Source organism: Panthera pardus, unplaced genomic scaffold (assembly GCF_024362965.1).
Source record: "Panthera pardus isolate Hobbes unplaced genomic scaffold, ASM2436296v1 HiC_scaffold_12, whole genome shotgun sequence".
NCBI classification, from domain to species: Eukaryota; Metazoa; Chordata; class Mammalia; order Carnivora; family Felidae; genus Panthera; species Panthera pardus.
The window spans coordinates 14,808,497-14,880,585 of record NW_026526677.1 but is presented as its reverse complement, the minus strand read 5'-3'; the positions used below and the strand labels follow the sequence as shown (position 1 = coordinate 14,880,585).

General features: G+C 38.0%; 6 protein-coding genes across 6 annotated transcripts; 3 read left to right on the top strand and 3 right to left on the bottom strand.

Moving 5' to 3' along the window:
- Positions 1-7,717: 7,717 nt before the first annotated feature.
- LOC109245184 (olfactory receptor 4P4-like) lies at positions 7,718-8,644 on the top strand. The gene has a single exon (XM_019412499.2). The coding sequence runs from the start codon at positions 7,718-7,720 to the stop codon at positions 8,642-8,644; it is 927 nt and encodes a 308-aa protein (XP_019268044.2).
- A 5,674-nt stretch (positions 8,645-14,318) lies between these two features.
- On the bottom strand, positions 14,319-15,269 carry LOC109245278 (olfactory receptor 4S2). The gene has a single exon (XM_019412582.2). It carries the CDS (start codon positions 15,252-15,254, stop codon positions 14,319-14,321), a length of 936 nt encoding a protein of 311 aa, XP_019268127.1. The 5' UTR covers positions 15,255-15,269.
- Positions 15,270-27,442: 12,173 nt separating this feature from the next.
- Positions 27,443-28,375, bottom strand: LOC109245279 (olfactory receptor 4C11). Its single transcript, XM_019412583.2, has one exon. The coding sequence runs from the start codon at positions 28,373-28,375 to the stop codon at positions 27,443-27,445; it is 933 nt and encodes a 310-aa protein (XP_019268128.2).
- A 14,892-nt stretch (positions 28,376-43,267) lies between these two features.
- Positions 43,268-44,197, bottom strand: LOC109245280 (olfactory receptor 4C46-like). Its single transcript, XM_019412584.2, has one exon. The coding sequence runs from the start codon at positions 44,195-44,197 to the stop codon at positions 43,268-43,270; it is 930 nt and encodes a 309-aa protein (XP_019268129.2).
- Positions 44,198-58,396: 14,199 nt separating this feature from the next.
- LOC109245281 (olfactory receptor 4P4-like) lies at positions 58,397-59,326 on the top strand. The gene has a single exon (XM_019412585.2). It carries the CDS (start codon positions 58,397-58,399, stop codon positions 59,324-59,326), a length of 930 nt encoding a protein of 309 aa, XP_019268130.2.
- Positions 59,327-67,562: 8,236 nt separating this feature from the next.
- On the top strand, positions 67,563-68,513 carry LOC128776237 (olfactory receptor 4P4-like). The gene has a single exon (XM_053900611.1). It carries the CDS (start codon positions 67,563-67,565, stop codon positions 68,511-68,513), a length of 951 nt encoding a protein of 316 aa, XP_053756586.1.
- The last annotated feature ends 3,576 nt before the right edge of the window (positions 68,514-72,089 follow it).

The following is a 72,089-nucleotide window of genomic DNA, read 5'->3' as shown; positions in this document are numbered from 1 at the left end:
AAGGGAACGCTGACTACCTTCAGTATTGATTTTTATTTATTTTTAATTTTTTTAAATGAAATTTATTGTCAAATTGGTTTCCATACAACACCCAGTGCTCATCCCAACAGGTGCCCTCCTCAAGGTCCATCACCCACTTTCCCCTCCCTCCCACCCCCCATCAATCCTCAGTTTATTCTCAGGTTTTAAGAGTCTCTTATGGTTTGGTTCTCTCCCTCTCTAACTTTTTTTCCCCCCTTCCCCTCCCCCATGGTCTTCTGTTAAGTTTCTCAGGATCCACATAAGATTGAAAACATATGGTATCTGTCTTTCTCTGTATGACTTATTTCACTTAGCATAACACTCTCCAGTTCCATCCACGTTGCTACAAAAGGCCATATTTCTTTCTTTCTCATTGTCAAGTAGTATTCCATTGTGTACATAAACCACAATTTCTTTATCCCTTCAGTATTAATAAATAATTGGCCTTCATAAAAGAAACAGTGGAAGACCTTCAATAAATATAATGAATGCATTAGGGTTTATTTCTTGCATAGAAATAATAAGGCTACTCTAAAAACTTTTAGGTCACCCACCATAAAAGCTACGTTTGATGTTTAGCGTCATATATTTGAGGAAATCTAAAAGACATCTATTATAGAAAGCACCTTGGAAAAGCCAAAGCAATAGCAGATTAAAATCACCAGAGTTTATTTTTAGCAGTCTTGTCCAAGAATTCCCATAAGGACTGCCATTGACACTGCACCGACGTCCCTCCAGTGCCTTTAAATGCTGTTCCTGATTCTTCCCCTGCAGCTTCTCCAAGAGTCTCCAAGCCAAGTGCATCTAGGGAAGTAGACCTTGCTGCTCATTACCGCATGGAAGGGCAAAACGACAAGACAGAAAGGCCCCGATGCATTTGGAATTTTCCTTCCAGTTTTGGGATATAATTCTCATTCTTGTTCTGACATACAGTTAGTTTTTAAGATGTATATTCATTTTATTTTTAATTTTTTTTAACATTTATTTATTACTGAGAGAAAGAGAGAGAGAGACAGAGCACAAGCAGGGGAGGTACAGAGAGAGGGGGAGACACAGAATCTGAAACAAGCTCCAGGCTCTGCGTTGTCAGCACAGAGTCCGACGCGGGGCTCGAACACACGAATCCTGCGATCACGACCTGAGCCGAAGTCCGGCGCTTAACAGATAGAGCCACCCAGCGATCCCTAAGATGTATTTTTATTTTAAATGTAATTTGAAAACTACCTACAAAGCATGAGACTTTTTTCTCATTGCTTTTTTTGTTCCTGAGATCTACTTATTCTTTGGATTTAAAAGAGATTTTTTTTCATCTGCTGTCATGAGTTCAAGAAGACAAGGATATGTCCCTTTAAATATTAATTGGAATTGGCTGATACTAAATATGTGAGTTCTCTTTTTTTCTGTTTCCATATTTTCTTTTTTCTTCCCTTTTCTACTTTTGCATGCCTGAGAACTCTGTCATTTCTCTGAACAGCTCTAGGGTCATCTATCCTAATCTGCTTGTTTTCTAAGGTAGTTATAATTTTTTTTTTTTTGCATGAATAGTATTCCAAAATATCTTCCTGGTAAGGATTTATTTTATAACCTTTTAGGCTCCTACTTTATGTAACAATTTTTCATTTTAATAGTTTACAAAACAATTTTAAAAGGTCTGTTCTAACAGAAAATGAAAACTAGGAAGGCTATTTTGAAATCCTGGTTTCAAACTTGAAACTGTTAAGCTGCCAGGTCAGGGGGATAAGAGAAATGGTGGAATGCTGTGTGCTCTACTTTGGATAGAAAAGCAATGATAAAAAACCATAAAAGTTTGGAATCAAATAATTGGATCAGTTAAAAAAAGAGAATAAATATAGTAAGAAAATGATGGAAAACTAGTGGACAATTTTGATAAACTGGTAAATGAGCTAGTAAAGCACTAAAAAATTAGTTCTTTGCAGCTGGAAGAATCCATGCAAATTACTATTCCTTATTTTCATAAGAGGAAATACATACCCAAAGAATTTGAGGAACTTGTTCCTAAATCACATAAGCAGGGAGTGGCAGATCAAGACAAGAACCTCCAGTTTTTGCCCTACTGTGCCACAGGTCTGTAATACTGAGCAATAATCCCTGATATTTGAAATGAATAGGGGTGGTATGGAAGAAAATTTCAGTGATCACACTTAGGGAAGTTCCAATTATTAAACTGATGAATGTTTCTGTAACAAAGATAGATCATACATATATTATTAAAATTAAAAAAAAATTAACATTTATTCATTTTGAGAGTGAGAGAGACAGAGCATGAGCAGGGGAGGTTAAGAGAGAGAAGGAGACACAGAATCTGAAGCAGGCTCCAGGCTCTGAGCTGTCAGCACAGCGCTCGAGGCGGGGCTCGAACCCACAAACCAGCGAGATCATGACCTGAGCCGAAGTCAGATGTTCAACTGACTGAGCCACCCAGGTGCCCCTAGTATTAAAATTAAAAAAAAATGCAGAAAAATAGTAAATGACCTAAGTAAAATAGAGGGATAAAAGAATTATTTTCTTGAAGTGTTTGATTCACTTATTCTAAATAATAAGAGATTATCTTTTGTAGGATATTGAACGTCTTCATGAATAAATTTTTACTTTGATTTCCGTGCTCCTATCTGTGAAATGGGAAATCTTATTAAGCTACTCCAAGTCTTGGTCATTCGTTTGGGATTTTCAGTAAAGGTTAGTTGTCAAAACTTCTGTAGAAATCTGTATTCAGTGGCATGTTAAACTCATTGAGGAAAAATTATTCCCAGAGCTCCCCTTGTCTTACGAATGGTGAAGCATTTATAGAATATTAGTCCTTTTAAAATGAATAATAAGTTAATATGTAGTTAATTCTTACAATATTAGATGCACATATCTGTACCTAAAGGTTTTATATGACTTTATTATTTCGATTCTCCCCAAAATCTAATGTGGTGGGTACTATTATTATCATTGTTTTACAGATGAAGAAAACAAGGCTTAGTGCGTGTGTAACTTGCCTAAGACCATTCAGGTTTAGTGGACCGTATGCCGGAACGCATTCAGCCTAATTCAAGCACTTTCTCCCTCTATAAGCTGTCTCTCTTGCAAATACAATTGCCAATTTTATTTTAGGAACTAGGCAGTCAGTCTTGTATCCTAAGAAATATTTTCTGTGAGACTAAGGGCACCAAGATGATCCTGGCAGTCAAGGGTTGAGTGTTTTTTTATTCCCCTTTTTAGAGGTTGGGGTAAGGTGGAGTGAACATCAGTGTCCTGACTGTCCTTTTTAGGATGTTGTCTGGTGTAGATTTTCTTAATGAACTTGTTGCACCAGAGGCGAAGATTTCAGGTAAGCAGAAATTTTCAATATTGTGGCATTTCTATTGAGTACACACATATTGAAGGCTGTTAACCTTTTGTGCGGTAAATCCTGATTATTCGGCAATCTCTGTTGCAGACTTACTGTCTCCTTTTGTTAAAACCAAAATAAAAGCTGGTGTTCGTGCAACAAAACAAGGAGCCATGAGAAAAGAGCAAACTATGAACTTGAATCTTCAATGGTAACAGCGATAGAGTTAGCAAATCGTCTTGAAATGTCTTTAAATTTTATCAGGATTATAACAGTATAAGTAGATGTTCTAATGCTGAGATAAAGACAAAATCCAGATATAGGTGTAAAAGCGATGCAGCTATTAGTGTGAATGTAGGTGCAGTTGTAGATGTGTTTCCTGTTTCCTTATATCAAATATCTCCTCATGGAGGAGTATGGAAGTTGGGTACCTATTTATATTTACATTTTTTTATGACAATTAATGCGTAAAATGCTTGAGGAGGAGTGTTTATGTCTACACTTGCTAAAGTCATTGAGGAAACAATGCAGTAATAAGTGATGAGTCATAAATTTACTGAATTCTGGTAAAGGTTTAATTTTTGTTTAATTTCATTCATTACGTATTGTGTTCTTCTTAAACCATATTATACAATGATGAGTTTTTTAAAATATTCATTTATTTTTTTAGGGATTGTGCAAGTTGGGGAGGGTCAGACAGAGGGGGGCAGAGGTTCTGAAGTAGGCTCTGCCCTGCCCGGATGACATCAGGGAGTCTGATGAACCGGGAGATCATGACCTGAGCTGAAGTCAGACGCTCAACCAACTGAGCCACAAAGGTGTCCGTAAAATGATGAGTTTTAGAATTAACTTAAATTACAGAAGTAATAATGAAATATCATCTCGTTAATAAAGAAATTAAAACATTGTATAATACTGAAATCCCCTTTGGCCATCACCCCCTTATTTCTGAAAAGTAAATCTTTCTTTCCACACTTTTTCCTATTAATTTATAAGCACTCCCCCTCCTCCCCCCTCCTCCTCCTCCCGCTCCTCCTCCTCCCCCCTCCTCCTCCTTCCCCCCTTCTTTTCCCCCTCCTCCTCCTCCTCCTTCTTCTTAACATGTATGTTATCATACTGTGATTATTTTTGTGCACCTGATTATGTTTTCCACTCAAAAATATATCTTAGTGATTTGTATCATGGTAGATGTCTCCTAGGGATCAAAATTTAAGCTCGTCTAGTTCTCCCTAACAAGAAGATACTACCCCTTATTTCCATTCTATTACCAGGTTTTAGATCACATCTATTTTCCAAATTTAAATGTCTGCAAAGAATGCCCTTTTATATGCTTTCTGGGGGAGTTTTGCTGGGTCCTTCATCAAAATTTTACATGGACAGCCTTTTGAATTTTATCTTTTATGAAGTTGATGAGTGGGAATATAGTATCTTATTCTTGCTTAATCTGTATTTTCCTGATTCTAATGAGGTTGAATATTTTTATATACACTTTTGGCCAGCAGTAATTTCCTTTCTGTGTATTGCCTTGTCAAACATTTTGCTCTTTTAGAGAAAAATAGAGAAAATTGGCCTACTTATCTTTACATGATTGATTTGCAAAATTTATATTTACTCCCATTTGCCACTTTTAAAAATATTTGGTTTATAGGAAGTTTTGTCATATAGAAATTTTAAATAGATTTTACTTTTTAAATAAGTTTTCTTTTTGTGCTTTGCTTAAAAACTGTTCCTACATAAGCTATAAACCCATTCTAATTATTTCTCAAATATTTTTCCTAGTTTTGTTTGATACATTTGTATCTTTCAACCACATGGGTTATAGTTTTTTGTGCCTTGTGAGATACATATTTTTTTTTCAGAGGGAGAGTCAACGTCCTAACATCAGTTACTAAAATTCACATCATTTTGAATTCTCTGGAGTTCATATCAATTTGAAATTTCAACTTAAATATAGATTAAATTCCAGTATATATGTGTTCATTTATTGACTGTCTTCAAGTCCAGCAATATGTCTCTACCTACAACTTTTTAATGCCATAGTTTTATAATATACGTCAATTCTGAAAAGTATGTCTATTCTTTTTGCTCTTTTTTTAAAAATTTTTTTTTAACGTTTATTTATTTTTGAGACAGAGACAGAGATGGAGCATGAACGGGGGAGGGGCAGAGAGAGAGGGAGACACAGAATCGGAAGCAGGCTCCAGGCTCTGAGCCATCAGCCCAGAGCCTGATGCGGGGCTCGAACTCACGGACCGCGAGATCGTGACCTGAGCTGAAGTCGGACGCTTAACCGACTGAGCCACCCAGGCGCCCCATCTTTTTGCTCTTTTTAAAAAGTTAACGTACTTACTCTGGATGTTAACTCTTTCTGAATTTTGAAATCAGTTTTTCATGAAAAATTTTGTCAGAACTTTTGTTCCCCTTATTGAGTGTATTGATTAATTTGGGAAGAATTGACATCTTTCCTATATTGATCTTCCCTAACCATAAACATGGTATAATCTTTTAACTTGTTTCAATCCTTTTATATCTTTTAATACCATTATGTACTCAATAAGGAAATTCTCTACCTAAAAATGTTTTTTCATGCTTATTATTTACTTTTGAGAGACAGAGTGTGAGCAGAGGAGGGGCAGAGAGAGAGGGAGACACAGAATCCGAAGCAAAGGCTCCAGGCTCTGAGCTGTCAGCGCAGAGCCACACGTGGGGCTCGAACCCACTAACAGCGAGATCATGACCTGAGCCAAAATCGGAAACTTAACCGACTGAGTCACTCAGGCACCCCAGAAATTCTTTTTTTCAAGAAAGAATAGATAGCTTACAGATAAAATAATCGTTCACCGCTTATTTTAAACCAATCACACCATAGCCCAGAAACACACGGTTTTGCTTGTGTGGTGGTGATATTTCCAGATATTTTTGCAAGAAATTGGACCATAGGGTGTTAATTTGGGGTTCATGAGTGGAATTCAATCCGAATGTCCACAAACTCCCTAAAATCCTATTACAAATCTCTTTGTGGGGTGTTTGTGTGGCTCAGTCAATTAAAAACCTGACTCTTTATTTCAGTTCAGGTCATGACCTCCTGGTTGTGAGATCGAGCTTTGCATCAAGCTCCATGCTCAGCATGGAACCTGCCTTGGATTTTTTTGTCTCCTTTTCCAAACTCTTCTCCCCCTCCTCAAAAAAAAAAAAAAAAAATCTCTTTTTATGCCAAATGTACATTTTTCTAAAGTAATCTCATAAGAACTCACAGAAAGTAAAAGGCATTGCTCCATGACCATTATAACCCTTCATAAACAGGCTAACACCTTTTATCAGGGTGGAGGTGTAGGTTTTGTAAAAGTGAGCACTGAGTGTAGCAGTTTTGTGATACATTTTAGATAAAGTTGCCAAAAGGAAGTAAGAGATAGCATAACACTTTGCACCGGAGCAACATGTCCTTTTTAACTAACATATTTCAGGACTGGGGCCTGTGAGCCTGTGAAGGAAAGAAAGCGGTTCAATTCAAAGAGATACAAAGTAGTAGAACAGATCTAGTGGAAAAGAATCTCTGGATGCAATTTGCCCCTCCAAGGCAACTGTCCTACTGGGAAGCCCCAGAAAGCGTGAAACAGTGAAACAAAAACGGTGAGAACTCCTGGGTTAGACTGGAGAGTAAACTGGGAAATGAGGTCAATTTCAGGAAGCCAGAAATATACCAGAACCCCATGCAATGGAGCAATCCTTTTCCCCAAAGATCTCATCGTGGCTCTTTCCCTCCCTCCGTTTTTACAAAAGTTCATGGAAAGGTTCTAAAGGCACTTTCTGAAATTGTCACCTAGAGGTCTGATATTTAAAATTATGAGCTCATCGATGTCTAATGATGTTCCTGAACTTTAAGGATTTAGCACAGAGTTAGTCACCGGGAAGGGCTGAGAATGACAGGACCACCCTTGAAGAACAGATAACCTCAGTGCCGTTTTTATACACACCGGAGATTCAAAAATCACTCTTGAAAATATAATGCAGAAATTGCATCTCAAAATTTGACCTAAAAAGGAACATTCATCTTGTCCTCATTCATCTTGTTGCTCATAGTAAGTGTGAAACGTTGGGAATTATTATAATTTCAATTAGTTATCTGTGCTATTATTGTTAGTATATGTCTACTCTAATGAACTGTATCCACTTGTGGATAGAGATTGCATGTACTTTATACACTGCTCGACCCTTAGCACTAATTAGAGTGTATCATCATAAATAATCTGTACATATTTATTGAATAAATGGATGACTTTTAAAATAAACCAGTAATTTTAAAAAGTTGGATGTTTCACGTATGTTAACTTTCCCCTCTAAATGATAAAACCCACAGGAGCAATGGGACATGAAAACATCACAGAATTTATCCTCCTGGGACTTTTCAGTGATGAGGATGCAAAGATTGCCTGCTTTGTGCTGTTCTCGCTTTGCTATATTGCAATTCTCTCCGGAAACCTGCTCGTTCTTCTCACCATCAGGGGCAGCCGCCTCAGTGAACAGCCCATGTACTTTTTCTTGAGCTACCTGTCTTTCATGGATGTCTGCTTCACCTCCACAGTGGCCCCCAAACTGATCACAGATCTGCTGGCCCAGCGGAAGACTATATCTTACAACAGCTGCATGGCCCAGATGTTTTATGCCCACTTCTTTGGTGCCACTGAGATCTTCATCTTGGTGGCCATGGCCTATGACCGTTATGCAGCCATCTGCAGACCCCTTCACTACATGGTCATCATGAGCAGACCGGTGTGCTATATCATTGTGATGGCCTCAATTATCGGAGCATTCATCCATTCAGTCCTCCACGTATTGATTATGGTCGAACTTCCCTTCTGTGGCCCCAATCGGATAGACCACTATTTCTGTGATGTTTTCCCCTTGCTGAAGCTGGCTTGCATGGACACTAGCCTGTTGGTTATTGTGATCATTACCACCACAGGAGTGATGTCCATTTTGACCTTTGTTGCCTTGGTAATTTCTTACCTCATCATCCTGTCCACCCTGAGGACCCGCTCATCCCAGGGCCGCCGCAAAGCCCTCTCCACCTGCGGCTCTCACGTCACTGTCGTGCTCCTGTTCTTCCTGCCCCTCATCTTCACGTATGTCCCCGTGGCCGATTCTGTCAGTAACGACAAAGTTTTTGCCCTGTTTTACACCATGATAGCTCCCATGTTCAACCCTCTCATCTACACGCTGAGAAACACAGACATGAAGAACGCCATGAGGAAAGTGTGGTGTTGGCGCAAACGTTCTGAAGGGAAATGAAGTCTCTGGTGTTCAAACCCTTTCCTGGATCTTTCTATCTACAGAATCCTCATGCCAACAAATACAACAGGTGCAGTGAGGTGCTGTGCTGTCCTCCAATGTTGCAAGACTTGGGGCACCTGGATGCCTCAGTCAGTGGAGTATCCAACTCCAGCTCAGGTCATGATCTCACGCTTTGTGAGTTTGAGCCCCGGAGCCTCTGTGCCGCACCGCCCCCCCCAACCCCCAGCCTCTCCACAGCTTTCTGTCTCTTTTGCAAAAATAGATGAACTTTAAAAAAAATGTTGCAAGACTTGAAGAGAGAGGCCCCTCAGCCACCCTCTTTCTCTTACTTTCTTTTTCCGAACTCGTATAAGGGGAATGGATCCCATGACCTCCAAGTCCCTTCTAGCTTTGACATTCTGGAACTTATGTCTGGCATGCTGGAACATTATAGGTCTGTCCTTCATGGTCCCAGTCATTGTGGGCATTATAGTAGTTTTTTAGGGCACACTGTAAGGTCTGGATGGTTTGACAGTTATGTCCTGCTTTGGGAAACAGAATGTTGACTGAGACACCTCACAGAAAGAGGGAGAGAGAGAGAGAGACAGACAGACAGAGAGGGGTCCTAAGCACTCCATTTTTTGGAGGTACCTATTACAATAAAGAAATAAAGCAACTCACCACATTTGCAAGTGTTATGGTATATTTTAACTCTTTACATACACAAATAATGTAACACATGTCATTATGCAATTCACACTGTACTTATGGAAGTTATTGTAATTAACTCTTAGTACCCTATTGATGGTGTATTCCGGGAATTAGAACTTTCAAATTAGATCATGGATATCACTCTGCGCTCCTTTAAATGTAATTCCATGACGTATTTTCCACCTCATCTTGAACTCCTTCACGAGTATACAAACTGATGCTTTCTGTACTTGTGCAACAGAGAAAACCTCCCATCCTGCAGAAGACCCCGAGCTTAGGAAGCCACCTAGCTGGAGACATGGACGTCCCTGTGGTGCATTTTGTTAATCTTCACTGCTCCTTATGCAGATGGCATACTTGGACGCTTTCTTCCCAATTCTTCGCGCAATGCAAAACTGTCTCATTTCTACCCAGGCAGGCCCCTATACCAGCGAGAAATAAAGAAGGTTAGATTGAGAAGCAGAGGTAATTCACTGAAAACTGGGGCATTGGCCAAGACCAGCTTTGGTGCATTGACGTATTTCCTTAGTTTGTACAAGAATATTCGAGCTTTGTGAATTGGAAGGGGCCTCTGACATCATCGAGGGTCATCCACTAACGCGATAAGAGGAATGGAGGCCCAGAGAAGAGTGGGGTCACCAAGCTTTCAAGTATGAGAGGCACAGAACTGTTATTTTCCAGTGCCCCATCCTTTTCACCAAGTCGTCACAAAGAAATTGAGTTTTAGTTACTCGAACTATTATTGTCTCTTGTGCACAAAAATCCAGGGTGTTTTTGTGTTTGTTTTTGGAGCATAGTTGATACACAATGTCACATGAGTTTCAGGCATACAACCTAGCGATTCCACAAGTCTATATGTTACGCTGTGCTCTCCACAAGTGTACCTACCGTCTGTCACCACACATGGCTGCCGTAATACCATCGACTATAATCACTACGCTATGCCTTTTATTCCCATGACGTATTCATTCCATAACTGCAAGCCTCACCCGTTTTGCCCAAGCCCCTACCCCACCTTCCCTCTGGCAACCGTCAGTTTGTTTCCCATATTTCCTTGGGTCTGAAGGAAGCTGGGTTTTAAGGTGAAGAGTCCATTTACGGAAATTAGCCATAGTTGATGATGATTTCAGCAACAGTTTTTCTCTTCCCAAAAGACCCTGACATGTCATGTCTGAAATCAGGGAATTTAGAACATAAGGGGAGGCAGAAAAATAATGAAATATATTGAAAAGGAGATAAGAAAGATGAAGGCAGATTAAGTCATGATTTTGTTTTGATGTTGATGTCCTGGTGATTATCTCCTGATGGGATTCTCCAATTCAGAAAGGTCAAGGTGAACAGAAATGTCTAGAGCTGCATGGGCTGGTGCCTAATTCTGGTGTTTATTTTTTTTAATAAGCTTGTTTTTGACACATATATAGGCCACATTCTCTGGTAATGAATTAAATTTGCCTTTTGTGACAAATTTGCTATTTGGTCTTTCTCCAAAGACAGGCCTTTCAGAATTCTATTTGAAAATGGCTCTTCTGTATCTTTTGTTAACATTCTTCTTATAAATTATCAACAAAGGAGGGGTGGAAAGGAACCTACCCAAGAACGGTAAATACTTCCTTGTTTTCCTACATATTATCCATGGATGAAATAGTAGGAGGGAGGCTGGCTGCATGCTTAGGTATTTAGAATTGGTCTTCTATGTGTATAACCAAGGTTACGTGCTATGTGCCTCATGCCAACCTCTCTTGGCTTGGCCTTTTATACTGTTCCTTTCAAGGTATCATACACTCAATATATTGGGGGTTTTATTAATTCAAGAGTACGGTTCAGAATTCCCACTTCTATAGTTTGACTATGCTATTTATTCTTGAATCAGTCCCCTCAATAATGCGGCATATCGAGCCACTGCAATCCTTGTCGCTTATACAATAAGCATTTAGTGTGTCTTTGCAAACGCTGGGGTTCAGCTGATCTAAGGGTAGGATCAGTGTACTTCATGCAGCTCTATTTTTGTCACGCATAAAATAGAAATGTTATCTTAGTCTTTGCTGAAATTGAAAGTTTATGTTCTATACATGTGATGTTTGTCGTTACCATTGATGGTTACAGAAGTTTGGCATTGTCTGTCTCTCTTTACACTGTGGTGCACTTAACTTCTGGATTTTTTTAAATACTAAAATGTGAAATAAAGGGACGCCTGGGTGGCTCAGTCGGCCGACTTCGGTTCAGGGCATGATCTCCTGGTTCACGAATCCGAGCCCCACATCGTGCTCTGTGCTGACAACTCAGAGCCTGGAGCCTGCTTCAGGTTCTGTGTTTCCATCTCTCTCTGCCCCTCCCCTGCTCACGCTCTGTCTCTCTCTTTGTCAAAAATAAATAAAAGAAAACATTAAAAATAATCAAATGTGAAATAAAGACTATTTTGAAGACTTGGATCGAGTGATGAAGTTGCATTGTGTCTCAAAACAACACTGTGTAAGGTATGGACATAATCAAAACACTATCAAAATGAGGCATTCCCACTCAGTTACAAAAATGGTGAAATTCTAGAGGTTCTGACCTGTGACAAATGTCTTAATCTCCCGGATATGTTTAAATGAAAAAAAGAGGATAGAATATGGAGAAACATGAAGACTAGTTTTGCATCTTACATTGAGCAGTGTAAGAAAACGTGTTCGAATGTTTTTGCTGTGCTTGGGAACAGAAATATAACCGCTGGTTAGAAGACATAAGGAGACACATTTTTATTATTTTCCACTATGAAATAAACTAAGTTATCCATCAGGAAAGTGAGAAGCATTGCCATTTATTTTCATCAACGAAGGCTTTACTCGGGGTCATATCTGAGTAACAGCATTTGTAACAGCAAGGGTGTAAAACTACAAAAACTATAAAACTCCAGTGTTTTTCAGCCAAGGTTGTGGTTTTAGGCACATGAGATAAAGTCATCTTATAAACCAGACTCACCCCTATTGGAAGTGGGGAGAGTCTAGGTTCCAGTGATTCTTGGTCATCTCTTTCCAAGGAACCAAGAGTAGACTCTCTGAGCTCCTCTGACTGGGAATGACCCTGGGGAACTTTTGTGAACAGGTATAAATGTATAAAGTCACTGGTAAAAACTCGAATACTATTTCATATGTCCTGCTTCTTGGCCCCTGAGAATAATAAATCTGTCAGCTTTTACTGTCTTAGGGATGTCAGACCTTCAATAGAACTAACATACCTTGATATTCAAGATGTTATTAGTGCCAAGACATGAAGGGAAGAGTATTGTGGAGGAAATTTACAAATGGATAATGTTTATTTATTCCCCTGATTCCTAAATTTAGTTCAAGTTTAGCTCCCTTTGCATTGCTTAGTAGAATAGACATGGGCATATATTCAAATATAGGATTTTGTGGATTTTATTGGCTCACAGACCTCTTGTGCTCTAAGAACAGCAAATATCATCTAGTTCCAGTGTTTCTAAATCTAAGTGCTAAGATATGCCACTGACTGTACAAAAATTATGGCAAGAGCTTGTTAAAAATACAGATTTTTGAATACCCTTTAATCATGGCCTCGCATATTAGAAACTGTCAGCACAGATTCTGTTATCTGTTCAAAGTCTCTCAAGATGATTCCCATGATTGGACAAGTTTGAGAAGCACTGACCTAATCATTAAAAACTGAGCAAATGGAAGTGCATGGAGATTCCAAGCTGGGACAATAAACATGGATTTGTGTGTTTCCACGGCCAGGATGTTTTAATTATAACTTCTAATTATGGTGCCGCCTTTGATCTTTCTTATCTTTATTTCTTTGAATGTATCAACATCAGAGATAGTTTTTTAAAGCACTGTGTACAGTTCTCAACATAACGTACACACACACACACACACACACACACACACAGACATACGCATACACTCCACAGCCATAAACACTTACCCAGGTATGGGCAGTAACTTGAATAATCAGATTTGTGCAAAAATAATAAAACAATGAGAGGGATAATCAGTGATGTGTACATTTGTTATAGGAAAATAAAGCTCAGTTTGTGTGATGTGAAGGAGGGATGTGCGATGAATGGTTCACTGAATTCAGTAAAGCTGCTTTGTTCAAACATTGGAGGAACTACAGTTTCCAAACCATGCATTTCAACGTTGTATTTGCCCTGTGGGTGGAATCAGGTCACCTGCTCATCACAGATGCCTTTGCTTCCATTGAGTTTCTTTAGTTTTTCTTTTAGTCACTTTACATTAATGGAGACTGCTGGCTACGGGGAAGTCAAAGTCAGTTAGCAGAAGCATATTAATGGGGTGTTAAAATTACAATGGGGATCTTGGAGGTAGTTTTTTCCCTAATTTGCAGATTGTTTGGGTAAAGAAAATGTGTCCTAGAGGAAAAGGAGAAAGGGAAAGCTTTCTCCCAAAAGCGGAAGATGAGAACAGGTCTTTCATTTTTCAAGCGTGTTTTATCTTTGACACGCTGCACATATCTCACCTCTCTTTGTGGCCTCACTAGGCTAGTTTCCACTGTATTTTGGAGGACTTATATCAGAGCTCTGTAGCTCAGATCTCTGTTATTTTTCAAGTATACTTTTGTGCATGCAACACATACATATTGAGTGCTCACTATTTTTCAATCACAGTTCTAAATGCTAGAAAACCGCCTTACATGCTTCACAGAGGGCTCTCAATCTTTAAAGAAAATGGCAGAAAGGCCAAAATGGGGAAGAGAAAATAATGGTGCTGAGGAAGATCATGCTGAACTTGTGAGTTTAATAAAATTCCTCTGGCCTCGATATTTCAGAAAATTTATCTAATTATGAAACATTAGAACAAATATAATAATAATTAATAATGACAATAAATAATACCTCAGTTGTCTAGAATGTGTTATTCTCTCTTTTGTTCCTCAAATAAACCCTGTGCTGTTGTTATTACTGTCTTCACTGAACAGATCAGAAAATTTAAGATCATCCAGCTTGAATTGTCGCTTTCAACTACTTACCATTAGCTTCTGGGAAAACCTTCCTGCCCCACAGTCTTTTCATTGCATTCTTCACTTCCGCATTTCTCAGTGTATAAATCAGGGGATTTAACATGGGGGTGATAATGGTGTAAAATACAGCCACCATCTTATCCTCTGAAAAGGTAGTATCAGGGCGCATATACATGAAGGTACAGGGACCAAAAAAGATGATGACCACAGCAATGTGGGAGCCACAGGTGGAGAGTGCTTTGCGCCTGCTTTCTGCTGAGTGCTTTCTCAGGGACACCAGGATGATGGTATAGGAAATGATCAAGATAACAAAGCTCCCCAGAGCAATGGTACCACTGTTGGCTGTCACCACAACACCAATGATGTATGTGTCTGTGCAGGCAAGTTTCAGCACAGGGTGGATATCACAAAAGTAGTGATCGATCTCATTGGGTCCACAAAAGGGTAACGGGACTACCAGAGCCACTTGGATAATGGAGTGTAAGAACCCCCCTATCCACGTCCCCAGCAACATTTTATTGCATCTGTCACAGCCCATGATGGTCGAATAGTGTAGGGGTTTACAGATAGCCACATAACGATCATAGGCCATTACGGTCAGGATGAAGATCTCAGTGCAACCAAAGAAATGTACCCCAAAGAGTTGCAACATGCACCCCACATAGGAGATAGTTTTGCTCTTGGCCAACAGGTCAACAATCATCTTAGGAGCTGTGACCGAAGAGTAACAAATATCCACAAAAGACAAGTAGCTGAGGAAGAAATACATAGGAGACCCGAAAAGCTTGCCCCTGTAAATGGTCAGCATGATGAGGAGGTTTCCCAGAAGAATGACCGTGTAGAAGAAAGAAAACACCACGAAACAAACCTTTTCAACTTCTAGGTTCTGAGAAAGACCCCAGAAAATGAATTCAGTTACATTGTTTATTTTTTCCATGGAATTAGTCTAGCATGCCAAGTTCCCAAGAGACAGCGAAATTACCTGAAAGAGAAACATAACAAGCAAAAAAGACATTTATTTCTGACTCAGAATAAATGGAGAATCACAGTAGTTGAAAATGGAAAAATGGGTACTTGCTGCTGCTTTGCATGCATACTTAAAGAAATTGAGATGTACGTGTTTTGATCGTCTTGCCTCCGTCTGATAGCCCCTTCTTTCACCTCAGATGAGGAAACAAAGTCCAGAGAGATAAAGCAAATTCTCTAAGTCATACATCTAACCAAGAATCTCACCCTTTTAAAAGCTTTTAAAAATCTGCTTGTTTCTAGAAATTTACTAATTCTAATCCTGTATAAGACACTCAACTTAATTTTGAAACAATTCGGTGTTGGGGGATATGGTAAAATTTACATATCTGGAAAAGCTTGCCTTATTTTTGTCACAGAAATGAAAACATGTACCACATTTTCCCGTCTGAATATTACCATGAGTGTTCAAGTAGTTGGGGGTGGGTGACCTCCGCAGCATCTTCCCAGAAAACTCTGATTTTTATGTCCATGAATTTATGGTCCCCTATTTGACATCAAGCTCTTATAGCCAAGAGGTGGTGATGGGTGTAGTTAAAAAGAGAAGTAATATTATACCAATCTCATTCTGAGACAATGGTGCTGTAACTCTAGATAAATTATTTAGTTTCAGGGGCTTCTGTTATCCCGTTTGTGAAATAAGAAAGTTTCAATTTCGTTATACGCTATCATATGAACAGTTATTTCTACTATGAAATCAATTCAGTTCTGTCAGCTAGAATAGCCATGAAACCCTGATAAAAGCAATAAAATAAAATAAAATAAAATAAAATAAAATAAAATAAAATAAAATAAAATGAAAAAGAAGATAAAGCAATAAAAGAAACTGCTAGAGGGTCGTCTGGGTGGCTCAGTTGGTTAAGTGTCCGACTTCAGCTCAGGTCATGATCTCAGTCAGTGGGCTAGAGCCCCACATCAGGGTCTGTGCTGACAGCTCACAGCCTGGAGCCTGCTTCAGATTCAGTGTCTCCCCCTCTCTCTGCTCCACTCCTCTCATGCTCTATCTCTGTCTCTCAAAAATGAATAAACATTAAAACAATTTTTTTTAAAAGGAACTTTTACAGACACATCAAAACCCGTTGGATTTGAAAGGAGTGGAAGTGAAATCTAGGGGTAAGTTCTCATCTTTAGATTCAGTGTTTGAGGATTCCCTGGGGATTACTTTGCCTTAGTAGATTGATTGATTAATTGGTTGATTGATTGATTGATTGATTCATTTTTGAGAGAGAGAGAGGGGTGGGGGGAGGCAGAGAAAGAGAGAGAGACAGAGAATCCCAAGCAGGCCCCAGCGCAGAGCCAGTTGGGGGCTTTAACCCACTAACCGTGAGATCAGAACCTGAGCCAAAATCAAGAGTCTGCTGTTTAATCAACTGACTGAGCCACCCAGGCGCCCCGGCCGTAGTTATTTTAAACATTTGTCTGTCAGCTAAAAAACAGTAAAAAAGATAAAGAGAAAAGAAAACGAAGGACTCCGCCCTTAATCTCACTAATTCCTTCATGCATCCTTTTAATCTTTCAGGTTTCATGCTAGTTATGTATCAGTTCTCCCACTGAGGACGCTTTACATATTTCAAAGAGGTCATCACTGGAAATGCTTTAAATCGATTTAGGAAGAGGACCATATAAGTTGCATCTTCAGTGCTGGGACCTCCAGAGCTCTAGTGAGGTCACCAGAACGTATGTATGGAAAGGGGTACGTGAAGTAGTTTTGATTTAAACGTACAAGTTCTTCCCCAAACTGAGCCACAGACGGAAATGATTCCTTGAGTTGTAGGTTAGGGTGGGATTTCACAGTGTCTTAGCTCATCATTAGGAATTTTGTCCATCTGAGGCCATATCCCCTCAAGATCTGTCACATGCAGCACTTTCGGCTTCTACTTAAGTCTGTGCTCTCCACTGTCTTTCTGCAGTAACATGGTGTGGTGCCCCTCACTTCCAGCTTTTGGGAAACTACAAGGCTGTGCTTCCTCAAGTCTGTGTATTAGAGCTAACAGAATAGTCATTACAGGCGTGTCTCCTCTTATTCAGCACAAAATAATGATGATCATAACAATGGTAAAAAATTGAAATGGCGATACTAATTCAGACTCAGACTCAAGATTACCCTCCCTGATTTTACATGTTTCTTCTCCTTCGTTTTTCTTTCTGAATTACAAAACAAAAACAAACAAAAAACAAAACAAAACAGCTATTTTCTCCTGGAGAGAGCCCTTCAAGAGGGCTTGATAATAGTTTTTGATAACTGAATTATGTCGCTTGGTTTTCATTTAGAAGAAACTGGCATTTAAACACAGCCTGGGTATTATCCTTCTTTTATTCAGTCTCTATATATGGTCCTAAAGGAACTCATTTCTCTTTGAATCAAGACTCATCTCCAATAATTTCTTCCTCTTGTTTCTGAGCATTTCAAACATGACAATGCCTCCATTTCTTTTGAAATTATTGTTATTTTCTTGTTCACAATCATGCTACCATAATTTATACATGATTATAAATATATGTAATTTATAATCATGTGTAGATGCACTTTATTATCTCATCATCGTCTTAATGATTTTATTCTCCCCTTATTTCTGAGAACAGTGTCTCATAATTATCTTACAGGTATTCAAGATATAGCAATTTTATTTAACTCCCCTTTTCAATAACCCTTTTTATTTTAAGTTTTAGAAGAAAAAATCCTCACCAGTATTGTTCAGGGCTCAAATTTTGTTTTATATTTGTATCTCTTCTGAGATAATTTGGGTGCGGCTATCCATGAGCGAGTAATGCCTTAGGAATTGCTTTGTGAATAATTAATATCAGAGAATCTCTGACCTGCAAAACTCAAGGGCTGGTAAAAGTCAGCTCTTCCTCATTCCTGGTTCTGTCTCTCACCTGCTGAAACCTGCAATTTCACAGTATCTTTGGCAACAAATGCTCCTTTCTCTACTTCTTATTTGGTGCATTCAGAGAATGATGCAAAATGTTAATGACCTTGGGGAAAGCCTTTCTCCCAAAGTCTCCCTCCATATTCAGAACCACGATAGAGAACTAACAATGATCTTGTCAATGTGTTAAAAAAATTTTTTAAATTTTTCTTTATTTGCTAAGTTTAAAAACCAGTCAGTTGTCGCATTTAGGACCATACCACTAATCCAAAGCATTTCAGTAAGCACAAGTAACCGTGTATGATTGATATCTTGTTCATGGGATTAATATGTTTAACTATACAAAGGTATTAAATACTTAATGTAACACATAGGTTAAAATATCGATTTGGGGTTATTTATTGAATTTTAATTCTACTCCTTTGAAAGTTCTATTTGATTGGAAAATAGTTGATTCAATAGTGTCACTGGGGTTCACTGTTTTTCTTTTTAGTTGAATCTCTGCTGATTTCTGGAGAAATTGGTGGGAAGTTTACTTCTAGCTCATACCTGGGACAAACGTACTGCAGGCTTTCAGTCTTTTACTTTTTGAGTGTAAGCCATTAACATTGACTCTTGACCACTAATATTCTTTCTTATTCCTCTCCTGTTCCTTACTCTTTCTTTCTCCTCATTCTTGCTGGTCTTTCTTTTTCCTTCCTACTCATCAAACCTCCTGCTTCCTTTTCCATATAACGTCCAATATCCCAGACCCTTACTTGTTTCTACTCTTAGATGGAGTGTATCGACTTGCACAGTTGATTTTTTGATCTCACTGGACATTTTAAGGGAGACTGTATGTTCCTTTTCCAATCTGTAAATAGCCACAAAGGGGGAGAATGTAGCCATTGGCTTCCCTTTCCCCACTGGCCAAAGTTCACCCCACAGTGGGCCATTTGCACTGCAGTCTGGCCATGTCACTGGACTCTTCTGGCAGCTGTGGGAAAAGGCAGAGTCCGAACTGGCAGTGGGGGCATTCAGAGCAGGAGGCGAGCTTTGTGGGAAAGCCACTGGACGTATTTAGGTTCCAATCATGTCACACAGTCTCTTCTACCTCAGCAGCAATAGGAAATGTCCGTGGGTAGGATTTCAGAAGTGCTCACATCCATGTGGCTCACATCCAAAGTCCTGTCACATCAGGCTCACAAACGACCTAAAGATGGAGAATAGTTTCCAGAAATTTCTTGGTCTATGGTCTCTTAATATCATAATAAAATGCAGGCCATTGTTAAGGCATCTCGGGCTACAGGCAAGAGAATTTCAGGACCCTGGATGACATAACAATCTGGGAATCTTGCTTGATGCACCTCACACTCAGCTGTTAGCTCTCAGTTGCTTGACTGCTCAGGTGACATTCACTTTCACCCCAAAGGGACTTGACTCTTTCCTGCTTTGCCCTTGTCAGTGGATCCTCCTGAAAACTAATCATCTTTATAGTCACATGATAAAAGATTTGGACTAGCACCCTCACATACAGTATATGTCACTTCCCAAATTTAAAGGCCCATAAAATACTGTGTCTCTTTCCTACTGGTAAGAGATGTGAATAGAAAACACTTTCTGGGGGCGCCTGGGTGGCTCAGTCAGTGAAGCGTCTGACTTCGGCTCAGGTCACGATCTCACAGCTCGTGAGTTCGAGCCCCACGTCGGGCTCTGTGCTGACAGCTCAGAGCCTGGAGCCTGCTTCCAATTCTGTGTCTTTCTCTCTCTCTTCCCCTCTCCCACTCATGCTCTGTCTCTGTCTCTCAAAAATAAATAAACATTAAAAAAAAAAAAAAAAAAAAAAAAAGAAAACACTTTCTGTTTCAACTGAGGGAATCTCTGTGTCTCCCAGACCACCGGAGTCTTAAGAACTCCAGTGTGACAGTCCCCCCACACTTCACAGTGTTTATCTACCGCTTTCTGCCTTGTGTGAACTTAGGAGGTGTGTAAGTTATCTACTGCTACAGACTGGCAAACACTAGGCCAGAAATTCGTGGCTTACAGCCCCAAAGTTTAATCCCCAAATTGGTGGTTTTAAATTGCAAAACCAAAATTTAAAGACTTAAAAGCATAAAAGCAATTTATTTGATTATGATTCTGCAGTTGGGGTTGGATTCAGCTGGGTGGTCCTTCTTCTCGTTTCACCTGGAAACACTCTGAATGGTGCAAATGGAGTTTGAATGGAGTACCTGGTCCAAGATGGCCTCATTCACACATTCAGGAATTGGCTCAGATATGCCAGTTCTCATTCATTCTCCAGGAGCGTAGACTGGGCTCTACCATATATACCACAGTTGTTTTAGGGCAATGGTTGTTTCACAAAAGTAAAAGCTTCAAGACCTCTCAAGCCAACCTTTAGGGATTAATCGAAATCACTTTTGCCACATTCTTCTCATGTGGTTAAAGGTTATCTGTGTCACACACGTTTAGTCCAGATAGAAGCATGGAGAGATAGATTCCACTTTTTTTTAATTGAGCTATAACTAGCAAATGACATTACTATGGGTCTCAGCTGCACAACCTAATGATTTAATATTGCATAAATTCAATATTGCAAGATGATCGCCATAATAGTCTAGTTAGCATCCATCACCACACATAGTTATATTTTTTTCTTGTGATGAAAACTTTTAAGACCTACCTTTTGCGATTTTCAAATAAAGAATAGAGTGTTATTAACTGTAGACACTATGTTGTACATGATTATATTCCCATATGTAATATTTGTTTATTTTATACCTATAAGTTCCTTCCTTTTTGCCACCTTCACCCATTTCACCCGGCCTCCCTATCCCCCACTCTGGCAAGCACCAATCTCTTCTCTGTATCTACAAGTTCAGTTTATTGATTTGTTTTTTAAGATTCCACAGATAAGTGAAATCATATGGTATTTGTCTTTCTATGTTTGACTTATTTTTTAAGTCATTATTTATTTATTTATTTTGAGAGAAATAGAGAGAGAGAGAGAGAGAGAGAGAGAGAGAGAGAGAGAGAATTACCTGGGGAGGGACAGAGAGAGGAGAGGACAGATGATCTGAAGTGGGTTCTGTGCTGACAACAGAGAGCCTGATGTGGGGCTCGAACTCACTAACAGCAAGATCATGACCTGAGCTGATCATGACCTGAGTCAGATGCTTAACTGACCGAGCCACCCAGGTGTCCCTATGTTTGACTTACTTAGCATAATGCCCATAAAGATCCATCCACCTTTGCAAATGGCGATATTCAAAGGGAGAGCAATATCTCATTTTTATGAAGGCAGAAATTTGGAGCTGTTCAGTTAAAGCTGAACCTGTCAAGATCTTCTGACTATAGTGCTTGGCTCCCACCTACACCCCTGTGAGAGAGAGAAAGAGAGAGAGAGAGAGCATGAGTGGGGGAGGAGCACAGGCAGAGGGGGACAGAGGATCTGAAGCAGGCTCCGTGCTGACAGCAGTGAGCCCAATGTGGGGCTTGAACTCACGAACCATGAGATCATGACCTGAGCTGAAGTTGGACGCTCAACCGGCTGAAAAACCTGGGTGCCCCATCTGGTCTTTTTGTATTCCACATGCTATTGATTTCCCAATAATACAATTTCTCAGAGTCATTCTGTATGAATTATACACATTAAAAGATCAAATACAGTGCTCACCATTTAAACACTTAATCATAATAGAGATCCAAAGTCATTGTTATGCACTGATTTTTAATAGGTCATTTATATACCTTCTATTTATGGGAAATAAATTTGTAATAATAGTATCTGTTTTTAATAGCTTTCTTGAGGTATAATCCACATAGTATACAATTCACTTATTTAAAGTATATAATTTAATAGCTGTTAATATAGAAGACTGTGAGACAATCAAGACTATCTAATTTTACAACATCTCTGCCACCTGAAAAGCAGCTTTGTCCCATTCACAGTCACTTCTTATTCCTCTCCCTCACCATCACCAGCAGTCCCCAGAAAGCACTAATCCACTTCCACTATAGATCTGCTTGTCTAGACATTTCATATAAAAGGAATTATATGCTTTGTTATCTTTGGTAACTTGTTTCTTTCACTTAACATAATGTTCTTAGCATAAGTGTCATCCACCCTGTGGCAAGTATCCGTATTTCTTTCCTCTTTGTTGATGAATAAAACTCCATCTTATGAATATATAATTCATCCATCCGTTGATTGACATGTAGAATGTTTCTCAATTTCAGCTTTTAGGAATAGTGCTCCTATGGACACTGGCGTACAAGTTTCTGTGTGGATATATGTTTAATGTCTCCTAAAAGAATTGCTAGATCATTGTTGATACATGTTTAACACTTTTAAGGAACCGCCACGTTGCTTGCAAAGTGGCTGCACCAGTTTACAATCCTACTGGCAATTTATGAGAACTCCAGTTTCTCTACATCCTCGCTGACACTTGTTATTTTCTGTCTTCTTTGATTCTCGATGTCCTAGTGGGTATAAAGTGGTATCGCATTATGGCTGAGGTTTGCGTTTCCTATTAACCAAAGGTGTTAAACATCTTCTCAGGTGCCTTCGGCCACTTGTATATTTTCTGTGGCGATCTGTTTATTCAGATATTTTACCAAGTTTTAAGCTGAGTTATTATCTTTTTATTATTAAGGGGTAGGAGTTATTTATATAGTCTGAAAACAAATTTCTTATCAGACACAAGTATTTTCTTCTACTCTGTGGGTTGGCTCTCACTTTGTTGATGACATAATTTTCAGTACAAAAGGTTTGTAATTTTCAGTACAAAAGGTTTTAGATGCCAATGCATCTTTCAAAGTCACTATTATGTATTAATTTCTAATAAAATATTTTATATCTTCCACTCATGGGAATTAAATTCTTAATAACCATCACTGTTCTGCTTTTTTCCTGTAGAAATTTTCACTAGATTTGATAGGCACTTCGGGTGGGGGGATGTAGGACTTAGAGATATTGATTGATTTTTTTTTTTTTTGGTAATACAATTCTATTCATGAGATGAATTTTACATACAATGAAATGAAGACCTTTTAAGTATATAGTCTGATAAGTTTGGGTAAATGTATGTACTCACATAGCCATTAACAAATTCAAGATTGGGGTGCCTGGGTGGCTCAGTCGGTTGAGCAACCGACTTTGGCTCAGATCATGATCTCACAGTTTATGAGTTCAAGCCCCACATCAAGGTGTGTGTCATTAGTCCATTACTTTTCTTTGCTAGAGACTATTCTGTCTATCCTGACAACTCTGTCTTTCAAGAGCAATGTATTTGCATTTAATGTAATGCAAGCTCTGTGCTGACAGCCCAGAGCCTGGAGCCTGCTTTAGATTCTAGGTCTCCCTCTATCTCTCTGCCCCTCCCCCACTCATGCTCTGTCTCTCTCTGCCTTGGAAATAAACATTAAAAAAAAGAAATTAAAGATCTAGAATACTTTTATTAATCCAGAAAGTTCTGTCATGTTCTTCTTCAGTTAATTCGCCCAGACGTAACTACTGTCCTTATTTGTATTACTGTTTCTTTTTTTTTTTATATGAAATTTATTGTCAAATTGGTTTCCATACAACACCCAGTGCTCATCCCAACAGGTGCCCTCCTCAATAACCATCACCCACCCTCCCCTTCCTCCCACGTCCCTATATCACTCTGTTTCAATGTTTAGTGTTTTGTACTATTCTATAGCTTCATGTAAATTGAATCATAGCATTTACTCATAGTGTTCTTAGATTCATCATATTGAGGTGTGTGTCATTAGTCCATTACTTTTCTTTGCTAGAGACTATTCTGTCTATCCTGACAACTCTGTCTTTCAAGAGCAATGTATTTGCATTTAATGTAATTGTTAATTTTTTTGGAATAAGTTCATCTTATTGGAGTTTACTTTTTTGTCCCCTTTATAATTTATTTTATTTCTTTTCTATATTATTTTGAGCTAATTGAGTAGATAATTTTCATCTATTATTCAATTTTGCCTTCTTTTAACATCTTCTTTTTTAAATAATAGGCTTTATTTTTTTATAGCAGTTTTAGGTTCACAGGCACATTGAATAGAAGTTGTGGAGATTTCCCATGGACCTTCATGTTCCCTGATTTCAGAGGGTCTGAATAGATATTTTTCCAAAGACATGCACATGACCACCAGGTACATCAAAATGTGTTCGACGTCAGAAGTCATCAGGGAAATGCAAATCAGAATCATAATATATATCATTTGATATCTCTTAGAATGACTATTATCAAAAAGACAAGAGATAAGAAATGTTGCTGACGATGTGGTGAAAAGGGATCCCCTGTGGACCATTGATGGGTGTGTAGATTGGTACAGCCATTATGGAAAATAGTATGGAGGTTCCTCAAAATATTAAAAATAGAACTACCATCCATCAATTCCACATTGGGTATATATCCACAGGATCTGAAATCATGATTGTGAAGGGCTATCTGCATTCCTAGGTTCATTGTACCATTATTCACAATAGCCAAGGTGTGGTACAACCTCATCCCTGAGTGATGAATCAATATAGAAAATGTGTGATATATATTATTCAGACTTTAAAAAGGGGAAAATTCTACCATTTGCATAACATGGATGGAGCTGGAGGCCTTGATGCTAAGCGAAACAAGAAAGACACAGACAGAGAAATACTGCATGATCTCACTTATGTGTGGAAATGATATAGTTCAGTTCACATAAGCAGAGAGTAGAATGGCATTGAGAGAAATGGGGAGATGTTGGCCAAAGGGTACAAGGTTTCAGTTATGCAGAATGAATAAATTCCACAGATCTACTATATTGCATGGTTACTGTAGTTAACAATACCATAATGTATACTTGAAATTGCAAAAAGGATAGATCTTACACTAAATCTTCTTACACACACACACACACACACACACACACACACACACACACAATGGTAACTATGTAGAAAAGACATATGTGCTAATTAGTTTGATTGTGGTGATCTTTTCACATTATATGCGTATCAAAAAATCAACTTGTACCACTTAAATATATATAATCTTTGTATGTCAACATGCCAATTTTGGGACCACTAGTGCAGTCATGAAGCTTCATAATATCCCAGAAAGCAAAAAGCAGTGAGAACACTGAAAACTTGTTATTTTACTGAATTTGTTATAAAATAATCTTTGACAGGAATAAAATACTAGTGTTGGAAAGGGTTCCCAGTTAAATAATGAACAGCGTTAAAAGTGAAACGGAATTTTTTTAAGTTTATGTATTTATTTTGAGAGAGAGAGAGAGAGGAGAGAGAGAAAGCGCAAGTGGGGGAAGGGCAGAGAGAGAGAGAGTGTCCCAAGCAGGCTCTGTACAGTCAACACAGAGCCCAAGGTGGGGTTCAGCCCACGAACCGTGTTATCATGACCTGAGCTGAAATCAAGAGTTGGATGCTCAACCAACTAAGCCTCCCAGGTGCCCCCAAAATGAAATGGAATCTTGTAATAGTTACCAAGGATGTGATACACTTTAATACACTGAAATCAACGAATTGTATTATTTGTTTTTTAAAGTTTTTATTTAAATTCCAGTTATTTAACATACAGCATGGTATTAGATTCAGGTGGACAATATAGTGATTCAACACTTCCATACAGCACTCAGTGCTCATCACAACAAGTGACCTCCTGAATCCCCATCACCTGTTTTACCCATTGACATTCCCTCCACTGACCTCCCCTCTGGTAACCATCACTCTGTTCTCTATAGTTAAGAGTCTGTTTCTTTTTTTTTCTTTTTCTTTTTTTTTCTTCTGTCTCTCTCTCTCTCTCTCTCTCTCTCTCTCTCTCTCTCTCTCTCTCTTTCCCCCCCATACTGGTTTGCTTTATTTCTTAAATTCTACATATGAGTGAAGTCATGGTATTTCTCTTTCTCTGACTTCCCTATTTCACTTAGCATAATACTCTCTAGTTTTATTCATGTTTTTGCAAATGGCAAGATTTCATTCTTTTTGATGGCTGAATAATAGTCCATTGTGTATGTCTACCAGATCTTCTTTACCCATTCATCGGTCGATAGACAATTGGGTTGTTTCCATAGTTTGGTTATTGAAGATAATGCTGCTATAAAATTTGGGGTGCATGTATCCCTTTGAATTATTGTATTCTCTATAATCAATGAATCTTAAAGCTTCATGATATAAACTTTGGCATGCAAGTAATCAGGGCACATCTGCTAATCTGCTCTGCCCACTATGGGCATCGAAATTCTATTGGCAGTCCTAACTTGAGAATCCATACTACTCCATTACTAGGGAAGAACAAATAGAGAATTAAAGAGGCTTCTTGCTGCAAAAGTGGGTTCTCTCTACCTCTATTAACTAGAGACAAGTCTAGTGAGTATTTCTGAATGCCTCTGGTACTTTCTTTTATTCCATTGACACAACACAACTTTAAATGAAATAATATCATCCATTTTTTTTCCTTCAAGCTAGGCTCTACCTTTCTGTACTTCAATCTCAAAAAATATGTTGTATCTTTTGTGTATTTTGAAATATTTATTCCATCTTGACAACATATATTATTTTACTTCTTTCCCTCTTAGAGTTATAGATTTCTCTTGTTGTAATTCCTATATACCAATCATACAAACTAGCAGAATATCTCAAGGCCTTTGTAACACTACATTTAAAAAATATCACACATAATGCCTCCGTTATCTTAATAGTCAAAAAACAACAAGAAAAATTATTTTATATATATATATATATATATATATATATATATATATATATATATATTTGGCTTTGGTTCACTAACATGGAACTTTTAAAAGTGAAACTAATGATAGAATTAAAAGAACTTCTTGACACACAAAGTTAATTCCTTTGCTCTGAAAGTGCTCAAGACAAAACGGGATACCCTATCTGAAATGTGCTATCGTCAGAATTACAAGTCATAGAGAACAGGCTATACTTTATGGATGCTCACTGTTTGAACAGTTGTGATTGTGTCAATATCTTTCTTCTTACCAAACCAGAGTGTAGACTGAGATGTGGGGAATATTTCACAATTGCCAATGTTAGAATTGAGCTCTCAGGAAAAGAAAGAACCAGGATGGCAATATGAAAGAAGCTACTAGCTTGTGGGCAGAAGTACTGAAAAAAGTAAGGAAATCAGATGGATTATATTAGAGAGCATTGGGGAAGTCGGAACATACACTGTCAGCTTTGCTATCTGTACAGATTAAATAATCAACCAAAACCCTCGATTCATTTTTTGTTTTCTGAGGTAATTTTGAGATGCCATAGCTTTCTCATGGCATTTTTCACTTCTACATTTCTCAGTGTGTAGATGAGTGGGTTGAGAAATGGTGTCCCAATAGTATAAAATACGGCCACCATCTTATCCATGGGGAAAGTGGTTGGGGGGCGTGTATAAATAAATATACATGGACCAAAGAATAAGACTACTACAATGATGTGGGAAGTGCAAGTAGAGAGAGCTTTTTTCCTCCCTTCTGCACTGTGGTTTCTCAGTGAATGCAAGATGACAATGTATGAGATCATCAGTATCACAAAACTGCTTGAGCAAATGGCCCCGCTGTTAGACACCAACAGCGTGTTGATCACGTAAGTGTCCATGCAAGCAAGTTTCAGCAAGGGCTGCAAATCACAGCAGTAATGATCAATCAAATTGGGTCCACAGAAAGGCAATCTCAAGGCCAGGATAATCTGGGCTATAGAATGTATAAAAGACCCTATCCATGCAAGAACAATCAGGATGGTGCAGGCCTGACGGCTCATGATGGTTGGGTAACGTAAGGGCTTACAGATGGCCACGTAGCGATCAACGGCCATGAGGATGAGGACGAAGATCTCCATGCAGCCAAATAAATGTAGTGAAAAGACTTGAGTCATACACTCATTGTAAGAGATGATTTTTTTTGCAGAGAGTGCATCCACAATTAGTCTGGGGGCTGTGGAAGTTGAAAAACAGGAATCAGCAAGGGACAAGTAAAATAGGAAAAAGTACATGGGGCTCTCAAGTGTCCGGCTGGACTTGATGGTCACAATAATAAGCAAATTCCCTACCACAGTTCCCACATAAAAAATGAAGAAGATTACAAATACCACTTTCTGTCTCATAGGATCTTGGGTCAATCCTAATAGTATAAACTCAGTTACGCTGTTATTTTGCTGCATAATTTCAGGCAAACTGGAGAAAGCGCAGTTTAGAAATGATCTGCAAAGAAAAAAGTATGAAATGAATTCTCCATTTGGAGGTCAAATCTATATGCTTGATCATGGAAGGTTCGCTTACCAATGGATAATCCCTTGTTTTCTTTTGAATAAAGTGGAAATCACAATATTCACAATTTATTCACCTGACTGCCTATGGAAACGATGAAATATGTTGATAATGAAAGAGTACCTGATTCTTCAGGCATAATAAACATTAATTTAGGGGATTTGTTATGAGAGGGTATCTTTTTGAGCTGAATGTCTTTCTTTAGTTTACAACAAGGACCTATGAGAATAGAATGTTGCAAAATGGAGACAACTCATGCATGATTTACATGCTGTACTTTCCTATTACTTGAACCTGGTAGTTCAGTTATAAAGTCTCTTCTAGTAAACATTCTGAACATTGAAGGAATGATGTAGAAACACTGAGAGTGTTTTCCTTAACAAAAACCTAAACACACACACACACACACACACACACACACACACAGAGAGAGAGAGAGAGAGAGAGAGAGAGAGGGAGAGACAGTCTTAGCAGTGATCAATTGGTCCACTCAATTGTGAAACTTACTTTAATCTGTTACCTTGACTAAATTTATTTCCTGTTACTTTACCTCTCAATAATTTCTAGTTGCTTACAGTTCTAAATTTGGTATCTATCATTACACTGTGTACTTTTACACTTATACAATAATTATACTATATTATGTTGTCCCTTCATTCAGAATTTTTATGGGTCTTTTAGCATATATTCTTTTTTTAATTATTATTTTTTAAAGTTTTTTTTAAACTTATTTTGAGGTGGGGGGGGGCTGGAAAAGAGAAAGGGAGAGACAGAATCCCAAGCAGGCTCTGTGCTGTCAGTGCAGAGCAGGACGCAGGGCTCAAACTCACCACGTGTGAAATCATGACCTGAGTCGAGATCAAGAGTCAGACACTTAACCGACTTAGCCACTCAGGCTGCCCAATTTTCTTGAAACACAGGAGAGATTGAGACTGAAATTAAGGATAAATAGAGAACATTTGGCATAAATCAAGATATTTTTTCAAATGTCATGTTATCTTAAGCACCAGGGATTTGGAAAATTAGCTAAGGAAGCTCCAAATCATATTTGAAATTTTTCAAAAGAATTCTTGGAATCTATATTCTTGAGTGTCCCATACCCAGACTTCAGTAAGAGAAGATAGAGACAGGAAGGAAACAAATATTTCCTTATATACACCAAACAATGGAAAAATCCTTTTCTATTCTCATCACATATATCTTCCAAATAGTAGCACAATTAAAAGGTAATTAGAAGGTGCCAAATCGTTTAAGTATATTTACAACATATATTCGGGACAAAGCATAGTTTTCTCAAATATAAATGGGTTTCAGAGGTCAATCTTTAAAAACACAGCACAAATGAATAATGGGCAAAAGAGCTGATTTCAAAAGGAACTCTTCTTATTAAAAATAATTAAGCATGGGAAAAGATACTCAATGTCACTCATAGTTAAATACATTCAAATTTAAATTCCAGTTATATATCTTTTCAACTATCAGATTAACAAAATGACCTTTTTGATAAATGTCTTTTAACAAACAGTGCTGAAAACGATATGGGAAACAATCAACCCCACACATTTTTGGTAGGAGTTTAAGTGGGTGCAATCTCTCAGGGAGTGATTTTCAACATGGATGCTAATTTCAACTGCACCTACACATAGGTCTGGTGATTCTGTTTGCTGCAGATAATCCCACTCATGGGTACAAAGATAATCATAGCAGCCTTTTCCATGTTGGCAAACAGTAAGAAACAACTTCAATGCCCCTCACAATGGAGCCAAATGAATCAGGGAATGGTATTTTATGCAATCGCTGATAAAAAATGAAATTGTCAACACAATATGCAATGATTTCTAAAATATGCTGTAAAGTAAAAGAGTTCAGGACTGTCTGCTGAGGACAGCAATATTTTTATTAGCAATATCACACATGCATAGACTCATATCAACTAATTGTATTTGAGAGAGTACCAAAATAGCATAATATATGTGGCCTCAGGGTAGGAAAATTGCATTCTTGGTAACACAGTTAGGGGGATGACCTTCCTTTTAAAATATTGTCTTTGGTGAGTGAGAATATGTTATAATCATGTTGCATTAAAAATAAAGCTTTTAAACACCTTAGTAGATGGTTTGTTATTCACATTGGCATATGACTCATTCATAACACTGTCTTCTGATGTAGGCTGTGGGAACAGCAAGATTCTTGGAGCTAGAGTAAGATTGAGGAGTCTGAGTAAGAGGGTGATTCGGCTATAGGGACAGTTTTGGACTTAAGGCTCTTTACCCCATCATGCACCACCACACTGCCATTCGCTACATGTGCTCCTGAAGTCTTAGGAGTTTGCCAGATATGCTCCTGGTCAAACACTTCAGCAAACAGTAATGAAAACTTGTTTGTGGTTTCTAAAGATTAAGTATTATAAAAAGACACCTATATATTATCTATCTATCTATCTATCAATTATCTATCTATCTATCTATCTGTCTATCTATCTATCATCTATCTATCATCTCTATCTATCATCTATCATCTTCTATCATCTATCTATCCTATCTATACCTATGTCTATCTATCTATCTATCTATCTATCTATCTATCTATCATCTATCTATCTATCTATATCATCTATCATCTATCTATATCTATATCTATCTATATCTATCAATCATCTATCTATCTATCTATCTATCTATCTATCTATCTATCTTCTACTTATTTATCATCTATCTATATCATCATCATCATCATTATCTATCATCTATATATGTATATATCTATCATCGTCCTCTATCATCTATCTATCATCTACCTGATAGAGACTGAAACATTTGTATAGTTCACATAAAAATAAATATGAGTGACTTACATTAGAATGAAGCAACATAAGGTAGGTAATTTTTATCTGTTCGCTTATGGATTTAAGCACCTAGAAAAAATGTATATAGTTAATATAAGTATTCTTTGAGTGAATGGAATAATTAAGAGAATTTCCTACTGATACAACCCAATAGTGTTTGGTCCTATTCAATACTCAGTTACCACTGAAAAGGGAAGCCTACTCCATCCCAAATAAAGCCATCATCTCCATGGAGCATTTACTGGAACACTCAAAAAATGTTATTTCCAATTGACTATCTCTATGTCAGGAGCTGCTGTGCATTTATTTTATTTCCAACTTCTCAGTTTAGATTGTAAAGTACTTCCAGAAAATTCACCAAACTTTCTTTCCTTCCCACAAATGGCTTTTATGTATTAGATGCATACTGTGGCATTGATCAGATTAATTTTCCCTGAGTATTAAATACAACTAAGTTAATTCCCAACACAAATCTTACTGATTTTGATAAGAGCTTATGTAAAGGTTAGGATGTTCAGTTGTTCTGTTTTCTTCACAAGGTAATTTGGCCACTTTTTACTCAAATGAGAATTAAAAAGAACAAAAAAAAGTGTTTCTAAAGTTCTGTCTGATTATCTGGGACCAGGATCTCTTCAATGTCACTAAGACTCAGGTTCTTACCTGCATGCTAGAAGACAAAATCGGTCTCCGATTTATCCCACACTTTCTGAAATCCACGGTCACACGGAATTTTGACTGGGAAATGCTTCTCTTTTCCTTTTCCTATGGTAGTATTTAAATATGAATGATGATAGAGTCTGGGGAAGGTCATTCCCTAAAGTGTCCCTTCCCTTTTAATTAAGAAGCATGAACTAGATGTGATAAAGAACTTAATATTTAATATAATTAGATTACGAGAAAAAAGGTGATATATTCTTGCAGTTAAAGCTGTTTATTTGAACCATAAATGTCATCTTTTGACTGGAATAAGAAAAAAATATTATCTATAATCCAGTGTCCAAGACGTGGTTCCTGATTCCATTATCCAAGAAAATGAATTGGGACTTCTTAAAGAAATGGCTGATTCTAGGTATGGGGTGGGGAATGTACAAGATGAACTGGAATACCTTGTAATGCTAGAAAGTAAGAAAGTGCTAATGCACACACACACGTACGCTCACGCTGTGATGACAATATGCCAAGGGGACACAGGAGCAAACTGAAATAGCCCCTAGTGCCAAAAGCAGGAAAAAAATCGAGCAACAAAATAAATGACACTGAATTGAAATATAACTCATAGTATTAAAAATTCATGAGTTCATATTGATGTAGCAATGAAATAAATAGCTAATAAATAGGGGGTAATAGACAAATCTCCCATAAAAAAGAATTCCTAATGATTATGTAGGTACCCTGCGCTCAAAGAGTCATAGGATAACTCTCAATCCTTCCAAAAGGCACATTGTGGAATGGGGCAGGGTGGGGAGGTAAATTTATAGGGAGAAGAAATGTGACAAACACTAGCTCAACTAGGTGATCAAGGTTAACATCAACAGTGATGAGTCCCATTGAAAGTATATACTCACTTGTACGAAGTGATGAACATGGCACTTTTCCTCTGTGACCTCTCTCCCAATAACCCACAACGCCAGTCTAATCTTGAGTAAAATATCAGACAAACCCCAAATGAAAGTTTTTATATAAAATGTCTGGCTAGTTCTCAAAACGTCAAGTTCACCAAAAAAAAAAAAAAAAAAAAAAAAAGAAAAAAAAAAGAAAAAAAGAAAAGTTAAGCATACACTTATGATCAGCACTGAGGAAGGTGTAGCACTGTTGAATCGTTGTATTACACACCTGAAACTAATATATAATAAAGTATGAAACTGTATGTTAGTTATACTTGAAATAAATAAATAAGAGAACAGTCGGAGGAACTGTCACTGCCTGGAAGTGCTGAAGGAGACATTGACAATGGAGTGTAAGGTGGCATGCTGGATGGGGTTCTGGAGAAGAAAAATGGCATTAAAAACAAAGTACGGTAAAACCTTGGATTGCGAGTAACTTGTTCTGTGAGTGTTCTGCAAGACAAGCAAATATTTCAAATAAAAATTTAACTTGATAAACGAGCGATGTCTTGCAATACAAGTACTACATCATGCCTAACATCACACGATCACAAATGAGCCAATGGTTCTTCTCTCTCTCTGTCTCTCATTGTGAGATTGTGGGTGATCATCTCCTATGCTCAGATGCTTGGTCTCAGGCCATGGTGTTTGGTAGGAATCAGTGATTTTTCAGGAGGTTGGAAGGTGCCCGCAACTGGAACTAGTGTATTTTTTGTCACTCCAAAGCATCTATGGACAGTCCTTTGCTTTTCCATACAAGAGTAAGCTGAGGAATCCTTTGTTTCCTTCTAGGTCAGGCTGCCTGCAGATACAGACCCTTTCCTCTGCTGTCTTTTTGACAGTTATAGCAAATACAGTATATGACAAGTGCTTATTAATATTGTACTACAGTTAACATCCGTGCTAGCAAAAGATGCAGAAGAAGATTCCATTGAGCCAATAGATAGCAGTGATTTTGTTACTGATAGTGAAAGTCATCCCGCGTAATAATTCTCCACTCTCTTATTACCTTCACACCAGCCACGAAGATTTTCAAAGGAGAGTGCAGGTTAATTTGTTTATTTTTCTTATATGTTGTATTTTCTTTATTATTTGGTACTATATTACAGTATCGTAATCATTTTTATAAGAATATTTTTTGGTTTGTGGAATGAATCACCTGAGTTTCCATTATTTCTTGCGGGGAAATTTGCTTTGATATACAAGTGCTTTGGGTTATAAGCATGTTCCTGGGAATGAATTATGCTCACAAGCCAAGGTTTTACTGTACCCTGAATAAAGTATGGATATTAGTTAAAAATCATGTGTTCACATCAAGTGAATTAGTTGTGACAAATGTACCATAGTATGTAAGATGACAACAGGAGAAACTGAGTGCACGGTATATGGGAATTCTCTGTATCATTTCCACAATTCCCGTGTAAATGTAAACCTGTTATAAAATATAAAGTTTATTAAAAATAAACAGCTTATTTCATTTAAAACATCATCAAAGTTTACCTGTGTTTTAGCATGGCTCAGAAATTTCTTCCTTTTCAATGCTGGGTAACATTCCATTGGATGTATGCCACATATTATTTATTCATACGTTGATGGACACTTGGGCTGCTTCCATATTTTGGCTATCATGAATAATGCTGCAGTGGACATGAGTGTACAAATATCTCTTCCAGTCCCCACTTTCAATTCTTCTGCTATAACCCAGAAGTAGAAATCCTGGATCACATGGTCAGTCTATTTTTAACTTTCTGAAGAAAGTCATAGTGTGATTCACAGTGGCTGCGCCATTTTTATATCCATTTTTTTTGTTTTTGAAATTTGTTTAATGTTTATGTATTTTTGAGAGAGACAGAGACAGAATGCGAGTGGGGTAGGGGCAGAGACAGAGGGATCCAAAGCAGAATCCGAAGCAGGCTCCAGGCTCCGAGCTGTCAGCACAGAGCCCAACGTGGGGCTTGAACTCACGAGCTGTGAGATCACGACCTGAGCCGAAGTCGGACGCTCAACTGACTGAGCCACCCAGGCGCCCCACAATTTTTATATTTTTATGAACAGTGTGTACACAAGTGTTTACTGATGCTGAGTATCTTTTCATGTGCTCTTTACCCATTTGCATACAGGTATGTTTTGAGAAATATTTATTCAAGTCCTTTGTTGACACTGAGGTGTCAGAATTCCACGAGTTGCCATTTTACTCTGTTGACATTGACCTTTGATATGTAGAAATCTTTAATTTTGAGGCAGTTTAATTAATTAATTGATTTCTTCTGGGCCTGTGTTTTGGTGTCATATTCAAGAACTTAATGTGTAAGCTAATATCCTGAAGCTTTTTTTTTCGTTTATATTTTCTTCTAAACATTTTATAGTTTTAGCTCTTATATTTATGTCTTGATCCATTTTGAGTTTATTTTGGATATGGTATATGTTAAAGGTCAACCTTCATTCTTTTCCACATGAATATCTAGTTTTTCCAAAACCGTTTGTTGAAAAAACTCTTTTTCCCCTTGGATGATCTTGGCACCCTTGTCTTTTCACCATATTTATGATGGTGTATTTCTGGGCTCTCAAATTGATTCCATTTGTCTATGTGCCTGTCTTTATGCCAGTACCACACTGTTTTGATTATTGTAGCTTTATAATAAGCTTTAAAATCAGGAGATGTGAGACATACAGCTTTCTCTTTTCAAGAATTTTTTTAAGCTAAAGATCACTTGAGGTTCCATATGAACCTTTCAACTGAGTTTTCTCTACCTGTAAAATTATCATTGAGGTTTTATAGGGGTTATATTAAATATGTATTGTTTTAGATATTATCGACATCTAAACAATTATTGAATCTCCTGATCCATGAAAAAATGTGGTATCTTTCAGAGTACACACACACACACACACACACACATACATATGAAGAGATTTATTATCAAGAATTGGCTTTTGTGTATATGGAGGCTGGAAAGTCCAAAAGCTGTACAGTCAATGTCCCATTCTGAGCCTAAAGACCAGAAACTGCTATAAACCAGTAAGAGCTGATGTCCCAGTTAGGGTCCAGAGGCAGAAGGCTGCTGTAGAATGAGGAAGAATAATGTGTCAGTGTGCCAGCCATCAGACAGGAAGAGATAATGGTTCAGTTCAAAGGCTCATGGGCAGGAAACTTCCCTCTTACTCAGGGGAGATCAGCCATTTGTAATTTTCAGGTCTTCATTTGGTTGGATGAGGACCCTACATCAGTGAGAGCAATCTGCTTTATTCAGTCTACCAATTCAAGTGTTAATCCCAGTCAGAAAAACCTCATACTCATGACACAAAGCAATAGTCAAAAAAATATTTTGTGCACCCTGTGGCCCAGGCAAGTTAACGTATAAAATTAGCCAACACAAGTCCATTGTTTATCAACCTAGCACCTATACATATCACCTTAAGCCATACTTAATCTCTAAATAAAGACAACACAAGGTCACAATTCCACCTAACATTATACAACTGTCCTGCATACAACTGAAATGCACTAAACTCTCCACAAGAAGGGAAGGTAAAGTTTTGGGGTGATTATTTTCTTCTTGATATTCAGTAAGTTAAATACTGTGGTAGAAACTAAGAAATACAAAAATGGCATTATAGAAAGGAAGCCACATTTTTGCTAGTGAATCACTAAGGATAACAATGTGTGGTGCCTCTCCCATTTCTATCCTTTGATTACAGGACCTGGTTATGGGAGGAACAGCAGCATATAATGGGTGCTGATTCAGAACACACACGGCCTTCCAGAGAACTGAAGACTCTTGCTCCATCCCTGCAAGGTATTGCCACCCAGCTGGTACTATAACTAATTCTGTAAAGGGTCATCCCACCATTTTATCAGGACAATTGCCTCAAGATAATGGCAAATATGGCAAGACCAGTGAATTCCACGAACATGAGTCCATTGTGACACTTCATTTGCTGTGAAGTGAAATCACTGATAAGAAGCAATGCTGTATCTAAAACTATGATGGTGGATAAAAAAATTCTTTAAGTGCATGGATGGTAGTTGTGGCAGAAGCATTGCATGCAGGGAAGGCAGATACATATCCAAACAAGTGCCTATCCCAGTAAGAACAAATTATTACCCTTCCATGATGGAAGCAATCCAGTGTAATCAACCTGAAACCAGGCTGATCATGCTGAGTAATGGTGCCATATTGAAGACTCAATGTTGTTTCTGTTGCTGGTGGACACTTATCAGTGGTCATGGCCAGGCTAGCTTTGGTGGGTGGAAGTCTATATTGTTGAGCTCATATATAACCTCCATCCCTGCCACCATGGCCACTTTGTTCATGAGTCCATTGGGAGATGATGGGAGTGGCTGGGGAAAGAGGCTGACTGGTATCCACAAAATGGGTCATCCTATCCACTTGATTATTAAAAATCCACCCTTGCTGGTCAGTGTTTGGTGAGCATTCACAAGGGACATAAATATCTTCATGTGTTTTTACTCATTCATAATGGTATGTAAACATGCCTCTTCCTCAAATTTTCTTGTTACCAATTTTCCAATAATGTTTCTTATAAGTCCCTGCCCATTTAGCCAAACCACTGGCCAAAACCCATAAATAAGTATACATTGCACATCTGACCATTTCTCCTTCCATGAAAGTGAAGAACCAGGTACACTGCTTGAAATTCTACTCATTGAAAGAATTTCCCTATGACATTGACCGTTAGGGATTTTCCGTAATGGGGCTGTAGTGCTGCATCTATTCACTTTTGAGCTGTGCCCACATATTGCTGTAGAATTATCTGTATAATAGCCCAAGTCGAATTATCTAATAGCCCAATTATCTGTATAAGGCCCAAGTCTTTTTTCCTTCTGTCAATTGATCACAGTGAACTCCCTGCCCCCCCCCCCCCCCATAAGGCCTTGGGTGTAGGCTGGGAGAGAGAAGGCATTGTAGCAAAAGTGGGGACTGTAACATTTGGCCATTTTTTTCATGTAATTTTGCCTTCGGTTCCTGCTTGGGTCAGATCACATATACAGCAGTCTCTTTATTTTGGGGGAATATGTTTCAAGATCCCCAGTGGATGCCTGGAACTGGATAGTACTGAACCCTATACATACTATGTTTTTTTTTCTATACATACATACCTGTGATAAAGTTTAATTTATAAATTAGGCACAATAAGCAGTTAACAACAATAATAAAATAGGTATGGTTATTCCTTTTATCCAGTGCACAATTAGGTTAATAAAAGACCATAGGCCCCTATTGGAGAAGACTGAAGGAAGGATTAATATATACATTTTTGGCAAAAAAAGTGTATACATACACACACACATTTTTGGCAGTGTCCTGGGGTTCTTCTGTAAGGGATCCAATCTCCCCTTGATTCAAGGAATTTTGAGTCTATAAACTGGTTCCGGTCTGGAAATTGATTGCCAGACCATGAATCTCTGTCTGTATGATTAAGTTACACTTTTGTTTACTTAACCTAGAACTTTTTTGCTAACACGGATCAAGTAAGACTTGAATAGGCTTCCTCTCGATTTCGCTTCTAGGAACACCATCATGAACTAGTGAACACTTTAAGTTGGCTTGTATTGATTATTCTGACTGCTATTTTGATTCCGCTGTCGTTTATGGGGAGCACACCCACCTTGCCTTTAAGGAGGCTGAGTATTGGGGCACGTGGATGGTTCGGTCAGTTAAGCATCCAAGTTTTGATCTCGGCTCACGTCATGACCTCACAGTTCATGAGTTCGAGCCCCGTATTGGGCTCTGTGCTGGCAGCATGGAGCGTGTTTGAGATTCGGTCTCTCCCTGTCTCTGCTCCTCTCTCTCTCATGCTCTCTCTGTGTCTCTCTTGGAATAAATAAATAAATGAATAAATAAATAAATAAATTTTAAAAATTAAAAAAAAATAAAAAGGTTGAGTGTTACCACTTGGCCACTGTTACCTGGGATCACATAACTCCCCCTGCACTGGGATTTCCCAGTTCAGTGACCCTAGCTCCCACGAGAGTTTTGGCCTACAGAAAGCAGTGTTGCAGAGCTTTTCAAGGGTGCTGGGACTCACCTGACAAATTTATTTCTTATGGTCATGATCAAAGATGTATCTTCTGGACACTCCCAGGATGGTTAAGTATCTTAAATGACAAATCCATTCTAACCCTACAATTTCCCTATACCTTTATTTTATTTTGAGAGAGAGAGAGAGAGCATGGGGTGGGGCAGAGAGAATGGGAGAGAGAGAATCCCAAGCAGGGTCTGCACAGTCAGCTCAAAGCCCCACTTGGGGCTTGATTTCATGAAACGTGAGATCATGACCTGAACCGATATCAAGAGTCAGACCCTTAACTGACTGAGCCACCCAGATGCCCCTTTTTTATACCTTTAAATCTCTCCCTCCACATTAAACCAAAGAAGGTGTGGGTTTCTAATTTGCTTACCTTTGGTTCATGTTTTAGCTAACAAGCTGAAAAGCTGTTAGCTTTTCCTCAGTCCCCCAGCTGCAACATTAAATGAAGAATCTCAGGGTGCCTGGGTGGCTCAGTTGGTTGAGAGTCCAACTTCAGCTCGGGTCATGATCTCATGGTTCATGGGTTCGAGCCCCACATTGGGCTTTCTGCTGTCAGCTCAGAGCCTGGAGCCTGCTTCGAATTCTGTGTCTCCCTGTCTCTGCCCCTTCCCCGCTCGTGCTTGGTCTCTCTTTCTCTCTCTCTCAAAAATAAATAAAAACATAAAAAAAGTAAAAATAAATAAATGAGAATCTCTACTTAGTGAACCCATATCGATGAATTTGGTTTGGAGTGCCTGGGTGGCTCAGTCAGTTAAACATCCAGCTCTTGATTTTGGCTCAGGTCATAATCTCACAGTTTGTGAGATCAAGTCCTGTGTCTTGTCCTGAGTGGGGCTTTGTGCTGGGTGTGGAGCCTGCTTAAGATTCTCTCCCTCTACTGCTCTCTCTATAAACAAACAAACAAATAAATTTGGCTTCATTGAATTTTGTTTCTCCCATGATTATCCTATCCTTTTTTTTTTTTTTTTGAAAGAGTGGGAGCAGGGGAGAGAGGCAGAATGAGAGAGAGAGAGAGAGAGAGAGAGAGGGAGAGAGAGAACCCTAAGTAAGCCTCACACCCAGTGTGGAGCCCAGCATGGGGTCCAGCGCGGGGCTGGATTCCACGACCCGGGTCACCTTAGCCAAAATCAAGTGTTGGATGCTTCCCCACTGAGCCACCCAAGAGCCCCCATCCTATATTTTTAGTATCCGTTCCCACATGTATTCCACAGATTTCTGTCTTTAAAAATTGGAAAACTCAAGTTGTTATTTTGGAGTGTAATATGCTCCTCATGGATTATACTTTGTACCTCACCTTTAGGGGCCTGCAGGGACTCAAGTCTAGTTATGGGTCTAGGAGCAAAGAGAGTGGAGGGGTGGGTCCTGAGGAGAATCAGCCAGTTCTTTCAGGGAAACCGCCTCCGGAGGGGCCATTACAGTTTCGTCAGGCAATGCACAGTTAATCCTTTAGACTAAGAGGGAGAAGCCACTTCAACTGGCAAAGAAGACCCATATTCTCTGTTTGTTCCCTCCTCCTCCCCGTAATCTAAGGAAGAATCTGGCTTTCATCCATGACTGTTTTTTCTCAAATCGTCATCCTATATCAAGTTCTTTTGTTTATACTCTTAAATATTTCTTAAACTCTTTTCTATCTTTCTGTGTCAGTCTGGGTCCCCTAGATGCAGACTCTGCGATGGGGAGTTTTAGAAAAGTGATTAACAAGGAGAAGGGCTGAGAGAGAAGAAGCTGAGGAGTGTAGTAGGAGAAGAAAGTTGGGGTCCCAACTGGAGCTTGGCTTCAGCCTCGAGCCATGGGAGCTCTGGGGTTTACGTTGTAATACAGGACTGGTTCCGCCTTGAGTCAAAGGAATGAGCCTTTTTTACCCTTGTTCCTCTCATTCATTGGCCACTGCTGGGTCCTGGGATGGTGGGCATAGCCTACAATTTTCTCTGGTGCAAATGTACAGAAAATATGGGGCTCTGAGCTCTGAGCTGTTAGTAGACCAGACACACAGCAGCTGGGGGCACTGGAAGATTGAAGAGAAATGGAGACGGACACAGCAGTGCCCACAGCATTCCGCATCCCCACTGGCGCCACCAGAGTTCAGGCCTCCATCCTTTCACACCCAAATTACCACAGCAACATCCCAACCTCTTCTGCCGCCACTCTTGTCCCTTTCAGTTTCCTACACTGACAACCCATATAGTTATCTTAAACTCATATTAAAGTGCATCACTCACTGGCTTAAGAGGTCTTTCCGTATTTGCCCCGTGGTATTTAGCGGTAAGATTGAACATGATTCTGAGACCAGTCTTCATCTTCCCTGTTCCTGTCTATCCAGGTTCATGTCACGCTGCCGACCATTTTTAAGCTCATTGTCCAGCACATCGCCTGGCACGCGGTGAGAGCTCAATAAACAATTGTTGAATGAACAGATGAATTAACAACCACATGCACACTGATTTTCACCCTCTGGCCCTCGTTATATATTCTCTCTGGTAGGAATGCTCTCACTCCCCCTGATGCATACATGCTCATTCTGCAAACCTGGTTTCAAGCTTGAAGCTTCATTTTTTATGTCCTTTCATCTTGGGAACTTTCCTGAACCCCTGAGTCTTTGTCGTGTGTCCCTCCAACATGCTTTCATAGCACCCTGTGCTGCCACTATCTTACCATTTATAACACGGTGTCGTCATTTTCTGCTCCCCTCCGGGTGCCTCTCAGTGGAGCCTAAGCTCTGTGAAGAAAGACCCGGGTTCCTCTCTATTCACCACTGAAGCCCCAGCAACTATCGATCTGTCTGAGCTATTCTTTGGGATCAAGAAATGTCTGTTGATTAATGAGGGAGGGATGGAAGGAATAAATGGGATATATTTATCCTGAAGTTGTTTTGTGTGTAGGGGGAGCCACGTATGTTTAAAAACACCTTTTCATAATGAAATGTTACCAAAAAGTAATCTAACTGATGGAGAAAAATAACAGAAACAGCTCACATTCATAAGATGATGAAATCTTGCTGAGAGCAGGGGGAATATCAAGGTAAGCTATTCTCGTACTGAACACCTCAGGTTCAATTTTTTTCCTCATTACCCAGTTTAAGCAGGAGTAAAAAAACAAATTGTGGTTTCTCTAAGAGATCTAGCCAGAGTTCTGAGTCGGAATCAGATAAAAGGAGGAAAAAAAATTCCCTACCCACCAGTATTTTTTTTCTCTACATTTTATTGACTTTGTTCACCTTCTTTTATACTTTTATTTTTTATTCACTATTTATCACGCACTATACATTATTCTACTTGTAGAAGGTATTCTGAGTTATCAGGTAAGTACTTTATGGAGTATAAATGTATATTAAAAAATAAAAATTTCTGTCTGACATTACAATATTCTTTTATTTGAGTCATTGCATTTTCTATGGCTTACCAGCATAAGATGGGTGACGTGAACAATACAAAATGATTCTGAAGTCTGCGAGGAAATTTGGACACATGGCATAATATTCTTCACTTAGCTCTTAGAGGTTAAATGGGTACATACCACAATATTACAGTGAACTAATTATCATAAACTATGTTATAGTTTTCTATAAAATTGAGTTAAGTTATTAATGAAAAGTTCTTAGAATTTATAGTTAATGAATTAATATAAATATCATATACAATAGTATAAATAACTATATATAATTATGATATATAATATATGTATATAATAATATGACATGTGTACGTACACCACATTTTACATATTATATATTATATATGTGGCATCCGGCATAGCCTTTAGTTCATGGTAGCTATTATAATTATCTTTCTATCATCTTTGCCTGGTGCTGTATCAGAGCGTGTAAGAGCACGGTCTTATAAATCAGGTATATTCTGATTAATGACTCTCATATACCTATTTTGATACTTCCCCCTTCCGTTTCCTCACCTATAAAGTGGGGATAATAACAGTGCCTATTTCTTTGGATTGTCCTAGAGATTGGTGCTCAATATCAATATAATTTTACATTAGAATTTAATTTTTAATTTCTTAATTAGAATGAAAGCTTATGAATCCATATACATGAATGAAGCTAGGAAAACTAAGCCCCAATTTGGTAGAGTTGTCCAAATATGCAAAGAGTGATCCTGGGTTAGTTTTTTGTCTTTTTCTTGCACCCATTTCTGCTCTTTTCAATGCAGCATCTATGATTCATACCAGTCATTTTTTTCCTTCTATATCTTATAGGTATTCCTTGCTGAGATCATCCAAAATGTCTTTTCGATCCTTGCTTCCATTGAATCAATGTTGTGCTTCACGCATATTTATTTCTCCCCTGAAATAGCTTTCCTACTACACAATTTCCTAATGGCATTTTTCATCTGGTCATTTCTCAAGGTATAGATCAAGGGATTTAACATGGGAGTTATCGTAGTGTAGAACACTGCCACTGCTTTGTCAATAGATAAAGTAGCTGCGGGTCTCATGTACACAAATATGCAGGGCACAAAGAATAAGACGACCACCGTGATGTGGGAGGCACAGGTGGAGAGGGCTTTGCGCCTTGCCTCCAAGCTGTGGTTCCTTAGGGAGCGCAGAATGACCACATAGGAGACCATCAAGAGGAGGAAGTTTAAGACACAGATGAAACCACTGTTGGCAGCAACAAAGAGCCCTAGAGTGTGGGTATCAGTGCAGGCAAGATTGAGCAAAGGGTTCAGATCACACATAAAGTGGTCTATGACGTTAGGGCCACAGAAGGGTAATGGGATGATAAAGAGGATCTGTATGGTTGCATGAAGAAAGCCTCCCACCCACACCACTCCCATTAGCAGGCCACACACCCGCCGATTCATGATGGTCGTGTAGTGCAATGGCTTGCAGATGGCCACATAGCGGTCATAGGCCATCACAGTAAGCAGGATGACATCAGCACCTCCAAAGAAATGTTCTCCAAAGATTTGGGTAATACATACATTGAATAGGATGGTCTTCTTCTTACGGAGTGAATCTACAATCAGTGTAGGGGTATTGACAGAGGAATAGCAGGCATCAATGAAGGAGAGATAGGCCAAGAAAAAGTACATGGGAGACCCCAATAATGGGCTGGCAGTGATAGTGACCACGGTGAGCCCATTTCCTACCACAGAGATGATGTAGATGACCAAAAACATAACAAATATGATTTTCTGCATCTTTGGATTCTCTGTGAGCCCCAGTAGAACAAACTCCGTCACGTTGTTCCTATTCTCCATTATTTCATATTATGGTTGATTACATTACCTGAAAAGAAAAAGCTTTTTTGATTAATGCAACCTTGAATTTATTGAGGCTCTTCATCTAGTAAATAACAAATGCCTAGATTCTGTAGAGTTGTGGATTCTCACGAGGTTTTTTTGAGATAGAAAGTAAGATCTGAGTTTTTGACGATGACTTAAATTATCTCCTGGGTGAAGATTCTGTTAACAGCATTGACATGAGAAACTTTGTAAACACACAGGCAGGAGATCTGTGTAAACACACAGGAGATCACCTGTGCACACCTCCTCATCTGAGAAGACTTAGGGCCTATCTTGAAGTTGTCGTATTGCAGCTAAGTGTGAAAAAAGTGGTAGGAAATGGATGTAAAGGCTATGAATGCAACGCTAGGAATTTTTCCTTTATCCTTAGGAAATGGAGAACCATGGAAGGTAATTGAGAATATGAATGGGAGGGCGAAGAGGAGTTGGAGGAAGGGTGAATCTTGGATACAACTCTCGTAAAGACCTTTGTGCGTCTTGGATGAAGTCGGCTGAGGGTCAGTAAGGGGATGGAAGTCAGAGAAAGAAAGCCCCATATCCAAACTATTTATAATAGTTGACAAAAAGTGTAACAGGGTATTTCTTAAGAGAATAGTATAAAGGGCTCTAGGAGTTACTATAAAGTAATTGATAATGCATGTTACCAAATGCCAGTAATATTATAAAAGATAATAAGTATATTTTTAATGATTTATTGCTATATGCATGGCATGGTAGTAACCTGTGTGATTTACATTATTTCATCCATTTTGCAAATGTAGAAACAATCTCAGAGACTGATGTTAACAGTAATAATAATGATACTATTAACTAAAACTACTAGATACTTGTTGTGTTCTGGTTTTGCAGAAATGTGGTTGTTTCATCGTCACTACAAACCCATGAGATGATGGAGCACCTTGATGGCTCATTTCATTAAGCAGAGCCCTTGGTTCCATCTCAGGTCATGGTCTCGCAGTTGTGAGATCCAGCCCCGTGTCAGGTTCCACGGGGAGCCTTGCTTGAGTTTCCCTCTCTCACCCTCTACTGCTCGTGCGCTCTCTCTTTCTTTCTCTAAAAAACAAACAAACAAACAAACAAACAAATATATATATATGATTACCACTATTATTTTATACTTACTGTATACAGTAGGAAATACAATATAGAGAAGTTAAGGGTCCTGTCCAAGATCAAGCAGAGAATAAAGGGCAGAGCCAAGATTATATCACATTATACTTGTTGACTTTTTTCTTCCAAAATTTTAATACATTCCCTACATTGTTATGTTACTACAAACAATGCTGAACTCGTTATCTCTTTTTGATATGACCATAATAATTATAATGACTTTAATACCACTTCAGAAGCAAGTGTTCATGAAGCAATTTCATCAACAGACACACAAACACACACACACACACACACACACACACACACACACACGATCACCAAGTATCAACACATCCAAATCACTAAATACATCAGAATCACTAAATATTAACAAAAATGTGGTGCTGCTTTCATTGAATATCCCTTTGACCTTGGCCTCTTCCACAGCCCCATTTCCTCCCTTCCCAATCTGCTTGCAAACATGGGTCCCCAGACTCTGCTAAATGTTGAAAATGACTACCACAGTTGTTACGTGTAATGTATTGGTTGTAGAACTAGAGAGACCATATTGGAATCTTGCCTTTTCCACTTGCAACTTCTTTTATCCCAGGTACATTTATTGGCACCCTACATCCTTGTTTCCTCAGGTATAAAGTGACAATGATAATATCCATGTCCCGGGTGTTATGAGAATTGATTGAGGAAACATACATGAACATAGCCACCACATTACTGTGGGCACACAAAAAACTTACACCAATTTTTGTGACTGTGCCTGCACCTAGGAGATAGAGAGAATTGGCGTTTTGAGCGAAATACAGAAAAACATTTGACCATGCAACAAGCTCAGGAAGATTAATCTCTAATTTTACTTTTCAGGAAGGCACAGAGACCCACATTATCTGTAGCAGTTAATCTAAGGAAGGGCTGTCCCTGTTCATGCTTGGGCTAAATGACGGATGATCTATTTCATGTATTACTCATATGTATGTCTTTTCTGTGTTTGGAGTGTATTTACATTTGATTTTCATGCTCATGATTTGTCTTGGATGTTAAGGGAGAGGTCTCGTGCAATACCAAGTGCCTGGTTGGTCAGAGAGCTGGGTCCTACAACATTTCACAATCTCTATGAGCCTCAGATTGTTCATTTGCCAAATTAGGCCAATGACACTTATCAACTATCTTCTGAAGAACCTGGGAGAGGATAAAATATTACTATACTTAAAAGTGTTGAAACATAGTGATTACTATACAGAGAAGGTAACCCTCTTTAAGATGCTTCAACGCTGTTGAAAAACTTACCTTGTACTCTTAGATGATCTTAATGATGTTTGGGGGTTTTCAGAAATAATCCCATCTTCTAACTGACCTCTTCTTGGATAAGAAACTTACACTATGAAAGTTATGGCACACTCAGACTGAGACTACTTAGGTAATTCAGTAACAAATCAATAGCTGTGCAGAAAGTGTTTCTATTAGTCCAAATCTTTCCTTCTAGCCTAAAGCCCCAAAGTTGTTCATAGAAAGCCTGGGATTTAAATTTAGAGTGAATTCTTTTGATACACTGTGGAGAAATGACCTACAGATGGCTCTGGTCCTAGAGGCAAAAGGTAAGAAGTGTGGAGGAAACACTTTCAAATGAATCATTCCTACCATAATGAAACTTGCTCTGAAGATGTAACTTCTCCAAAATATTTTCACCTTGCACTGCATGGATATTTAAAGAGGTTTCCATAAAGGCTCAAGGACCTTGTCTTTTAACTGCTGCTTTCTCTCTCTGGAATTAATTATCCCCTCTGACGGAAAGGCTTTGTCTTAGAAGTAGGTATGCTGAAGAGACATGTTTGAGAAATGTCCGATTTTGAATAGGGAATTGCATTCCCTGTGTTTGGAACCTGAACTTACGAGAATTCCCTTTCTCTATGTGAATCCGGATTTCCAAGAAAGCTGGATGTCAGGGGAATAGGAAAATGACATAATTCCAGAGTGGGGACCTGTGATGGAGTTAATCTGTTGACCTGTGTCACAGACAGAACTTCTGCCTTCTTAACAATATTAACACTTTTCTGTAAACCTGTTCCTGATTGCTTGAGTGCTAGAGCAGTGAGGGCATAAAATCAATGGAATGGCAGCCATGAAAGAACTTGACTCCAAAAGTTGTTGGTCATATTCATCAGAGGGCTATGGAAAGTAAACAGAAATTCTAAGTCTCCCAGTTAGTAATCTCTGGGACTTATGGTCTGGTCAGTAAGGAATACTAGGCAACATTAAAATTGTGGAGTGATATCAAAACACAGGCAAAAAGTTCTAATTTTAACCACCAGAATTGTTCCACATTCTTGTCACTTGCTATTGTTAATTATTTTCCTTTTAGTCAGTCTAGGAGGTTTGTAGTGTTATATTATTGTGGTTTTAATTTGCTTTCCCTGATGACTAATGAGGTTGAGCATTTTTTTTTCATATTATTGACCATTTGTGTATTTTTTAAAAAATTTATCTTCAAGTCCTTTGTACAATTTAAAAATGGCAGTTGTAGGCTTTTTATGACTATAAAAATTCTTTATACATTCTAGATATAGACCTTTCTTCATACCTATTTATATGTATATACACATATGTAATAAATATAAAATATATATTTATAGTTTGCTTCCTTCCCATAAAAGACTCTTAAATACAGAGAACAAACTGAGGGCTGATGGGAGGGGGGGGCAGGAGAGGGGAAAATGGGTGATGGGCATTGAGGAGGGCACATGTTGGGAGGAGCGCTGGGTGGTGTATGTAAGCGATGAATCATGGAATCTACACCTGAAACCAAGAGCACATTGTATATACTGTATGTTAGCCAACTTGACTATAAATTATATATTAAAAATTATATATATTTATATATAACTTATATATAATGCCATGTATATAAGTTGTACATAATATAAAATATTTATACACAATATATTTATATAGTTTTCTCCTAGTCCATGGATTGCCTTTTCATTTAAAAAATTTTTTTAATATTTATTTTTGAGAGAGACAGAGACAGATGCGAGTGGGTTAGGGGCAGAGAGAGAGGGAGACACAGAACCCGAAGCAGGCTCCAGGCTCCGAGCTGTCAGCACAGAGCTCGACGTGGGGCTCGAACTCAGAAGCTGTGAGATCATGACCTGAGCCTAAGTCGGACACTCAACGGACTGAGCCACCAGGCGCCCCGCCTTTTCATTTTTAATAAGATAACATCTGCCAGTAGAAGAGTTAACATATTAATGTTTCAACTTTCAGTTTTTCTTATAGTGCTTATCGTGTGATACTTAATAAGTATTGATCTACTCCAAGGCTAAAAATAAGTTTTCTAGTATTTTTATGTGTTTAGCCTTCCACACCTAGATCTCTGACTCATTTTGAGTTAATATTTGTGTGTGGTGGGAGGTAGTAGTGGAGGTTGGTTTTTTCTCAGATGGATATCCAATTGACCCAGCATAGTTTTTTTGGGAAAAAAAAAAAGAGTCTGTTCTTTCCCTCACTAAATTACTTAATACTTTTGTAAAAAATTCACCCACTGAGGTATTTATGGACAGTGTATTTTGCTTCAAGGATCTATATGTGTATATATCAATACCACAATGTTGTTTACAGGAGCTTAATAAGGTTTTTTTTTTATTTAGATAGAATCAGCTCTCTACCTGTGTTCTTTTTATTGAGATTGATTTGTTATTCTAGATTTCTTTAATATTGTATATTTCTATACAATAGAATACAATTTCAGAATAGGATTGCCAGTTTTTCCAAGCATTCTGTCGGGAGTTTACTGGAATTCTATTGAAATTATGAAATTAATGTAGTTAATATATCAAGTCTTTGAATCCATTATCATTGTTTGTTTATTTATTTATGTATTTACTTTCACACATTAGTAGTGTCTTCTGAGTTTCCTATACGGGTCTTGAATATATTTTGAAAACGTAATTTTCAAATGTCATGATTCTAGTAGTATTTTATATAGAATTTTCTTTGTAATTTTAATTTCTAATTGTTGTTATTATAAAAACACACTTGATCTTTTGGATCGGCATTGTATTTGGTAACCTTGCTAAATTAACTGATCAGATTTATTAGATTTTTTTTTGTAGAGCCTTAACATTTTCCACTTATACAATCGTGTCATCTGCACATACATATATTTTTACAGTTTCAATATTTTTCTTTCTAATCTGTGAGTCCTTTATTTCTTTTCCTTGCCTTATTGCAAGGGGTGGAGCCTAGGGTACAATGCAGAAATGAAATGGGGAGTGGGAAGACTGTCGCTTCCAATCTTAGTACTCACCATAAAGTAGGATGTAAGTTGTGGATTTTATGCAGATGCTTTTATCAGGTTGAGCAAGTTCCTCTTTATTCTTTATTTGTTTAAAGATTTTTTAAAAAATCATAAACCTAAGCTGGAATTTGTCACTTTATATGCATCTATTAAAAGGGTCGTGTGTTTCTTCTCCTTTTTTCTAGTAATTCAGTGAAAATCATTGATTGATTTTTGAATGTTGAATGTTTTATTCCTGGCAGAAACTCTACTTGGTCACAGTAAATTATTATTTTTAAAAAATGACCGATTTCATTTGTTAGTGTGTTGTTTAAAATCTTTGTGCGTATGTTTGTAAAAGATATTTATTTGCCATTTTCTTTCTTGTAACGTGAGGACCTTTAGACGATGCTGCTTCATAAAATGATGTGCTTAGTATTCTTTCCTCTATTTCTGAGACAAATTATGGAGAATTTTAGGGTCAACTTTATCTTTCTACCAACAGGGTTATTGATATTTTGATAGAAATTGCACTAAATCTGTAGATCACTTTGAGACGTATTGCTATCTTAATTATACTAATCCATGAATATGAGATTTTTTTTATTATAAGGCTTCTTTAATTTCTTTCAAAAGTGTTTATGGAAAGAGCATAAATGTCCACCAACTGATGAATGGATAAAGAAATTGTGGTTTATATACATAAGGAATACTACGTGGTAATGAGAAAGAATGGAATATGGCCTTTTGTAGCAATGTGGATGGAACTAGAGAGTGTTATGCTAAGTGAAATAAGTCATACAGAGAAGATTCTATGTTTTCACTCCTATGTGGATCCTGAAAAACTTAACAGAAGACCATGGGGGAGGGAAGGGGGAAAAAACAGAGAGGGAAGGAGGCAAACCATGAGAGACTTTTAAAAACTGAGAATACACTGAGGGTTGATGGGAGGTGGGAGGGAGGGGAAAGTGGGTAATGCGCATTGAGGAGGGCACCTGTTGGGATGAGCACTGGGTGTTGTATGGAAACCAATTTGACAATAAATTTCATATTAAAAAATAAGTAAAAAGAGAAAAAATGTTTTGAAACTTCTTTATTTTTTCCTTTCTCAATAAGATGCCTTTCATTTATTTTTTAAATCTAATTTCTCTAGTAAAAATATTTTTAAAATTTTATTTATTTATTTATTTATTTATTTATTTATTTATGTATTTTTAACGTCAACTTTATTTAGTGAGCATACAGTACAATATTGTCTTCGGGAATAGAATTCAGTGATTCATCACTTACATACAACATCCAGTGCTCACCGCAACAAGGGCCCTCCTTAATACCCATCATGCATCTAACCCCACTCCCACTTACCTCCTCTGTCAACCCTCAGGTTGTTCTCTATCGCTAAGAACTTCTTGTGACTTGTTTCCCTCTGTCCTCTTTCCCCTTACCTTCCCATATGTTCATTTGTTTTATTTCAATTCCACATGTGAGTGAAATCATGTGCTGTCTTTCTCTGATTGACTTATTGTTCTTAGCATAGTACTCTCTAGTTCCATCCTCATCATTGCAAATGGCAATATTCAGTTCCTTTTGATGGCTGACTAATATTCCATACATCCATTGTATGCATATATACAATTACAAGTCTCACATTTTCTTTATCCCTCATCAATTTATGGACATGTGGGCCCTCTCCATAGTTTGGATATTGTTGTTGAAGCTACTATAAACATTGGGATGTATACACACCTTTGAATTCATATTTTTGTATCCTTTGGGTAAATACCTAGTGAAATTGCTGGGTAATAGAGTAGTTCGATTTTCAGTTTTTTGAGGAACTTCATACTGTTTTCCAGAGTGGCTACACCACTTTGCCCTCTCACCGACAGTATCAGAGGCTTCCCTTTTCTCCTCATCCTCACCAGCACCTGTTGTCTCTTGTGTTGTTAATTTTAGCCATTCTGACAGATGTGAGATGGTGTATTATTGTGGTTTTGATTTGTATTTCCCTAATGATGAGTGATGTTGAGCATCTTTTCATGTGTCTGTTAGTCATGTGGATGTCTTGTTTGGAAAAGTGTCTATTCATGTCTTCTGCCCATTTCTTAACTGGGTAATTTACTTTGAGTTTGATAAGTTCTTTATAAATTTTGGATACTAGACATTTATCAGATGTGTTATAAAGCTGTAGTCATCAAGACAGCATGGTTCTGCCCCAAAAACAGATACATAGTTCAATGGAACAGAATAAAAAAAACCCAGAAATGGACCTATAACTCTATGGTCAACTAATCTTCAACAGAGCAGGAAAGAATATCCAGTGGAAAAAAGACATTCTCTTCAGCCAATGGTGTTGGGAAAACTGGGAAGTCACATGCAGAAGAATGAAACTGGACTGCTTTTTTATACCATATGCTAAAATAAATTCAAAATGGATGGAAGACCTAAATGGGAGACAAGAAACCATCAAAATCATAGAAAGAAACACAGGCAGCAACCTCTTTGGCCTTGGCCAGAGCAGCTTGTTACTAGACATGTTTCTGGAAGCAAGGGAAATGAAAGCAAACATAACTTTTGGGACTTCACCAAGAAAGAAAGCTTCTGTACAGCAAAGGAAACAATCACCAAAACTAAAAGGCAGCATATGGGATTGGAGGACATATTTGCAAGTGACATGTTTTTTTTCCTCACACTGCATGGAGCCGAATGCATAACTTGAACTCATGACCCTGTGATCAAGACCTGAGCTGAGAGCAAAAGTTGGATGCTTAACTAACTGAGCTACCCATGCATCTCTCTCTGGTAATAATCTTTAGTAAAATGTTGAATATAAGGAGTGAGAGTGAGCATCATGGTATTGCTCTGACTTTCTGAGAGAAATATTTTGTGGGATGTGGATGTTTGTTGAGTGATTTGTCTAAATTATTTTTCTAAAATCTATATTCTTTGCTATGTGTGGTTATGAAAACTTATCTCTCTCTCTCTCTCTCTCTCTCTGTCTCTGTATCTCTTTTAAGTAGGCTTCACACCCAGTGTGAACCCATTTCAGAGCTTAAACTCACGACCCTGAGATCAAGACCTGAGCTGAGATCAAGAGTCGAACACTTAACCAACAGAACCATCTAGGTGCCCTGAACTATATCTTCTATTAGCTTAGTGGTTAGCTAGGTATTTGACAGAGACATCTTTGAACAATTCACACAAAAATAATGATAACACTGATCTAGATCTATCTTCGGTTGTGTTCAGACTTTTGTGTAATGTCGCTTCTTCACAATATATTGAGGCTTTTTAAAAAATGATCTAATACTTAATTGTGTAAGTCCTCCATTTACACAAGGCAAATAATGTGTATTCTTTGTTATTTATATAATTTTATATATACATCTATATCCTTTTAAACTGCATTGTCTTTTTTAAAATGTTTATTTATTTATTTTGAGAGAGGGAGTATGTGCGTGCAAGTAAGGGAGGAGCAGAGAGAAAGGGAGGGAGGGAGAGAATCCCAAGCAGGCTCCCCGCTGTCAGCACAGAGCCTAATGCCGGGCTCCACCTCACAAACCATGAGACCATCACCTGAGCTGAAATCAAGAGTCACTTAATTGACTGAGCCACCCAAGTGCCCCTAAACTGCATTATTCAGATCTTTTCTATCCTTCCTGACATATTGCCTGCTTTTCTCATCAATAATATAAAAAGGAACATTGAAATCTTCTACTGTGAAGGTGGATTCATTTTTTTTAATGGACTTACCGAATTTTGTTTCATGCCTTCTGAGGCTGTATTACTAAGTGCATGTGTGAGTGATGGTCATGCAGCAAGGAGAAGACAAATGCTGTAATTTAAGGGCAGTTTGTAAGAGGTAATTTTCATGATGTGGACCACTGTAGGAGAACCCAAGGAATGTGCAATGTTTCAGGCTAGTGGAGTTGAGTGTGTTAGAGTATGGTGCGTGAACAGAAGGGATGAGAAGTGGAGATAAGCAATGCAAAAAGGAAAAATATATTATGAAATGAAACCTTAAATGGACCTTGCATGGACCTAGGAGGATCTTCTGCTGTGAACTAAAGACCATGATTTATTCAATCTGTTCCCATTAGGTTCCACTGACACGCTATTTCTCTCTCACACAACGTGGAGAGGGAGATAATACAAAGCAAAACAAAAACAAACCAAAATAAGGGGAGAAGATGTGCATTGTGGCACTTCCAAATTCTAACCAGTATCCTAAGTAGGCAATATCCAATTAAACAAAAGGATTATACTTAGAATGATAAATAATTCTACATTTATTAATTATTATGTATCACGATAAACAACAGACTCTTCAGTCTTCAAGGAAGTTATTCTAGGAAAGGAGAGGAAGAAAAACAAAGACCTATATTATTACATCAGTGCTATAACATTACAGAAGTATTGAATCACTCAGGTAATAACTCTCAAGAGATAAATGAAATAAGCCTCAAGCCCATGTATATGACCTTATAAAAATATAGGCTTTGTTTCTCAAGTTATAACCACACACACATTGGCCACCGTACAATGCCCACGGGAGTTTTTCCCTTGGGTCCCTCTTGTGCTTTCACCTCAAGATATTCCCAACAATGCTTTCCTGAAAGGTTCATCGGCTGGAAGCTTCACAGGAAAGGCAGGGGCCTTCCTCATCTGTTTGCAGTTTTATAGCACAGGCACAGAAAGTAAAAAGCAAAACAAAACAAAACAAAACAGCCTGAAGGATCATCTTCACATTCCAAAGAGACGTAAAATGTTGCAGAAGTGAGCCTCCTGATCAGTAAGTACGTGTGTGTGTGTGTGTGTGTGTGTGTATACACACACACACATATATATATTAATATAAATATATAATATATTATATATTCATTTATATAAAAATATGCATATATAAACTTGGAGAAAATAATTGGGATTTTTAACAATAATTCATTTTATATAAAAATTTGATCTTATAAAATTCCTATCTTTAAATTTAAATTCTTCTGGAATACATTTTCTTTGTGGTTACTTGCAAGAGAGGGCATTCAGAATATTCAGGAGAAAATATGGATAATTTGAGGGAAAATTGAGGCTTTAAAGCTTTTATATGTATTTGTGAGAGAGTATTAAGCAAAATGAATAAAGTATGAGCTTCTAAATCATACAGAAAAAGGTTTACATACAGATTTCCGCTTAGTACTTGTAGAACATTGGGTTGAAGTTTCTTTATTTGCAAAAACGGGGACAATAGTATAATAGCTGATCAGGTCATGCTGTAGATGAAATGGTTTTTAAATTAAAAATATTTACTAAAGTGCCTAAAATATATTATTACTTAGTATTTTGTGTCTAAACATTTTAGTCTAACTACAGCACCTAGTTAAGACCATAACTTTTTATTTCACAATTTTTCCTTTATTATGGATACAATAGATTTTTTAAAATTTATTTATTTGTTTTTTGGTGAGGAAGGGCAGAGAGAGAACAAGAGAGAGAATCCCAAGCAGGCTCCACACTGTCAGCGCAGAGCCCTATGCAAGGCTCAAACCCATGAACTGTGAGATCATGACCTGAGCCGAAATCAAGAGTCAGACGCTTAACCAACCGAGCCACACAGGTGCCTCATGGATGTGATAAGTAGTTTTTAAAAGCCAGAAAAATCATTTCAGATTGTCCTTGGTGGATGTTTACATTATCCACAGACTCTCATCTCCTTTAGTCATAAATCCATCTTCCAAATCACCTTATGAACCTTTTTTTTCCCTTTCAACCTATGGTTGTGTATTTGCAAACATTCCTCACAGAGATATTTCTCAAGTAATTTAAAGTTTAAGGAGAGATTCTTGAAAGAAATTCTTTAAATAAAAGGTATGTAAAAATGTGGACTCAAAAAATTCTTTACTCCAAATCCCCTGTGCATCTAAGCATACATATGGTGATATATATATATGTAATTATATGTGTGTCTCTTTCTATATATATTTTTTCTATATATATTCATTTATATGTAATATATATTTAAATTGGGAGAAAACAAGAAGGATTTTTAACAATTCATCTTGTATAAAAATTTGATCATATGAAATTATATATATAAATTATATATATATAAATATTTATAAATAAATATATAACACATACAAATATTTATATATAAATATATAATATATATAAATACACACACACATATATATACATATATATGTATGTATATTTATATATATATGTATATATATATTCTGCTTTGGAAAATATTTTTCTATATGGGCCTGTGTTTTCCCAACTGATGTTCAATCTTTGTACTCTAAGCAACACTGGACCAAATGTTGAGAGATGTTGAATCTTGCACAAGAATGCAAGTTGAGTCTTGCTCAGGATGCATTCTAAACCAACAGCTGAACTTGCTACAGGTTCATTTGACAGCTTTTTGAAAAATTATCTGTGGATCCATATATGTCCTTCGACTGATCATATTCTTCCACAAACAAGATTGTGGAATATAACAACAGGGTTTGTTGTTGTTATATACATATAACAACATATAACATACATATACATATATATACATATAACAACAACATATAACAAACAAGGTTTAGATATTCTCAATTTACACATAAATACGTATTTGACTAAGCTCTGTTTTGAATGCAAGACAAATAAATACCAACGCTAAGTTTTTCCTTGTACTTACTGTATATCTAACATGAGTAGTTCAAACCATACCATTGTGGCCAAATAAAGAATCCATAGGTAAATCCAATGAGCTAATGAAAGTTCTGATATCTATTTGTTTATATAACAGTTTGTTCCTCTCCAAACATTTTTGGGACTTGACGAGTTACAACTGTCAGGCCTTCTATTGTATATTCTTAAATGAACTTCATTTTGCTCTTGGATCCAGAAGTTTTAGTTCCACATACCAGCTGAAGGAGTAGGATCAGGGAGAATGAACTGCTCAGTGTGAACAAGAAATACTTAACAAGACATGGGAGCCTGGATGCTCACCTTCACAATCATCAGATGAAGAATCTGTCCACTACGTCATATGTTTCCCCCGTTGGCACCATTAAAATAATTCATAGACATTAATAGTCTTTTAGGCAAATCATGATTTTGCTGTGGAGGATGCTTGGCTATGGGTAAAAGGTGATGTTTCCACATATTCACTCTCTGCTCCTGCGTCTACTGCGTCTAAGTGGTTGCACTGTTCTAAATGTACCATTAAATATTCAGGACATTCTTTAATCACACTGGGTTCTTCAATATGGCAACAGAGAACACCTAGCTCTCCACAATGTTTCTAACATGTTAACAACAATCTCTAATATGTGTCTTTAGAATGGTTAGGAAAAAGGGAAAGCTTTTACATGACAAGAACCTGTGTTCCTATTTCCAGATGCCCAAACAGGGTTTCCAAATCCCTATTTCCTGTATCTCCTTGCTCTAAATCTTGACCAAACCTGTCAAAAAGGAGAATCACTGAAACTATTATCCACTAATCAAGGATATTTCTCTGCTATGATTAAGAGCCTTGATTTTGTTCTTATTTTAAGAATATATCTTCAGTTTCAATGGATACATGCAATGTTTGTGTGTATTGGGACACTATATAGAAATTATATACAGCATAGAGAAGGGGAGGGACTTGTTTAAAGTTATACAGGTAGTAAATGGCAGAGATAGGTAAAACCCACATCTTTTAAGGAGATGGAAAACAGCTGGAAGTCCATTTGCTCAGTGGGTAATATGGCAGAGTTGTTAAGAGCATGGACATGGCATCTGAAACAGGTTCATATCTTTGGTTGCTACTTGATACCTTAACGATTTGGTGGGATTAACTGAACCCACCTATTTTTCTGTTACCCCACATGTAAAATGAGTATCACCATAGTAACCATTGGTCTGTTATGAATTAAATGAATGCAAAATGCTTACAAGAGTTTCAAACAGAAAATATGCTTTCAGTGAATACCATTTACAGTCCCTACTGGTACAGCCACTCTGGAAAACAATATGGAGGCTCCTCAAAAAGTTAAAAAATAGAACTACCCTAAGACCCAGCAATTGCACTACTATTTACCCTAAGGATATAAAAATGCCAATTTGAAAAGACACATGCACCCTGATGTTTATAGCACTTTATCAACAATAGTCAAATTATGGAAAGAGTCCAAATGTCCATTGACTCATGAATGGATAGAGAAGATGTGGGGTATATAGAGCAATGACATGGAGGGAGCCAGAGAGTATTGTCCTAAGCAAAATAAGTCAGTTTGAGATTCATGCCATATTATTTCAGTCATATTCGGAATTTAAGAAACAAAACAAATGAAAATAATGGGAATCAGAGAGACAAATCAGGAAACAGACTCTTAATTATAGAAAACAGACTGATGGCTACTGGAGGGGTGGTGGGTGGGGGTGGGTTAAATGGGTGAATGGGTGTTAAGGACTGCAATGTGATGAGCACCAGGGGTTGTGTGTAAGTGACGAATCACTAAATTCTACAACCGAAACTAACATTATACTGTATGTTAACTAATTGGAATGTGAATAAAAATTTGAAGAAAGAAAAAATTAAACAAATATCATTTGAAATATAATGACTCCCTTAACCCGAAAGGATTTCAAAGATTGAGCCTGTGACAAATTCTCTATGACCTGCGTCTTTTTTTAGTGTGTAAATACCCCCAAACTCAAACGGTACTATTGACAATGTATGTTCTGTATCGTTTCAGATGAATTAACTTTCTGTTTAACTCTGGACTCACCTCAACCTCATGGAAAATCGGAACAATGTCACAGAATTTGTTTTCATGGGTCTGTGGGGAAATAAGCAAATGGAACTCCTGTTCTTTTTCTGGTTCCTGCTCTGTTACTTGGCAATCTTAATGGGCAACTTCATCATCTTGTTCACAATCACCTGCAGCCATCTAATCGAACAGCCGATGTACTACTTTCTCTGTCACCTTTCCCTCATGGATCTCTGCTACACCTCCACCGTGGTCCCCAGGCTACTCAGGGACTTAGGCGCCGCAAGAAGAAACATCTCCTATAACAATTGTATGACCCAGCTCTTCGCTGCCCACTTGCTGGCGGGTGTGGAGATATTCATCTTGGTGTCCATGGCTTTTGACCGCTATGTTGCCATTGTCAAGCCCCTGCACTACACGGTCGTCATGAACCGGCAGAGGTGTAACATGTTGGTCTTCACGGCCTGGGCCGTGGGTTTTTGGCACTCCATTGCTCTGTTGCTCATGGTACTCAACTTACCTTTCTGTGGTCCTAATCAGATAGATCACTACGTATGTGATGTGAAGCCTCTTTTGAAACTGGTGTGCAGAGACATTCGTGTTGTTAGTATCTTAGTGATTGCTAATTCAGGGATGGTGGCGGCTGTCATTTTTCTTGTCCTGGTGGCTTCTTACATACTCATATTATATAATCTTAGGACCCGCTCCTCCGCAGGGCGACGCAAAGCTCTCTCCACATGCAGCTCTCACATAATGGTGGTGGTTTTATTCTTTGTGCCTTGTATCTATATTTATGTTCTCCCTGCGGGGAGCGAGAACAAGGATAAGGAAATCTCCGTGTTTTACACGGTGATTGCCCCCATGCTGAATCCTCTCATCTATACCCTGAGAAACACGGAGATGCGAATCGCCATGCAGAAGGTGTGGTCTAAAATGGCACATTCAAATTTCCAGTAAAGGTGGTATTAACTGCACTTCCAACTTTGTGTCCCCAGAGCATATTATTTCAGGTGTTATAGAAAACATGTAACTTTTGGGGGGAAGCTGGACCAAATGGCCTCTAACATAGAAGAGCCAAAGAAAGAAGTCGCTGCAGTTCAGATTGTAGTCTGCACTCTAAACTTTCCAACTGGTTCCAGATATGGTTGCATGGGTTTGAGCAATGCTAGAAATGCCTTTCTAAAACACATGCCCAATCATATCACTACTCTCTCCAAAGATATGCAAAGAACTCTCTATTCCTTGGAACAAAATCCAAACCTTTCGCTGTTTGTGAAAGTTTCTCCTGGCCAAACTTGCTAATCTCAGAAGTCACTACATTGGTATAAAGCATGGTGTCACAATGACAGATATTGGGGCCAGGGAGAGGTGGGTGATTATTGACTCTGGTGTGTTTTTATCTCTGTGTCTTGTTAATTTGCTTCATATATGCATCCTCCCCCCTTTTTAAATATTTAGTTAATTTTGAGAGAGAGGGAGAGAGAGAGAGAGAGAGAGAGAGGTAGTGCAAGCGAGGGAGGGGCAGAGAGAGAGGGAGACACAGAATCCGAAGCAGGCTCCAGGTCTGCGCTGTCAGCACAGAGCCAGACATGGGCCTGGAACTCATGAACTGTGAGATTATGACCTGAGCTGAAGTCCAACGCTTAACTGACCGAGCCACCCAAGTGCCCCATATGCCTCCCCTTTTCTCAAATATCTACCAAATGAGTACTATTGTACTTAAGAAAGTTGCAGTATTACTTTGACTAACACATGTGAAGATTTAGCACTTAGTTATCCAGTTGTAAGTTATCCAGTTGTAAGTTGTTCTTTCTAGAATTCTCTTTCCAGTCTTAGAACAATATTTAATAACTTCAAAAATACCTGGAATCTCGTTTTTTTAAATCTTTTTTTTAAATGTTTATTTATTCTTGAGAGAGGGACAGCGTGAGTAGGAGAGGGGCAGAGAAAGAGGGAGACACAGAATCTAGAGCAGGCTCCAGGATCTGAGCTGTCAGCACAGAGCCCAACGTGGGGCTCGAACTCATTAACTATGAGATCATGACCCGAGCTGAAGTCAGACACTTAAGCAACTGAACCACCCAGGCACCCCTAAAATCTCGGTTTTATAAGTAAATCCATGTACTCCATAAAACAGAAGGTTTTAGAAGGGGATTAGAAAAGAAGGGTAAAAAGAACAAAACCAATTCTCAGCAGAGAACTGAGACAAATGCAGGGATTGGGGTTGTAAGTGAGTCACTTATACACATGTCTAATAAGGATGATCCTGTGTTGTTGTGTTATGGGTAGAGATATGACCAGCTACCTCCTTCTGTGTGTTGACACAAGCCAGCTTGAGTGAAGCTTGGTCAACAAGATGCATTATACTGAAATGGACAACCAGTAAAACATGAGCTCTGATATCCATCATTCTGACATGCTAGAATCTCTCATTTCCTCAGGGTTACTCTACTTTAAAAGCCTGGAAGCCAGCAGTAAAGACGTAAAAACCTGTTTCTTTCACACACAGAAGGCACAGCGTTCTTTTTCTTATGCTCATTTGGTAGCTCTTTGAGTGAATCTTTTTAACTTCTGGAAGCTCGTGTTCTTATTGGAACCACAGAACCAACTCTATTTATCTCACAAGATGTTCAGTTGTGAGATAAAACGATACGAGGAAGTTAAAGCACAAAATAAACTCTCAATAAGTTCTAGCTATTTTTGTTATTTTGTACCAGATAATTTCCTATAAAAGTTGATCTCCTAAAGTTTTACATGTATTAAGGAAATTTTTCATATATGAATTTGTGTATGAGGGAGGAGAATTGGTTCACCTCGTATCAGTGTGCACAATTTGGACTGAACCAACTAACCTGCAGAAATGAAGTAACACAGGACTAAGCCAAATGGTAAACAGAATAAAAGTTGGGCTATATATTGAGACTGGATGTCCCTTCATATTTCATTATATTCTCACTTAATGATTTTATATATATATAAAATATATATATATATATTTTATATATATATATATATATAGGATAGATTGTTTCTTCTTGAATCTTTCCTTTTCTTCTGTTCTCTATTCCCCAACCATCTATTTCATCAGTATTGGTCCCTGGCAACAAATACCTTGGGTTCCAGTCCTGATATTACAGGTCACTAATTTTATTCATCTGTCTGCTCTACCCACATACGTTACTCTGGATAACGATGCATATTGGACAGTACCGCGTGTGTTTGGCTCTGTTTGTCTCTCCCCAAGTCAGATCTTTCTGAAGCTACTAGAATATGAAAATTCCAAAATGGAGCAAGCAAGCCTACTTAAGATAGTCTTTTTTTACAAATAAGATCAGGAGGCCATAAGTAAGGAAGCGTTTATGCACATCCGCATTGGAGAAACCATGAAGATTTTTGAACTTTTCAGAGAGCTGGCAGCCTTTAGCCTGGACTTAACTTCCTTCTTCCTCATGACATCTGAGTCATCAGCATTCTTTGCTTCTAAAAGTGTTCCAATCCTTCATTTGCATATTAACCCAACCAATCCCAGTTACCCTAATTCCAATCTCTGTTTTGCAGAAGGGACCTGAATGAGAATTACACTCATAGCCTTTTGCCTCTATAACTCTGCCTCTCTTTGTCTTCCTGGGAACGCAGTTTAGGTTCCTACCAGAATCTGTGCCTCCCCAATTACAATTGCAGTTGCCCAAATAAATGTTTCTATGTTTTAATTTTCAGTGAATTTTTTCTTCGTCAATACTAGCTTAATACTATTCCACGCTATATTATTTTTCTTCGGAAAGTAAGACGAACACAAGGCAGGCAGAGCTTCTGAATTGCTCTGTCTGAATAGAGCATTGGGGAACCTTCAGGGAAACTGCTGGACACAGGCTAACACAAAGATAAGAAGTAAAGGGGTACTAGGGTGCCTTTCTCAGTTAAGAGTCCAACTCTTGATTTTGGCTCAGGTCATGAGATCAAGCCTCACTTTAGGCTCTGCACTAGGCCTGGAACCTGCTTAAGATTCTCTCTCTCCCTCTCCCTCTGCCCACTCCCCACCCCCCCACCCCCCTCACTCTCTTTATCTCTTAAAAAAAAAAAGATAGATGTAAAAAGGATAAGATGTAAAGTTATATCCAGAAAATGCCCAAATGCCCACAGGCACCAGGGCCAGTCTCATGGAGAGCAATATAGAGGCCTTTGGTGAAGATCTGTTCAGGAATGCCTCTGGGAATGTAATTTCTTAAGACTTTCAAAGACCTATAAATTCTTGTGTTGTCCTATGTTATATTCTGCTTTTCCAAATCAGCTTTCCTTTAGGGATAGGCATACAATAAATGACATTCTAAAACTTAAAATGTGTGTTTGTTTTTGTAAGAATTTCAAAATACTTCATGTGTTTCTTTTCTTTTTCTTTTCTTTTTTTTTTTTTTTGTAGTCTGAAGGTCCATTTCTTACATCCCTGACGGTTAATGAATATTTAAACTCCACCCCCCTCCCCTTGCAGATGTATAAAATGTTCTAAGACATGCTGAGATTCTCAAGATAATTTTGGAGAATTGACCTACACATGTTTGCATGACTGGTGTATAAATCTCTGCCTTTTTCTTTCAGCTTTAGACACTGGAGAAGAATCAGTAGAGTGAGTACCTCAGGAGGGGGCTCTCCTGATTTGGTCTAAAACTAATCTTACAGCCCCTGAGATCTAATGATCAGTGAATTAACCATGCCGCTTCCTTTGGAGATGCTCCACCATCTGCTTCGAGGTGGTTCTATGCTATTTACATTTATTCCATTTAATTTCATTCTCACACTGTATTTTCTGTGGCAGCACAAGATAATTTGATTACTATAAAAATAATGTAGCTAACTTTAGTCTTATTGTACATTATTCGCAGGCAGAATTCCACGGGTGAACAAGAATAGGTGAGTCGAAGTGAAGGAAATCTTCAAGTTTCAGCAAAATTTATTGAGTCCTTTTCTGGTGCTTTTATATATTTCCCCCATATTCTTATGAAGGAATAGCCCAGCTTTTAGGACTGCATATCCCAATGATGAGGTATTTCCTAACTTTCAAAAATTTTGCTACCCTAAAATGGACTAGATTTGTTTGATTGAATTAAGTTAACTTTATAGCGGGCCACATTCTGGTATCATTAGGAGGAAATATGAACTTACAGTGGAAACTACTTTGAGAGCAATAATTCTTGTTGTTTTAATAGCACAGTCAAAATGCAGCATTTTTATGCAATACGACCAAACTAATAAAGTAATAAACTGACTGGATTTTTAGAGTACAGGAAAATTGCATGCTAATGGTTAGCATTAAGAAATGACCAAAGACCAGAAGCTTTAATGTTGATGGAGTCCAATTTACCAACTTTATCTTTAATGGATTGTGTTTTTTGGGTCATTCAGATTTATATATTACATACTTTTCTATACTTTGATAAAAAGTTTTAAACACACACACACACAAAAAGAAATGACTAAAGACAACTAATTGTTTAGAGTAATTTTGTCTCTTTTTACTAAAAGATCGCTTCAAATTGAAATTTATCCTGGTCATCCTCATTAACATATAGTGATAGTTTCAGGTTTCTTGTTTCCTTGTTAGACTGGTTATATATGTATGCATGGCAATTTCAGAAACTCCTCACTCAAAAAAAGAGAAAAAGGGTAAGGAAGATAATGTGTAGTTTTGAACCACATATGACCCTGGGGTATTTCATATTATTTTTTATTCCTCATTATATTTTTGCCTTATGTAATAGTTTATCGATTCTATAAATGTGGGCCATGAAGCTTTAAGAGGTTAGCAATAACTTCAATGTTCATAAATGACATGGAAGGGGAGAAAGTGAATTCTGCTTATGAGTTCTTATTAAAAGTTATTGGTGTATAAGAAAGGAAGACATTAATAAAGTTAGTAAGAAAAATGTTTGCATAGTGTCTTTACTCAAATGGGGTGATTGACTTCTCACAGAACATGGGCCAGATTGCCCAGATTTTAAACTCTACGCTTCAATTCTAAATAACTATATTTAAAGTGAAATAAGGCAAATATAAGGGCATATTTCACTTCATATTGTAGACATATTTAGGTAATTGGTTTTCTTTTTACGTTCAAATTATTACTCTATAGAAACACAATTTGAATCAAAACAGTTCACCATTCAGTAATTATACTTCTCCGTGTTTCTACATCTTTCTTGTTCTGTGATTCCAACCACCTTTAGAAGGAGTGCAGAATATTTCTTCCTCTCTTCACTTATGATTTCAATTATTTGACAAATTGGAAGATGTGCTCAAGAATCTACTGCATGTTTCAACGACAATAATCCTCTCACTGGGCTGCATCCACATGTCCCTTTTACTTCAGCTAATAGCAGTGATTACAATAGCACTTTCCCCAGATTTCAGGATCAGAGTTTAAGAGCTACTGTGGATGAAACATCTGTGATAATCTAGAAAACTAGCCAAAATCCTATCTGAAGGAATACACGTTTTGCTAAAAATGACCTAAAATTATTTCAAAATGATTTGGAATCAAGAAGGCTGGACCCCATGTTTATATCCCCCCAAATATTCATAAACATAGACTGGGTGATTGGTAATCTGTGACCTTGCATACTTTTTAAAATTGGGACGTGATTCAAAGTGTTTCCCCTCACTGCTGGCCTCTGGGACACCCCATTTTTTTGCTCTGCTCACAAGCGTGGGATACAGCCCCTGACTGACTGGGAGTCCAGATATCTGTCCTCCACAGAATATTACTTTCTGATGTTAATAAATTACTTAGAATATCTTGATCTGAGTCTCTTTTATTGAAAATCAGGGGTTTGGATACGTCAAGTGATATCCATTTTACGTTATTTACCAACCAACATATCTCACAATTAACTTTAAGTCCATTTGTTTTAGGCAAACACATCTATCTGTAAAGTACACCGCATGCCATCTCCTACATTAGGAATCAGCATTAACTATAATAAGGTAAGGAGAAAATTGATCAATAAGTCATAAAATTATGAACCTCTACTTAAGAACAGGTCACTATTGAACACTATGAACTTAATAATTATTTTTGGTTTGTTAAGAACAATACAGAGGTTAGGAAGCCTTGTAGCAGTAATAAGTCATCATGGGAAGAGACTGAGTTTTTTTCTTCTCGATGAAATGAGGTTGAATGATAATTTAAAATAGAATTCGTTTCTCATAGTACAGACCATTTTAAATGCTACACCAATTACCCACTCACCATCTAAACTGATCTTAAAGACAAAAGTTTGAATTTGTGTGTCATGGGATTTGATGGCTTCTAAATAGTTTTGCTACAGTAGCATTTGTGGTTTTATAAAAATGTTTATTATTTTTGAGAGAGAGAGAGAATGACAGAGCGAGCAGGGGAGGGGCAGAGAGAGGGGGGACAGAGGATCTGAAGTGGGCTCTACGCTGACAGCAGAGAGCCAGACCCCGAGCTCACACTCGTGAACTGTGAGATCGTGTCCTGAGCCCAAGTCAGACACTTAACCAACTGAGCCACCCAGGTGCCCCTATAGTCTCTGTTTTTTTAAGAGTCATCCAGAGTGCCAAGATAAGGTGGCTACGTCGGGTCAGACAAAGGTGGAAAGTGTGGAATAGTGTTTGCATCTCATGGAGTGTCAGTTCAGTCCTCAGCACTGGAGAAAACGGCTCCCGGAGCGCATTCTCTCTATCCTACCTACACACTATTTCCCCCTACAGAAATAATATCTCAAGGTTGTCCAAAAGATGCAAATTTGCGAATCTTTGATCCATTCATTAATACAACATCTAGTTGCTGAGTGCTGAAACAAATCTCTCTTGGAGCTACCTTCCGTATCATCGTCTTTTGTTGAATTTTATCGCCTTAGAGTGAAATTCTTAGGAAAAGTCATGAAATATGAACAATGCACGTATGCTTGGGCAATTTCCTTTTATCTTCTATTTATCACTTGCCATCACAAATTTAGATTAAGTTTAGCCATTTTTTTAAATTTTAACTTGTAAACTGTAAATTGGATAAATGAATAAATTGGCTTTATTTCTCACAACTTTAATCCATTGTCAGTCTATTTGCTGCTTAGTGTTCAACCATTCTTTGCTTTTAATGTACCTAAAACTATTTCAGTAAAAGGTGTGCAACTGGTATGTTTATTGACAGGGCAAGGAAGTTCGTCCTTTAAACAAATTAAACAATTCAAGCTGATGTATTTCTTTCCTTTCTTTTTCAAGCTTTTTATCAAATTCCAATTAGTTGGCATACAGTGTAATGTTAGTTTCAGGAGTAGAATCTAGCAATTCAACATTTACATACAACACCCTGTGCTCATCACAGCAAGTGCCGTCCTTAATCCCCATATGTGGAATTTAAGAAACAAAACAGATGAACACAGGGGAGGAAAAAGAGAAAACCAAGAAACAGACTCTTAACTATAGAGAACAAACTGACATATTTTTAATAAATTTTTATTCCCAAGGATACTCCCAAATCAAACAGGAAATTTGTCCAGATCATTCTGAAAAAAAAAAAAAAGTTGACTCTATGGATAAAAGCATGCATTTTTAATGTGCACAATTTTTTTAAAAGGACGTAAATTGTACTCTTTTTGTTATCTAATTTATACAATTAACAATTGCTAATTTCTTTAACATCAAACTAACATTTAAATGTTCCATAATCATTATTGTTAATGTTGAAAAGTTAACATCATTTTCCCCATTATAGAATTATTTACAATAGATTTCTAAAATGAGAGAAATAGGGGTGCCTGGGTGGCTCAGTCATTTATCGTCTGACTTTAGCTCAGGTCATGATCTCACAGTTTGTGAGTTCAAGCCCCACGTTGGGCTCTGTTCTGACAGCTCAGAGCCTGGAGCCTGCTTCGGATTCTGTGTCTCCCTCTCTCTCTCTGCCCCTCCCTTGTTTGTGCTCTCATCCTCTCTCTCTCAGAAATATTAAATGAATAAACTTAAACTAAACTAAACTAAACTAGACTAAAATAAAATAAAAAGAAGTGTAAATCTATGTATCAGGAATAATTAATTTTACTCATTCAGTGGCGTCAATTTACTTTTTTAGTGAATTTTAATTATTGTTGCCATGCTGCTAATTTTTTTTATAAAGATTCATGTTTTCTTTCTTGTCAGGTATTTAACCCATTCGTTTATAATATACGCCAGTCTGAAACAGATGGAGAGTCGGAGGAATGTCTCAGAATTCATTCTTTTGGGACTTTCGTACGACCAGCGCACACAACTATTTTGCTTTGTGTTCTTCTTATTCTGTTATGCTGCTCTCTTGGTAGGAAACCTTCTGATCCTTATCTCTATTCGATGCAGCCCTCTTTTCCACCAACCAATGTACTATTTCCTCAGCCACTTATCCTGTATGGACATCTGCTTCACCTCTAGCATTACACCCAAATTCATTGCTGACCTCCTAGTGGGAACAAAAGCCATCTCCTATGGTAACTGTATGTTACAGGTCTTTACCATGCACTTCTTCGGAATGATTGAAGTCTTAATCCTCACCGTCATGGCCTTTGATCGCTATGCTGCCATCTGCAAACCTCTGCACTACCTGCTTGTCATGAACAGAGCAAGGTGCAATCTCCTCGTCTTAGCTGCTTGGGCTGGTGGGGCCGCGCACTCCTTTCCTCAATTTTTTCTGGTAATCAGGTTGCCCTTCTGTGGTCCTAATGAGATTGATCACTATTTTTGTGACATTTTTCCTTTGCTAAAAGTTGCCTGTGCTGACACCTATGTTACCGGTGTCCTTTTGGTTGCCAATTCAGGAATGGTTACCTTAGTGGCATTTGTGGTCTTGTTTTTTTCTTATGTCATTATATTATTCACTTTAAGAAATCATTCAGCCAAAGGAAGGCGCAAAGCCCTCTCTACCTGTGGGTCGCATATCACTGTGATAGTTTTATTTTTTGGGCCTTCAATCTTTGCCTACCTTCGACCTCCAACCACTTTCCCTGAGGATAAGGTATTTGCTCTGTTTTACACCATCATCGCTCCGATGTTCAATCCCTTCATCTACACTCTGAGGAACTCAGAGATGAAAAACGCCATGAGAAATGTCTGGAATCAAACATTGGAGCTCAACATCTTTTTTACAAAACAGAGGGGCAGCTAGATACGGATAGGGGAGAAAGGAAACCATCTCACAGAGTAATTTTTCCACTGGTAACATTTTATGAGTGACAGAAATAGGACTTGGAGTTTAATAGTAACTATAAAGAAATAGTAAGTCATCCATACAAAATATAAGCTTAAGACTGAGTTCATTTTGCGGGCTTTGAGATGTTATGAACAGGTTGACATGCACAAAATCAGTTATATGCATAGTTAAGACAATGTTATAGGAGCCGAGAATTGTGATGTGAAAAAGAAAATTGGAGTTATCTTGCGTTAGAAAATGCAGGTTTGGTGGCCAGACCACACGATGAGCCATTCTGTATGGCAAAGAGACGGTTAAAGTCCATGATTTTAAGACCAAATTTTGGTTTATGATAGGATGGTCACCTAAATGAACTCCAGAGGTATTTAGAAATTAATTACATAGCAAGAAGTGGGCATAATGAAATATGATGTAAAGTGATTCTGTGGTTTTAACTCTGGACTTCACATTGGAAATAAAAATAAACTAGTAAAGGGGCACCTGGGTGGTGCAGTCAGTTGGGTGTCTGACTCTTGGTCTCAGCTCTTGTTGTGGTCTTGCCGTTTATGGGTTTGGGCCCTGTGTTGAGCTCTGGGCTGGTGGTGTGGAGCCTGCTGGAGATTCTGTCTCTCCTCTCTGCCCCCCCCCCCCACCCCGCCACTGTGCTCACTCTCTCTCTTTCTCTTTCTCAAAATAAATACACTTAAAATTTTTTTTAATGATAAGAAATAAACATATAAGATATGTTGAGAAGAACATATAAGAAACATAATGATAAGAAATAGTAAACATAGAGTGAAATCAATTACTCAAGATATTAAAAACACACTCACTGATTTTCTACATATTGGTCCATTAAAAAAATCTATACAGGAACTGAATCATAAAATGCCAGAAATTAGGAGGACAGACACTGTTTATGAGATCCAGAGTCTTTCTTATTTACACAAGAAGCTAGTTGAAACAAACAAACTTCAATCAAAAAACCCTCTGATACAAATCATGGAAATGAGTGGAAATGACAGACCATCTTTGAAATGAACATGAGGATTCTCTAGAAGAACCTAAAACAAATTTGATGAAATGTGTTCATTTGTATCTCTAATAAGATGCAAAAATAAATGCTTTCTTTGAAAACAGGAAATATCACAAACGGAAGAGATTGTGTAACCAGATTATATGAACAGAATGACAATGAAAATACACGAATAGTTTTAGCCTATGTAAATGCAATACTAAAATTACAATGATTATAAAGGCCTTATATACAGAAGGATAGAAAAGTAGAAAAGTTTATGAGGAAGATCTAATTCAATAGAGTTTTTATAACAGAGAAATTGGACAGATAATCTGTCAAGTTACTAATATATTGCCAGATTTAGAAGTTCAAGCTTTACCTTTTATTTAATGTGTTGCTTTTAACCAAATTTACTCAACTTGCCTTTCGGGGGTCCTAACCAGGTAGATCACCACATCTGTGATGTGAAGCCCCTTTTGAAACAGGTATGCAAAGATATTTGTGTTGTTAGTGTCTTCACGATTGCTAATTCCGGGATGTTGGTGGCAGACATTTTGTTGCCCTGCTGGCTTCTTACCTACTCGTGTGATTTAACCTTAAGACCCACTTCTCTTCAGGCTACTGAAAAAGCTCCACCTGCAACTCTCACATAACGGTGGTAGTTTTGTTCTTTGCCCCCTGTGTCTATCCTTATGTTCTACATGTGGGGTTTTACACAGTGATTGCCTCCATGCTGAATCGTCTCATCTCTACCCTGAGAAACATGGAGATGAAAACCAGCATGCGGAAGGCATGGTCTAAAATGGCCCATTCAGAATTCATGCACATGAATTCTGAATTCTCATCACATGATGAGTGATAATCATCGTGCTTTTGATCCTGTGTAGCAAAGGCATTTAACATTTGAGGTGTGGTTGAAAGTACATAACTTTGCCTGGACACTTGGGCCTAATTACCCATGACTGCTGTCACATGAGCCAAAGAAACAAGTTACTGGGAATCAGATTACAATCTGCACCTTAAAAGATCCAGCTGGTTCCACGTGTGCCCACTTGCATGTGAGGAAGCTAAAAATGTCCTGAAGCATCTCTCTGATCCTATCACTCCCCTCTCCAAAAGTTTGTAAGAAATCCCATTTTCCTTGGAATGAAATCCAACCTTCCTGCTTATTAGAAATCTTCCATAAGTTATCTGAGTCTAATTTGCCGATCTCAGAAATCACTACATTGGTAGAAAGTGTGGTAGTACAATGATAGGCTTTAGGGTCAGGGAGAGCTGGGTGATTCCTGACAGCTTTTATCTCTGGGTCTTGACATTGTGCTCTAATTATATTAGTCTCTCTTGTAAAAAGATATTGTACTTCGCAAAGATGTAATATTACTTTGGCTAACACGTGTGAAGTTTTAGCACGGCACGTGGCTACCAGAACCTCATGTGAGTTATTTTTCTTTTGTTGGCTTTTCTCTCTGTGTGTCCCTAAGCTCAGAAACTTTCATCCAGGTACACTGGGTCCACGTCCATTCTCCAAACATATTCTAGAACCTATCAGCTCTGTGGCTTTCCTTCAGCCATTCTTCTGCTTAGGATTCCCCACCCTCAGGCTCGAGGGTCCATGTCTTACATGTAATTCACACTCGTGGTGTCATGTCATTCAGGAAGACTAGATGTATGAATGCAATATGAGTGTTATGTGAAATGTAAAGGTACAAGACATGTGGAGTAACACGTAGAAGATCTCTGTGACCTTGAATTGGAGACAAAAATTTTCTAAACGTGTGGAGCAAAAGTGTCTGTAAAAAAAGATGATTTGTGTTTCACCAATATTAAGACTATGCAGGAGAACTACTATATAGAGAGGAACTAAATAGTGGCAGACGTAAATGCAATTAGTATCTGTCTCTGAAGGTGTGTACAGGGCAAGGTTAGAGATACGACTGGCTATCTCCTGCTGTAGATTGCTACAGGCTAGCTCTTGAGTACAGCTCGGTCAACACTGGGCATAACGTTGAGGTAGACTAGTTGGAAATCACTGGGCCCTGATGTCTTTGATGCCGAAGTTGTAGAATCTTTCATTTACTCAGGGTTCTTAACCTTTTAAAGCCTGGAAGCAAGCACTAAACTTAGAACAACACATTTTCTTGCTTCAGATCTTTACTGGCTAGTTGAGCTAGTTACTTCACCTCTAGGACCTTCCGTGTTTTTATCTACCAGTAAAGCTACTAATATTTGTGTCAAAATATGTGTTATTATAAGTATTGAATAATATGATGAACCCGATCTGCCCAATCATCTCTCAGTGTATTTTTGCTACTGTTTGGCTAAGTTGTTTGATCTGAAACAGATTAAACATTATAAAATTTGATTTTCTGACATTTTTTTGCGTGAGAAAACTTTACATGAATGGTAGAGAGAGACTGTCTGGTTTCAGTGCCTGCAGATGAGACTGAGTCTGAACGACATGTGAGGAGTCAGTGAGCACAGAAAGAACCGGATGTTAAACACAATGAAAGCTCTGTGGTTCTTTGCTCCCTTCC

Excerpts from the sequence above, each read along its gene's own strand:
- LOC109245281 (XM_019412585.2), top strand. The coding sequence starts at position 58,397 with ATGGAAAATCGGAACAATGTCACAGAATTTGTTTTCATGGGTCTGTGG.
- LOC109245279 (XM_019412583.2), bottom strand. The coding sequence starts at position 28,375 with ATGCAGCAAAATAACAGCGTAACTGAGTTTATACTATTAGGATTGACC.
- LOC109245278 (XM_019412582.2), bottom strand. The coding sequence starts at position 15,254 with ATGGAAAAAATAAACAATGTAACTGAATTCATTTTCTGGGGTCTTTCT.
- LOC109245280 (XM_019412584.2), bottom strand. The coding sequence starts at position 44,197 with ATGGAGAATAGGAACAACGTGACGGAGTTTGTTCTACTGGGGCTCACA.
- LOC128776237 (XM_053900611.1), top strand. The coding sequence starts at position 67,563 with ATGGAGAGTCGGAGGAATGTCTCAGAATTCATTCTTTTGGGACTTTCG.
- LOC109245184 (XM_019412499.2), top strand. The coding sequence starts at position 7,718 with ATGGGACATGAAAACATCACAGAATTTATCCTCCTGGGACTTTTCAGT.